The sequence below is a fragment of the Zea mays genome, chromosome 2 (assembly GCF_902167145.1).
Source record: "Zea mays cultivar B73 chromosome 2, Zm-B73-REFERENCE-NAM-5.0, whole genome shotgun sequence".
NCBI classification, from domain to species: Eukaryota; Viridiplantae; Streptophyta; class Magnoliopsida; order Poales; family Poaceae; genus Zea; species Zea mays.
Window position 1 is genome coordinate 9,879,698 of NC_050097.1, and position 60,948 is coordinate 9,940,645.

Here is a 60,948-nt window from a genome sequence, read left to right on the forward strand (position 1 = left end):
CATCCCTTCAAACATCGGCGCACTGAAGAACATACAGACGCTGGACGCGTCACGGAACGCGTTCACGGGGGCCCTACCGTCGGCACTGGCGAACCTGACCAGTTTGAGGTCGCTGAACCTCTCCTGGAACCAATTTGAGGGTCCCGTGCCGGACTCCGGCGTGTTCTCGAACCTGAGCATGTCGAGCCTGCAGGGCAATGCTGGCCTCTGCGGCTGGAAGCTTCTCGCTCCCTGCCGCCACGGCGGAAAGAAGGGGTTCTCGAGGACAGGGCTCGCGGTCCTAGTGGTGCTGCTGGTGCTGGCCGTGCTGTTACTACTGGTGCTTGTGACGATCCTCTTTCTCGGATACCGGAGGTACAAGAAGAAGGGAGGCTCTACCGGTGCAAACAGTTTCGCGGAGGACTTCGTCGTGCCGGAGCTGAGGAAGTTCACTTGCAGCGAGTTGGATGCCGCCACCAGTTCATTCGACGAAGGCAACGTCATCGGTAGCAGCAACCTGAGCACGGTCTACAAGGGCGTGCTCGTGGAGCCCGACGGCAAGGTGGTCGCCGTGAAGCGGCTCAACCTAGCGCAGTTCCCGGCCAAGTCCGACAAGTGCTTCCTCACCGAGCTTGCGACTCTGAGCCGCCTGAGGCACAAGAACCTGGCGCGCGTAGTCGGGTACGCGTGCGAGCCCGGCAAGATCAAGGCTGTGGTCCTCGAGTTCATGGACAACGGCGACCTCGACGGCGCGATACACGGCCCGGGGAGGGACGCGCAGCGGTGGACGGTCCCGGAGCGGCTGCGCGCGTGCGTCTCGGTGGCGCACGGACTGGCGTACCTGCACACCGGGTACGACTTTCCCATCGTGCACTGCGACGTCAAGCCGTCGAACGTTCTCCTCGACAGCGACTGGGAGGCGCGCGTCAGCGACTTCGGCACTGCGAGGATGCTGGGCGTCCATCTGACGGACGCCGCCGCGCAGTCGGCGACGTCGTCGGCGTTCAGGGGCACCATCGGGTACATGGCGCCAGGTAATCTACATGGTGCTCTAGCACCAATTCTGCAAATTTCTTGGCACTTCTGCAAGAAAACGTTTTTATCTGTCTGTACAATCCAATCACGCAGAATTCGCGTACATGAGGACGGTCTCGGCGAAGGTGGACGTGTTCAGCTTCGGCGTCTTGATGATGGAACTGTTCACCAAGCGACGCCCGACCGGGATGATCGAGGAGGAGGGCGTGCCACTGACACTGCAGCAGTATGTGGACAACGCGATCTCGAGGGGCCTCGACGGGGTGCTCGACGTCCTGGACCCCGACCTGAAGGTGGTCACCGAGGGCGACCTGTCCACGGTGGCGGACGTGCTGAGCCTGGCCCTGTCGTGCGCCGCGTCCGATCCGGCGGACCGGCCTGACATGGACAGCGTGCTTTCAGCCTTGCTGAAGATGAGCAAGGTCTGTGGAAGAGACTAGATGCCTGCTGCAAAAACGCGAACTGAAATTCGTGCTGCAAGATCTGTTCAAGCAAAGGGAGAACCCTGCTTCTGATGAGTACCACCCGGACGCCGGACGGGACGCCAAAGTGTCATAGATTCGGGCTGCTCCTGTTTGCACGTGTAATGAGTTCAATCTGTTCAGAGCCAGCATGGAGCTAGATTCCAGGCTATAGTGACTTTTATGTGCCCTATGAATGGTTCGCTGAAACCAGTCTAGCCCATGCTGCCTGACGGAATGGGCCTGAAGTGGTAGTACTGTAGGCCTTTTGACTGTTGATTTTCTTTGCCGCAACATACCTGCATACGCAGAAGAATGGAAGCTGAAAGATTTGGCCAAGTTGTGGGGGAGGATATATTATTCATCTCATTGGATTGGATGCAAACAACAGTGTCCATCAATCACATCAGACATGATAATGTGAATTCTAGTCCCAACGCAGATGTCTCTCAAATTTACAGCAATGGCTTATTGGTGGGGAGAAGGAATAATGTCCCTGAAAACACTCTCTCATGTTGTGGCTAGCAAATCATGTATATGCAAAACACTATTTATACTCTACATTATACTGTACATTATATTATTTATATATTTGATGTAAAAGAGGGTCACAACTATAAGTTAATTACGCCTCCATCAGAACGCGGGAGTTAAAGGTAGATGCGATCAATCTAACAAGTAGTAGCATACTGCTGCACAGATAAATTCAGACGCCACCTGTCAGCCTTTGCATGAACATGGAGGAGAATTGGACGGTAAGATTCAGATAGCAAAATGAGCAGCATCACAATCACAACGTTTTATTTAATAACACAACTAGCTAGCTAGTTAACTAGTACTACACATTCATGGAATTCTCTCAGGTGAACCATGCTGCAGGTCCCAAACTGAACGATCTCTTCCGAGTTCAAGGCTGCACGCCTGCCGTGTCAAATTTTGTCATTAGGAGCACATCACTCCATGAAGTTATACGAGGAACTCCCAGAAATCCATCCAGTGTTGTGGCTCGTGTTGGGTAGGCCACCCCTCTGTTCCTGAATCAGAGGTAAACTTCTCATAAGGCGTGATGAGTAGCTAGCACCGTTCAGGTAAAAGCTGACAGTGTTGGCATTTGAACTGTATATCCCTGATCTAGCAGCTTAAATTTTCATCTTTCCCCACAAAGAAAAATCTTAAATCTTGAAATGCGTGAAATACGAGAAAAGAAGAATAAAGACAAGAAAAGGTTAAAATTAACTTTGATATCTATAATGTTTGAACATATTACCGGTGTATAAAGTTGCAATTTCGGCGGCCTGAGAAAGTTCTGAGGCGGCTCAGAAGAGTGCAAGTTCTGCATCTGGCTCAAGAAATCCGACTCGACGTTAGATTGTCGCTGGGGGTTGGCTTGAGTTATCTGAAATTGCCGGTGCTGCTGGCCGGATGGGCGCAATGGAGGCAACTGGGCAGGGTCAGCCGTGATGTAATGCATGTATTGCTGCAGCTCAAGAGGAACCACTGGTGACATTCCCTTCCCCATGACCAGCATCTGTGTGCATATATGACAATGTGATGATCTACTATAGCACCCATAATATCTGGAGGCTGAATAAATAAAACAGGAAAGGATGCAGGAGAGAAAGATAAAAATAAATAAATGTCTAGTGTAACCAACAATTGTGTATCTGATATGATTTCATTCAGTACCTGAAGCTGTAGCTGAAGGGATTTTAGGTAGTCGATTGCTTCGTCTAGCATCGAAACTTTGTCGGTCTGAAACAAGCTATTCTGAGATCAAACGAAAAAGAGAACAGCAGAAGGGGTATGGTCGGATTAAAATTAAGACGCAATGCATGTTACCTTGTTGCAGTTTGGAAGAAGCTCCTGTAATGCTTTCAGCTTCTCGTTGATCTTATCCCTTCTCCTCTACAAATGTTCCAAGCAAAAGAGATCAAATGCCGGTAACTGGTCATGATCCGTCCATACAAAATATGCATGATGCATAACAACCTACCCTTTCTGAAAAATTGTGGAACTCGGCAGATCTGCTTCTGCGGGTGGGTGGAGTAGACCGTCTTGGAGCACTGCCATCTTCCATGAGCTCTTGAGGCTTGACAAAGTTGCTCACCAGCTTTCTAACAACAAGATACTAAATGTGTCTAAGAGCTAAGAACTTGATTCTGAGCAAGAATGATGATTAAACTTTCTTTAAAAAAATCGAAAGGGAGATGATCAAACTTTCTGAAACGCATATGAAAAGCAACGGCTGAAAGCTATATTTCCTCCTTGCAATGCATACCGTTGTTTGCAGTGACTGCCTTCTACTTGGCTCCCTCAATGGCCTCCTCCTCTTATGAATCGATTGATACTTGCGTGTCTACTCTAACTGGTCCAGACCTAGGCTAGCCTAGAAATGGAAGAGCATGAGAGCTTTCTAGATAACCTGATGGCCTGGTCCGTTCGACCCACCAACCTTTAGCCCTGCACAGTATTTATGCCACCTGATTTCTATAAGCTTTCGCGTCATGGCAGGACTGGGTGACTGTACCCATATCCTTATCTTCCATCGGCCTTAGAATTTCCTGTTTGGACTGTAACCCGATACCATGTACCCGAGTCTCTGGCAGTAGCAAGCAAGCCTACGGTTATATGTAGCATATGCCCATTTGCATTTCGGATTTGTCCAGTACCCTCACCTACCTTCCCAGGGAATGGCTCAAACTTTTCCTTTGAGCAAGGAATGGCTGAAACTTGACGCGCAAATAAAAGAAACGAGAGACACTGAAAATAAAATTAGTTAGTGGAGAAAATGGTAGCTGGAAACACAGTGTACCACTTGCGCGAGAGCGGGAGGAATCTGAACCACACAAACCGACAAACTATAGGAGAATAAACAACTTGGGGATCGGAACTTTGGAATAACTCGCCGTTACTAAATTCCGCAGGATGATTGTGCAGCGTAGCAGGGTAGCAGGAAGCACGGGTGGCTTGTTTGATTGGTGATCTCGCAGGCAAATGCGAGCCAGGCAAGTATGCATGGAATGTTCTCAAAATACCTATGATGACTTCCCTTTGCTCTCTCTCTCTCTCTCTCTCTCTCTCTCTCTCTCTCTCTCTCTCTCTCTCTCTCTCTCTCTCTCTCTCTCTCTCTCTCTCTCTCTCTCTCTCTCTCTCTCTCTCTCTCTCTCTCTCTCTCTCTCTCTCAGTCTGACTTGCGCTTGAGCTGGGTTCAGGTTTGATTTGACTGGTTTGACTGACTAAGGGGGTGTTTGGTTGCTGCTGCTAAAGTTTAGCCCGGGTCACATCAAGCATTTGACTTTTAAATAGGAGTATGAAATATAGACCCAACCAACTGGACTAGATTCGTCTCGTCTTTTAATCTTTGGCTGACAAATTAGTTTTATAATCCGACTACATTTAATATCCGGAACGGAGGTTCAAACATTCGATATGACATGGGCTAAATTTTAGTTTGGGGTAACCAAACACCCCCTAAACCAACAACAAATTGCATGTCTAGATCAGCTATTCCTCTGTGTAATAGACTTAAACGCGAGTACGCGACACATACAAATCAAGTTAGTTCGGTGCTGACGACCGAACATGCTGTGTGCTCACTGCTCAGCGCTCTGCTCGGCAGACCAGAGACGCAGGCAGCAGGCACACAGCCCTAGCTGGCTAGCTGGCCAGCTCCCCGCGGCGGAGCCTGCGCGTGCGGTGCCTCGGATGCCACGCGGCGCACGCAGGCATGCTGCACTCCTCGCCCAGTCGCCCGCTGCACATCGTCGCTGCCTTCGGATGCCGCCTCTCGCGGAGCCGAGTCACAGCACGCGCGGCTAGGGATTGGGTGGGATTGGGAATTTTTTCGGAGCAACGCGAACCAGGCAGGACCGCAGAGAGCACGAGTGAAAGGAGTGTAGACTTGCGGTGGTGGTCTGGACTCTGGTGGGACCGTGGGAGAAAGAAGTGACAAGACACGACTGGGCCCAGTGCGTTTGGTTACAATAACATGATGATACACTATTTTTTAAATAAGATTATTTAATTCAGAATTAAGGATTAAGATAATATTATTATAATATTATCATTAGTTATCTCTTAAAATTAAAGATATGAGAGGACGCTAGGAGATATCACTGTCCTGACTGTCCCGCAACCAAACGCATTAGGTCGGGAGAGAATGATTGGACTGAAGGAGTAGGCGTTTGAGCCAAATTCTTCACGTGTCCAAAAAAACTAAATTCTTAACATGATATTGAATTTATTTATCTATGTTAGTAGTTACAGATCTTTAATCGGTTGCAATACAAACTGTTTCAATAAAAAATAAAATAATTTATTGTAATATTTATATGTACGCGTATGTACTTATGATACATAAAATCACCGTCAGCATAAAAGAGCATGAAAAATAATGCTTGGGCAACCACGCTCTTCCCAGCAGCTGGGTGGCGTGGTGGTGGTGTGGACGAGCGCCAAGAGGATACGTGGTGTGCGTGTGCGTTTTTTCTTCGCGCGCAGACGCTGGTCAATTTTCTAAGTGGCAAAAGATATGAGAATCATTAGAGATGTCTTTTTTTTAATCCTGCCAAAAAAACCCTGGATTAATAGTGTTTTATTTTGGAACTCTTGGAGATGCTCTGTAAGCAGCGGTCTAGTAGTCCAGAACAGAGAAGCGTGAATAAAGTTTAGTGACTAAAATTTAGTCACTTTTAGTCCCTAAAGAAGCAAACATGGTGACTAAAGTGGGTGACTAAATTTTAGTTGTTTAGTCACCAATGGAGTGACTAAAAAGAACTAAAGTGTGGTTTTTACCTTATTTGTCATCTTCACTTTCTTCTTGCAGCAAACATCCACTATTAATAGGGGTGATACATTCATTATTCACATCACTTAATGCTCTTTAGTTTGATTTAGTCACTGGAACTAAACGGTATACTTTAGCGACTAAACTTTAGTCAGTGACTAAAGGAACCAAACATGGTCTAAGTCTTGGCTTGGTTGCAGGGCTCTATGTAATGCCCAAAATTTTTATAAGAAAATAAATGAATAAATATACCTCTATGCTAGAATTTTGAGGAGTTCTTGATTTTTTTTTCTTTTCTCCTTTGTGCATATTCAACTAAAGAAATTAAAGTGGTCAAATGACAAAATAAATAAATACGTGTATGTGCATCTCATACTAGAGTCTATTTGGGTGTGCACATAATAATACTAATAATAAACAAATTATAGAAACACATTAATGTTCAAATTTGGAAGCTAGACATAATTTGGAAATTCTAAAATATGGAGAATGGTTATAATAAAATAACGTTGGTCAGAATAGGTCTTAATAAAGAGTAGACATTGAAAAATGATTTCAATCAAAACAAAGGGATATGAACTACATAATACACCTTTGACTTGACTACACACCCGAAATAATATACACTTGAAATGAATGTGATGTGTATTTCATGTTGAAAAAAAAGAGAAAGAAGCCTATTACTTGCGCTTGGGCTGAAAAGCCTTCCTCGCCAGCGCCAACCCACTCTACGCACCTTCCTTTTTTTCTTTTGAGACACTTCCATGTGGGGCCCGCGCGTCATCTCTTTCCTTCTCATCGAAACAGCCGTGCGCGCGTGGAATGGCTCCGCGAAGCTCAGGTCGTTCGTACAGGCGCCGCGCGCATCTCGCTCTCTCGCCCACCGCCTGAAACCCTCGCCGCCGGACTCAGACCTCCTCAGCGGGACCCACATGGTCAGGCGCTTCGTCCCCGCGGACAGAGCGCGTCCTGGAACAGAGTCCGCGTGGAAATCGCAGGTTTGGCCAACGGCGTCCGCGATTCGATCTCCAAGCTCCCTGGCCGAGATCCTCGCTGCTCGCCCCGGCTCAGACTTGGGCGCAGCCTGGGTATAAATCTGTGGCCGTTGTCCCCAAACAACGGCGCGCAGAGAGGGAGAGAGACCAGGGCGAGAGAGAATGGCCGCTGCGAGGGAGTTCCGCCGTGGGCGAAATCCATGGTGGTTGCCGTTCGGAGTCAGGGATTGGGCCGATTGGCTTCGCAGTGTCGTACGGATGTTGCGCGCCCGCTCACCTGGCGGAATCGGCGACTTGGGCGAGCTAATCTCCTCGTCGTCGCGGATATCGTGCCATGGTCGACGCTCCACTGTGGTTGGGCCGCTCGGACTTCGTCTCCGGTAAGTGTTTGGTCACATGGTGTTCGCTTTGGCCTCCGCAATGCGTAGCATAATCGGGATGGGAGTTCTTGAGTCCGTGTGGGGATGGGTTTGTCCCCATCAATGGCGCCGCCGTGCGTATAGGGCACCGCCGGTCGGAGTCAGAGGAGGGAGGTCAAAGTTATACCAGCCGCAGATCGACTCGGGCGTGGTGACGAGATTAGTGGGCACTGGACCGTTGATCTGGTGTTGTGTGGCTGTGATCAGATCGTAGGGTGGTTGGTTGGGTCGATATCTGTACCGTCGGTTGTGAGATGGTCGGCACAGATCAAATCTCGCTTCGTAAAATCCTGGCCAACGATTGATGATCCGGTGGACAGAATGGTATACCGGTTCGTTTATAAGATCAGGATGATCTGCGCCGTGAGCTTCTGATCATGCGGTTGTGTGATGTCCATACCTCTTTGCCGTGTAATTATTGCAAAAGAGACCCTGAGGTATTACCTATTCAACCCGCCGTCCACCCTTATGTTGTAATATTACGGATTGGTCCTGAACTTTATGAGTTAGACCCTAGGCTTCTGCAAAATTGTGTCCGCAGTCCAGAAAGTGAATAAATGGAATAAAATAATTCAGAAAATGTTTTCTAATATAGAAATAAACCTAGAATCTTATTTAATATATATTTAATTCATCTTAGCTCCGAATTAATTTATTCCAGTTGCTATAAATTCATAATAATATTGTTTATCATCTGGTAACCTTATTTTATTATGAAACATGGGTATAATTTATGCACTTAATTTCTTTTGTGTCCAACACTTAAATCTTTATAAAATCATAACTTTATAACCGTAGCTCCGAATTTAGTGGTTCTCGTTTCCACGATTTCATTACGCATCGTAGAATATTATTATGTAGTTTAACCTTATGTTTGGTGTGATGTTAATTTTGCCTATACCATGATTGTTTGTATTGCTACGTCTAGCAGTGAGGACACGTGTCATCTGAAGATCATCCTGGTACCTGGAATCTCAAGTCCCAGGCAAGTTGTGCCCTTGATCACTTCTTTTACCCACTCATGTTCTAATTAATCATAATGATCTGCATAGGTTAATTTTGATGGGATCTAATAGGTTACCCTAGTTTGTCTATCTTTATGCCTTGTTTGCCACTGAACTTTTTGGGTAGTACTTGCTAGTGCTATATGTGGTTTGGGCATTGAGATACACATTATTCATGATTATACTTTTGTTATCCGTTGTTATTTACTGTTCATGTCAAGATTGAAAGTCGCCTAGAGGGGGGGTGAATAGGGCAAAGCTGAAATTCACAAATATAAACACAACTACAAGCCGGGTTAGCGTTAGAATTATAAATGAGTCCGCGAGAGAGGGCGCAAAACAAATCGCAAGCAAATGAAGAGTGTGACACGTGGATTTGTTTTACCGAGGTTCGGTTCTTGCAAACCTACTCCCCGTTGAGGAGGCCACAAAGGCCGGGTCTCTTTCAACCCTTCCCTCTCTCAAACGGTCCCTCGGACCGAGTGAGCTTCTCTTCTCAAATCACTTGGGAATCAAACTTCCCGCAAGGGCCACCACACAATTGGTGCCTCTTGCCTCAAATACAAGTGAGTGTTTGATCACAAGAAAGAATCAAGAAAGAAGAAAGCAATCCAAGCGCAAGAGCTCGAAAGAACACAAGCAAATCTCTCTCTCTAGTCACTAGGGCGTTGTGTGGAATATGGAGAGGATTTGATCTCTTTGGTGTGTCTAGAATTGAATGCTAGAGCTCTTGTAGTAGTTGGGAAGTAGAGAACTTGGATGCCATGAATGGTGGGGTGGTTGGGGTATTTATAGCCCCAACCACTAACTTGACCGTTGGTGGAGGCCGTCTGTTTGATGGCGCACCGGACAGTCCGGTGCACACCGGACAGTCCGGTGCCCCCGCCACGTCACCAGTGCCGTTGGAAATTGACCGTTGGAGTTCTGTCTTCTGGGCCCGCCTTGATGTCCGGTGGCGCACCGGACATGTACTGTAGGATGTCCGGTGCGCCAGCATGGGCGTGCCTGACCTCTGCGCGCGCTGGCGCGCAATAAATGCGCTGCAGGTAGCCGTTGGCGCCTGAAGTAGCCGTTGCTCCGCAGATGCACCGGACAGTCCGGTGTACACCGGACAGTCCGGTGTACACCGGACAGTCCGGTGAATTATAGCGGAGCGGCTGGAGTGAAAATCCGAGGCTGGCGAGTTCCTGAGGCCGTCCTTCCATGGAGCACCGGACATGTCCGGTGCACACCGGACAGTCCGGTGAATTATAGCGCGAGTGCCTCTGGAAATTCCCGAAGGTGACGAGTTTGAAACCTGAGTCCTCTGGTGCACCGGACAGTCCGGTGGCACACCGGACAGTCCGGTGCGCCAGACCAGAGGAGCCTTCGGTTGCTCCTTTGCATTTTTGTTGAACCCAGCACTTGGTCTTTTTATTGGCTAAGTGTGAACCTTTGACACCTGTATAACTTATACACTAGAGCAAACTAGTTAGTCCAAAGATTTGTGTTGGGCAATTCAACCACCAAAATTATTTAGGAACTAGGTGTAAGCCTAATTCCCTTTCAATCTCCCCCTTTTTGGTGATTGATGCCAACACAAACCAAAGCAAATATAGAAGTGCATAATTGAACTCGTTTGCATAATGTAAGTGTAAAGGTTGCTTGGAATTGAGCCAATATGACTACTTACAAGATATGCATGGATTGTTTCTTTCTTATTTAACATTTTGGACCACGCTTGCACCACATGTTTTGTTTTTGCAAACTCTTTTGTAAATCCTTTTCAAAGTTCTTTTGCAAATGGTCAAAGGTAAATGAATAGGATTTTGCAAAGCATTTTCAAGATTTGAAATTTTCTCCCCCTGTTTCAAATGCTTTTCCTTTGACTAAACAAAACTCCCCCTAAAGGAGATCCTCCTCTTAGTGTTCAAGAGGGTTTTGATATATCATTTTTTAAATACTACTTTCTCCCCCTTTTGAACACAATAGGATACCAATTGATAAATACTCTTGGAAAACACTAAGTTTTTGAAATTGGTGGTGGTGCGGTCCTTTTGCTTTGGGCTCATACTCTCTCCCCCTTTGGCATGAATCGCCAAAAACGGAATTATTAGAGCCCTCGAAGTGCTATCTTCCCCTTTGGTCATAAATAAATAAGTTAAGATTATACCAAAGAAGAAGTCTTTTGCTTTCTCCCCCAAAGATGAAGAGTGGCTTGGAGCGACGGCGAAGGATGAGTTACGGAGTAGAAGCCTTTGTCTTTGCCGAAGACTCCAATTCCCTTTCAATATACCTATGACTTGGTTTGAAATAGACTTGAAAACACATTAGTCATAGCATATAAAAGAGATATGATCAAAAGTATATAAATGAGCTATGTGTGCAATCTAGCAAAAGAAGTTGCGTGAATCAAGAATATTGAGCTCATGCCTAAGTTTGGTAAAAGTTTGTTCATCAAGAGGCTTGGTAAAGATATCGGCTAATTGATCTTTAGTGTTAATGTAAGAAATCTCGATATCCCCTTTTTGTTGGTGATCCCTAAGAAAATGATACCGGATGGCTATGTGTTTAGTGCGGCTATGCTCGACAGGATTGTCGGCCATTTTGATTGCACTCTCATTATCACATAGCAAAGGGACTTTGGTTAATTTGTAACCGTAGTCCCGCAGGGTTTGCCTCATCCAAAGCAATTGCGCGCAACAATGGCCTACGGCAATGTACTCGGCTTCGGCGGTTGAAAGAGCGACCGAATTTTGCTTCTTTGAAGCCCAAGACACCAAGGATCTCCCCAAGAACTGGCAAGTCCCTGATGTGCTCTTCCTGTTAATCTTACACCCCACCCAATCGGCATCCGAATAACCAATCAAATCAAATGCGGATCCCCGAGGGTACCAAAGCCCAAACTTAGGAGTATAAGCCAAATATCTCAAGATTCGTTTTACGGCCGTAAGGTGGGATTCCTTAGGGTCGGATTGGAATCTTGCACACATGCAAACGGAAAGCATAATGTCCGGTCGAGAAGCACATAAATAGAGTAAGGAACCTATCATCGACCGGTATACCTTTTGATCTAAGGACTTACCTCCCGTGTCGAGGTCGAGATGCCCATTGGTTCCCATGGGTGTCTTGATAGGCTTGGCATCCTTCATCCCAAACTTGTTTAGAATGTCTTGAGTATACTTCGTTTGGCTAATGAAGGTGCCCTCTTGGAGTTGCTTTACTTGGAATCCTAAGAAATACTTCAACTCCCCCATCATAGACATCTCGAATTTCTGTGTCATAATCCTACTAAACTCTTCACATGTAGACTCGTTAGTAGACCCAAATATAATATCATTGAAAGGGAAATAGGCTTTAAACCTTTTCCTAAATGATTTTGGTGATTGAATGTCCAACACAAACAATTGGACTAATTAGTTTGCTCTAGATTATATGTTCTACAGGTGCCAAAGATTCAACATAAAACCAATAAAAAGAACAAGACAAGAGTCAAAAGAAAGGAGCAAAAAGAAACCGAAGTGCTCCCTGGTCGGGCGCACCGGACTGTCCGGTGTGCCACCGGACAGTGTCCGGTGCACCAGGGAAGATTGCCTTCAAACTCTTCGCCTTCGGGTTTCTCAGGGGCAGCCCACTATAATTCACCAGACTGTCCGGTGTACACCGGACAGTGTCCGGTGCTCCAACGGAACGCGGCCTCAGGAACTCGGCAGCCTCGGGATTTCACGAAGACTGCTCCGCTAAAATTCACCGGACTGTCCGGTGTGCACCGGACTGTCCGGTGTGCCAGCGGAGCAACGGTCATCTGCGCGCAACGGTCGACTCTGCAAAGTGTACAGTTGAATTCAGAGTGTCAGAGCAGAAGTCAGAGGGGCACCGGACTGTCCGGTGCTGCACCGGACTGTCCGGTGCCACATGAGGACAAAAGCCTCCAACGGTCGACCAGCTCCAACCCCAACGGATAGGATGACGTGGCTGGGGCACCGGACATGTCCGGTGTGCACCGGACTGTCCGGTGCACCCATCGCCAGCAGACTTCATCAACGGCTAGTTTTTGGATGGTGGCTATAAATACCACCCCAACCGGCCACTTCAAGGGGTGGGAGTCCAAGCAACATTCCAAGTCATCTAGTTGACATACTCAAGCCCTCCCAACCACATATATTCATTGATCCATCCTATACACAAGATTTAGTCCACTACAACCAACACAAGTGCCACAAAAGAGAGAGCAAGCAATTGAGAGCTCCTTCATTGAGTTTAGCCCTAGCGCCTTGTGAGATTCATTGAGAGATAGTGTGAGCTACATCTTTGTGTTCATTTGCGCGTGGAGTTTTGACTCCCATTCAAACTTCCTCCAAAGTGTTGGAGGCTTGTAAAAGCTAGCAAGAGACACCAAAGATTGTGGTGGTCCTTGTGGGATCGAGAGTGATCCTTGAGAAGAAGAAGAGCTCGCCGATCCTTGTGTGATCGGGAGAGGGAAAGGGTTGAAAAAGACCCGTCCTTAAGTGGACTCCTCAACGGGGACTAGGCCTTCGAGGGCCGAACCTCGGTAAAACAAATCACCCGTGTTCATTGTGCTTTTGCTTGTGATTTGTTTGCTTTCCCTTACTCTAAGTTCTCTTGCACTATTCTTTGCTCATATCATTTGTTGTTGCTTCAAGTTAAAATCTCATTTAAGTGAAGCAACACTCCGCAAGAAAAGAACTTGAGTTAGTGCTCTTTTTCATCTAAGCTTTCTTGCTTTGTTATCATAGAATTATTAGTTGTATTGATTTATCACTTCCGCATTATTTGAAAGCTATACTCTTTACTAGCAAGAACTTAGTTTTTATACTCCGATAATTGTTCATCTTGTTCTAACCACTAATCAAAGGATCTAGTTGGGGGATAAAGTTTTAATTTTCAGGTTTCGCCTATCCACCCCCCTCTAGGCGACTTTCAATTGGTATCGGAGCAAGGCACTTCATCTTGAGTCTAACAACTCGAAGTGATGGCTCGAAGAAGATCCCAAAAGAACAAGAAGACAACTTCAAAGGAAAACAAGGAGGTAACTCTTGAGATATTACTTTCCGATTGTTCTAATTATGATTCATGGTCTGCTAGAGTAGTAAATGCTTTTAGAAAAGTAGATCCACAATTAGAACAAATCTTAGACAAGAGTATTATCCCTCCTAGTTATGATAGGGAAAATGTTTCCGATGAAGACCAAAGATGTATTCGCTTAAACTATCTAGCTTTTGACATCTTGGTTAATTCTCTTAGCAAGGAAGATTATCATGCCCTCATAATGAATCATTATGAACATATTCCCGATGTGCATGATATTTGGACTAGAATTAAAAGCAAGTTTAATAAGTCCAAAAATGATAGTTCATTTTGTGCTTCTACTTCCTTTGGTATTTGTGATACTAACCCTTGCAAGGAAGAAGAAGAAAATGAACGGTGGAGACCAAACGATGAATCCACCTCTCCAAAAGGTGTGTCTTCCCATTTCGATTCCCACATGTGTTGTGTGGCTAATGAAAATGATAGCGGAAGCACAAATAAGGATGAGGAGGAAGAAAGAAGCTTCATGCAACTCTACGCTCGCCTAAGCCAAGAAGATAAGGCAGTCATGCTCAAACTTCTAGAAAGAGCGAGAGAGCAAAGCGAAGCTCGTCAAAGGCTAGAAAGTATTCTCTCCATGAAGATGCAATACTTTGACGAGTTGACTAAAGAGCATGAGGAGCTAAAGTGCTCTCATGTTGATTTGGTCCAAAGGTATGAAACTATTTCAATTGAGCAAGATAACGCGTTACATTGTATAGCTCAATTAATAAATAAAAATACCTTGCTTAAGGACCAAGTAGAAAAGCTAAAAATTGAAAATCTAGCTTTTCAAGAAAAATATGATATGCTCATATGCTCTCATGAAAATCTTAGAGATGATCATATCATATTAAACATTGCTCATGAGGTTGTGATAGAAAACTTAAAATTCCAACAACCTCACTCTTGCACATGTGTTCATATTGATACTATATTACCATGTGCTAATGCTTGTTGTCCGTCGACAAGCAAATCTTCTTTTGAGCTAGAATTTGCAGGAACAAATGATGATACATATCAAAAGCTCAAAGAAGAAAATGAGAGGCTAAAGATGAGCTTGACACAACTAAAAGGGAAATGCATTGCCCAACCTTCTCAAGATAACCGTAATCACATGGTGAAGAAGCTTGAGACGGGAAAAACCGCGGCATGCACTACATCCCTTGAAGAAAATGTCAAGGATTTGAGGATTGCCATGAGGAGGAAACAAACGATGAAATTCAACACCTCCTCCAAAAGCCTCAACCACGCCTCCACAAAAGGTAACATCCAAGGTAATGATCAAGCCACACTTCACATTAAGAGGTGTATTGAATGCTTTGAAGTGGGGCACTTGATTAGGTCATGTCCCTATATTAATGGCTTGATTATTAACAAGGATGATAGACTTTGTTTTAAATGCTCCAAGAAGGGACATTACTTAGATCTTGTCCCCATTTAAAACAAAGAGGCATAGGGTTAGAAAAGAAAATTTTTACTAACCATGTAGCAAGCAACAAACAAGGAAAGAAGAAATCTTCAAAACTTGGAAAACGCCTATGCTACACATGCCGAAAGAATGGACATCAATGCAAAGATTGTCCCATTGGTAAAAATCCCACTCCTAACTTGTCATTTGATTCATATATAACTAGGCAACCCAAGATTGCAACTTGTGCTAGAAAGGTAACGAGTTTACCAAGCGCTAGCACAAAGGACACTTGGGTTCCTAGATCTTTGTTTACTAACCTTAACGGACCCATCAAACGATGGGTACCAAAATGTGCTTGACAAGCCTTGTAGGAGAAGGAGATGGTATGAACCTTTGGGGTGCTTGAGGGAGTTAATTCAATTCTTATCAACTCAAGCTATCAATCTTCAAATGATCTACATATTCAAGATTGACCCAAGGTCACTTCAATTTATTGTATTCAAAACTCATATCATCTCGGGAAGATATTAATGTTGTAGGAAATAAAGAATCATCATCAAAGCCTACAACATAGAGGAAAGTCAAGGGATGGTAACATTTATATTCTTAAGTGCAATTATCTTAATTTGTCATGTGCCTTGTGTAGTCACATAGAAATAGAAAGCACTTAAGCATATGTTAAAATTATGTTACCATTCTTTGAAGAAATTCCTCTCATATGGTAGATTGTGTACTTATCAATTCTATATTATGACAATCTACATGTTTTAAATTGTTGCAAGTTCACATGGCATGTCTTTACATTAATTATTCTATTATTGCCATATTCTAGATATAGAGAGATATTTCATGTTTTTAAAAGAATAAGGTGTCATGTAAGAAATTCAAATACTTAGGACACTTATAAAAGGAAAAATTCTCTCTATAGCTAGAAAATTGAGACTAATGTTTTTATCTAAGTAATTTAAGTAGTCTCACTTGTAGAGATAAATTTCTCTATGGAAATGCGTAATCCATCATGACAAGGAAAATCAATCCAATAATTTATGTTGTATCTCTTATTGCTTAATTGGATATGATTCTTCTACATTTATCGCTCTCCATGTAATGAATTAGATTTATTCCCTTAAGTCTCAAGAATTTAACCATGCTTGTTTTATGAGTTTAAAACTAGGCATACTTCATGGAATAATCTAGTTCATATTATAAAGTTTCCATGCTTTAGTAATTCACCTTTTCATTCCCTATCAAAATGATTACTAAATGGAAACTAGTGCTTGTGTTGCTAACGTATCTCTTGAGCTTACTTATAAATATGCATAGAAGGGAAAGTACACAAGCCTCATGGGTTGATCTTCACCCAAAAGAAGAAAGGTAAAAGCAAAGGTATGGGAACTCATCTTCTTAATTAAGTTTAGTTCCCATCTCAATGGGTATTTAATCTAAATTATCATATTCTACCCTTGTGAGGAATAGATTCGCTATTGGACCGAAATTAACTAAGTGTGCATTCAAATATCATTTTCTTAATGCTCATATCCATTAGAATCTATTTAATGCCTTTGCGATATTTATATATATGTTATCATATTGATTTGCTTCCAAGTGATGATTAACTAACTTCAATATGATAAAGTAAAATCTCCAATGATTATTAAAATGCTTAAAAGGTGCTCACTCATTTTTCTCAAATGAAATGCACTAATGTTAAGGATTTTACTTCATGTCTGTGTGACTTGTGGATGATGAATTTTGTATGCTAATTATCTAAAGTAATCATCCTTCACCATATACTCCCTTGCGCTATTAACATGTCTCTTGAGTATTTTCAATAAGTTTGGAAGGAAAAAGAGACAAATATAAAGGGAGGACACTCAAATGAAAAAGAAAGGACATCAAGGACAACAACACCTACTTGGACAATAAGGTTTTCACAACAATCAATGGTGTGGTTGTAAGCATTCTAAATCCTTTTTTCTTTATGAGGTTACCAGGCTTAGGTTATTTGTTGCAAAATTTATGAGCCTTGATCAAAATGTATAATGCTTCCCCCTTTATGTTCTTAAAAATGAATGCATCGAAATCATTTCTTTAAATTACTTGATGCATATCTTTAGGGGGAGTCCATTATTATATTTTGATTATGTTGAGACTATTGCTTTATCTTAGTAATTTCATATAGTCTCTTGCATGAGAATAATGTTTCTCATATAGTATGCTACTTCACATCAATCAAACTTGTTAAAGTAATATCGCTTTTATCAAGGATTGTTGCTTTCATTTCTAAAAGTAGCATGCTTATTGGATTCTCCTATTTTTAAGCTTAATTGAAAATTTAATGCCTTTGTTGTTTTCTTGATCGCATATTGGTTGATCATTGAACAACTTCAATTATCACTTATGCTTCTTAGTGCCTCATGTAATTTGAATTTGATTTCAATTGGTATGCACTAAGGAAAAAGGAGAATTCATGATGCAACTTGTGATCCATTTGATATATGCCAACAATAACTTGAAAATGATCACTATGTGTTCTAGAACTCTCTCTTGTGCAAAGTATTTCCACATATTGTCATTAAGTATAGGTCTTAAGCAACTAAGACTAAGGACAAAGCACAATGAAGAGAGCGTCTCTATGTGAAGGTACAAAAGGGTAAAACCACTTCCTTTCATTCAAACTTGTACCTACATCTTCCTTTTTCTATACACTCTTTGCATATCTTGTGTAATAGGAAGAGAAAGCATGTCCTTTGCATTTATCTCTGCTTCATACCTAGTTTAACCTCTTAAAATTTCACTCATGCATTATTGCATCTTTGCTAAAACTAGATGAAGTGGTTCTATTGTCAAAGAGCTTAAAGCTTAACCTTGTAACGAGGATAAGCTGCCTTTGTCTCAAAGGTGGATGGTCCTTAAGCCTCTTTGAAATTCTTAAGGGAAAATGCTTAAAATATTTGTAACATGCTTTCAGTAGTGCATAAACTGTCATGAGCATCACACTTATCCTATGACACAATGCACTTCACTTTCTCTATGATATAGACTTGTTCTCATTAACCTAATTATGTGCAATTGGCATTTTAGGCCAAAACATGTGTTCTTTCTCTCCATGCACATATTTAGGGGGAACAATCTATGTTGTATAGAACTATGATCATACTTAATTAACATATCTCTTGATCATATCTCTTTCATTTTGGTACAAATGCATATATCCTATTATTCCCGTACCATGACTACGACTAATATGTTTCCAAGTATATCACTATGCTAAGTCGTAGATTGAAAGGGAAATGGAGTCTTCGGCGAAAACAAAGGCTTCCACTCCGTAAATCATACTTCGCCATCACTCCAAGCAACTCTCTATTCTTTGGGGGAGAAATGAGCATCAAAGAAAAGGACTTCGTCTTTGGAGAGAGTAAGAGCCCAAAGCTAAAAGACCGGACTTCGCCTTTGGTATAATCTTAACTCATTTATTTATGCCCAAAGGGGAAGATAGCACTTCGAGGGCTCTAATGATTCCGTTTTTGGCGATTCATGCCAAAAAGGGGGAGAAATGAGCCCAAAGCAAAAGGACCGCACCACCACCAAATTCAAAAACTTAGTGCTTTCCAAAAGTATTTATCATTTAGTATCCTATTGTGTTAAAAAGGGGGAGAAAGTAGTATTTCAAAAATGGTATATCAAAACCCTCTTGAACACTAAGAGGTGGATCTCTTTTAGGGGGAGTTTTGTTAAGTCAAAAGAAAAGCATTTGAAACAGGGGGAGAAAATTTCAAATCTTGAAAATGCTTTACAAACTCTTATTCATTTACCTTTGACTATTTGCAAAAGATCTTTGAAATGGATTTACAAAAAGAATTTGCAAAAACAAAACATGTGGTGCAAACGTGGTCCAAAATGCTAAATAAAGAAAGAACCATTCATGCATATCTTATGAAATCAATATTGGTTTAAATTCCAAGCAATCTTTGCACTTACCGTAGGCAAACTAGTTCAATTATGCTCTTATATTTTTGCTTTGGTTTGTGTTGGCATCAATCACCAAAAAGGGGGAGATTGAAAGGGAAATAGGCTTTAAACCTTTTCCTAAATGATTTTGGTGATTGAATGTCCAACACAAACAATTGGACTAATTAGTTTGCTCTAGATTATATGTTCTACAGGTGCCAAAGATTCAACATAAAACCAATAAAAAGAACAAGACAAGAGTCAAAAGAAAGGAGCAAAAAGAAACCGAAGTGCTCCCTGGTCGGGCGCACCGGACTGTCCGGTGTGCCACCGGACAGTGTCCGGTGCACCAGGGAAGATTGCCTTCAAACTCTTCGCCTTCGGGTTTCTCAGGGGCAGCCCACTATAATTCACCGGACTGTCCGGTGTACACCGGACAGTGTCCGGTGCTCCAACGGAACGCGGCCTCAGGAACTCGGCAGCCTCGGGATTTCACGAAGACTGCTCCGCTAAAATTCACCGGACTGTCCGGTGTGCACCGGACTGTCCGGTGTGCCAGCGGAGCAACGGTCATCTGCGCGCAACGGTCGACTCTGCAAAGTGTACAGTTGAATTCAGAGTGTCAGAGCAGAAGTCAGAGGGGCACCGGACTGTCCGGTGCTGCACCGGACTGTCCGGTGCCACATGAGGACAAAAGCCTCCAACGGTCGACCAGCTCCAACCCCAACGGATAGGATGACGTGGCTGGGGCACCGGACATGTCCGGTGTGCACCGGACTGTCCGGTGCACCCATCGCCAGCAGACTTCATCAACGGCTAGTTTTTGGATGGTGGCTATAAATACCACCCCAACCGGCCACTTCAAGGGGTGGGAGTCCAAGCAACATTCCAAGTCATCTAGTTGACATACTCAAGCCCTCCCAACCACATATATTCATTGATCCATCCTATACACAAGATTTAGTCCACTACAACCAACACAAGTGCCACAAAAGAGAGAGCAAGCAATTGAGAGCTCCTTCATTGAGTTTAGCCCTAGCGCCTTGTGAGATTCATTGAGAGATAGTGTGAGCTACATCTTTGTGTTCATTTGCGCGTGGAGTTTTGACTCCCATTCAAACTTCCTCCAAAGTGTTGGAGGCTTGTAAAAGCTAGCAAGAGACACCAAAGATTGTGGTGGTCCTTGTGGGATCGAGAGTGATCCTTGAGAAGAAGAAGAGCTCGCCGATCCTTGTGTGATCGGGAGAGAGGGAAAGGGTTGAAAAAGACCCGTCCTTAAGTGGACTCCTCAACGGGGACTAGGCCTTCGAGGGCCGAACCTCGGTAAAACAAATCACCCGTGTTCATTGTGCTTTTGCTTGTGATTTGTTTGCTTTCCCTTACTCTAAGTTCTCTTGCACTATTCTTTGCTCATATCATTTGGTGTTGCTTCAAGTTAAAATCTCATTTAAGTGAAGCAACACTCCGCAAGAAAAGAACTTGAGTTAGTGCTCTTTTTCATCTAAGCTTTCTTGCTTTGTTATCATAGAATTATTAGTTGTATTGATTTATCACTTCCGCATTATTTGAAAGCTATACTCTTTACTAGCAAGAACTTAGTTTTTATACTCCGATAATTGTTCATCTTGTTCTAACCACTAATCAAAGGATCTAGTTGGGGGATAAAGTTTTAATTTTCAGGTTTCGCCTATCCACCCCCCCTCTAGGCGACTTTCAATCATCAACATAAATTTGGCATACAAACAAGTCATTTTCAAGAGTTTTAGTAAAGAGTGTAGGATCGGCTTTTCCGACTTTGAAGCCATTAGCAATAAGGAAATCTCTAAGGCATTCATACCATGCTCTTGGGGCTTGCTTGAGCCCATAAAGCGCCTTAGAGAGCTTATAGACATGGTTAGGGTACTCACTGTCTTCAAAGCCGGGAGGTTGCTCAACATAGACCTCTTCCTTGATTGGTCCATTGAGGAAGGCACTTTTCACGTCCATTTGATAAAGCTTAAAGCCATGGTAAGTAGCATAGGCCAATAATATGCGAATTGACTCAAGCCTAGCTACGGGTGCATAGGTTTCACCAAAATCCAAACCTTCGACTTGTGAATACCCCTTGGCCACGAGTCGAGCTTTGTTCCTTGTCACCACACCATGCTCGTCTTGTTTGTTGCGGAAGACCCATTTGGTTCCTACAACATTTTGGTTAGGACGTGGAACTAAATGCCATACCTCATTCCTAGTGAAGTTGTTGAGCTCCTCTTGCATTGCCACCACCCAATCCGAATCTTGGAGTGCTTCCTCTACCCTGTGTGGCTCAATAGAGGAAACAAAAGAGTAATGTTCACAAAAGTGTGCAATACGAGATCTAGTAGTTACCCCCTTATGAATGTCGCCGAGAATGGTGTCGACGGGGTGATCTCGTTGGATTGCTTGGTGGACTCTTGGGTGTGGCGGCCTTTGCTCTTCATCCTCCTTGTCTTGATCATTTGCATCTCCCCCTTGATCATTGCCGTCATCTTGAGGTGGCTCATTTGCTTGATCTTCTATTTCATCAACTTGAGCCTCATCCTCATTTTGAGTTGGTGAAGATGCTTGCGTGGAGGAGGATGGTTGATCTTGTGTATGAGTAGGCTCTTCGGATTCCTTAGGACACACATCCCCAACGGACATGTTCCTTAGAGCGATGTACGAAGCCTGTTCTTCACCTATCTCATCAAGATCAACTTGCTCTACTTGAGAGCCGTTAGTCTCATCAAACACAACGTCACAAGAAACTTCAACAAGTCCTGAGGACTTGTTAAAGACTCTATATGCCCTTGTGTTTGAGTCATATCCTAGTAAAAAGCCTTCTACAGTTTTAGGAGCAAATTTAGATTTTCTACCTCTTTTAACAAGAATAAAGCATTTGCTACCAAAAACTCTAAAATATGAAATATTGGGCTTTTTACCGGTGAGGAGTTCGTATGATGTCTTCTTGAGGATTCGGTGTAGATATAACCGGTTGATGGCGTAGCAAGCGGTGTTGACTGCCTCGGCCCAAAACCGATCCGGTGTCTTGTACTCATCAAGCATGGTTCTTGCCATGTCCAATAGAGTTCGATTCTTCCTCTCCACTACACCATTTTGTTGTGGCGTGTAGGGAGAAGAGAACTCATGCTTGATGCCCTCCTCCTCAAGGAAGCCTTCAATTTGAGAGTTCTTGAACTCCGTCCCGTTGTCGCTTCTTATTTTCTTGATCCTTAAGCCGAACTCATTTTGAGACCGTCTCAAGAATCCTTTTAAGGTCTCTTGGGTTTGAGATTTTTCCTGCAAAAAGAATACCCAAGTGAAGCGAGAATAATCATCCACTATTACAAGACAATACTTACTCCCGCCGATACTTATGTAAGCAATCGGGCCGAAAAGATCCATGTGGAGTAGCTCAAGCGGCCTATCGGTCGTCATAATGTTCTTGTGTGGATGATGGGCTCCAACTTGCTTTCCTGCCTAGCATGCGCTACAAATCCTGTCTTTCTCAAAATGAACATTTGTTAATCCTAAGATGTGTTCTCCCTTTAGAAGCTTGTGAAGATTCTTCATCCCAACATGGGCTAGTCGGCGGTGCCAGAGCCAACCCATGTTAGTCTTAGCAATTAAGCATGTGTCGAGTTCAGCTCTTTCAAAATCTACTAAGTATAGCTGACCCTCTAACACACCCTTAAATGCTATTGAATCATCACTTCTTCTAAAGACAGTGACACCTACATCAGTGAAAAGACAGTTGTAGCCCATTTTGCATAATTGAGATACAGAAAGCAAATTGTAATCTAAAGAGTCTACAAGAAAAACATTGGAAATAGAATGGTCAGGAGATATAGCAATTTTACCAAGACCTTTGACCAAACCTTGATTTCCATCCTCGAAAGTGATTGCTCGTTGGGGATCTTGGTTTTTCTCATAGGAGGAGAACATTTTCTTCTCCCCTGTCATGTGGTTTGTGCACCCGCTGTCGATGATCCAACTTGAGCCCCCGGATGCATAGACTTACAAAACAAGTTTAGTTCTTGACTTTAGGTACCCAAATGGTTTTGGGTCCTTTGGCATTAGACACAAGAACTTTGGGTACCCAAACACAAGTCTTTGACCCCTTGTGCTTGCCCCCAACATATTTGGCAACTACTTTGCCGGATTTGTTAGTCAACACATAAGATGCATCAAAGGTCTTAAATGAAATGCTATGTTCATTTGATGCATTAGGAATTTTCTTCTTAGGCAACTTAGCACGGGTTGGTTGCCTAGAGCTAGATGTCTCACCCTTATACATAAAAGCATGGTTAGGGCCAGAGTGAGACTTCCTAGAGTGAATTCTCCTAATTTTGTCCTCGGGATAACCGGCAGGGTATAAAATGTAACCCTCGTTATCCTGAGGCATGGAAGCCTTGCCCTTAACAAAATTGGACAATCTTTTAGGAGGGGCACTAAGTTTGACATTGTCTCCCCCTTGGAAGCCAATGCCATCCTTAATGCCCGGGCGCCTCCCATTATAGAGCATACTTCTAGCAAATTTAAACTTTTCATTTTCTAAGTTATGCTCGGCAATTTTAGCATCTAATATTGCTATATGATCATTTTGTTGTTTAATTAAAGCCATATGATCATGAATAGCATTGATATCAACATCTCTACATCTAGTACAAATAGTGACATGCTCAATGGTAGATGAGGTTGGTTTGCAGGAATTAAGTTCAACAATCTTAGCATGTAGAATATCATTTTTATCTCTATGATCGGAAATTGTAGCTTTGCAAACATCAAAATCTTTAGCCTTAGTAATCAAATTTTCATTTTCTAATCTAAGACTAGCAAGAGAAATGTTCAATTCTTCAATCCTAGCAAGCAAATCATCATTATTATCTCTAGGGTTGGGAATTGAAACATTGCAAACATGAGTATCAACCTTAGCTAACAAATTAGCATTTTCATTTCTAAGGTTGTCAATCATCTCACGGCAAGTGCTTAGCTCACTAGATAGTTTTTGACATTTTTCTACTTCTAGAGCATAAGCGTTTTTAACCTTAACATGTTTCTTGTTTTCTTTAATTAGAAAATCCTCTTGGGAATCCAAAAGGTCATCCTTTTCATGAATAGCACTAATCAATTCATTTAATTTTTCTTTTTGCTCCATGTTAAGATTGGCAAAGAGAATACGCAAATTATCCTCCTCATCACTAGCATTATCATCACTAGAAGACTCATATTTAGTGGAGGAGTTAGATTTAAACTTCTTCCGATTGCCGTCTTTTGCCATGAGGCACTTGTGGCCGACGTTGGGGAATAGGAGTCCCTTGGTGACGGCGATGTTGGCGGCATCCTCGTCGGAGGAGGAGTCGGTGGAGCTCTCGTCGGAGTCCCACTCGCGGCATACGTGGGCATCGCCGCCCCTCCTCTTGTGGTACCTCTTCTTTTCTTTCCTCTTTCCCTTCTTGTCGTTATCCCTGTCACTGTCACTTGATAATGGACATTTAGCGATAAAGTGACCGGGCTTACCACACTTGTAGCAAACCTTCTTAGAACGGGATTTGTAATCCTTCCCCTTCCGTTGCTTGAGGATTTGGCGAAAGCTTTTGATGATTAAAGCCATCTCCTCATTGTCGAGCTTGGAGGCGTCAATTGGTTGTCTACTCGGTGTAGACTCCTCCTTCTTCTCCTCCGTCGCCTTAAATGCCACCGGTTGTGCTTCGGACGTGGAGGGTTCATCAAGCTCGTTGATCTTCTTGGAACCCTTGATCATACATTCAAAGCTCACAAAATTCCCGATAACTTCCTCGGGGGTCATTTGAGTATATCTAGGATTACCACGAATTAATTGAACTTGAGTGGGGTTAAGGAAAATGAGTGATCTAAGAATAACCTTAACCACCTCGTGGTCATCCCACTTCTTGCTCCCGAGGTTGCGCACTTGGTTCACCAAAGTCTTGAGCCGGTTGTACATGTCTTGTGGCTCTTCACCTTGGCGAAGTCGAAAGCGACCGAGCTCCCCCTCGATCGTTTCCCGCTTGGTGATCTTTGTTAGTTCATCACCCTCGTGCGCGGTCTTGAGGAGGTCCCAAATTTCCTTTGCATTCTTCAACCCTTGCACCTTGTTGTATTCCTCTCTATTTAGAGAGGCCAAGAGTATTGTTGTGGCTTGGGAGTTGAAGTGCTCGATTTGGGCCACTTCGTCCTCATCATAATCCTCATCCCCTACGGATGGTACCTGTGCTCCAAACTCAACAATATTCCATATACTTTTGTGGAGTGAGGTTAGATGAAATTTCATTAAATCACTCCACCTAGCATAATCTTCGCCATCAAAAGTTGGCGGTTTGCCTAATGGAACGGAAAGTAATGGAGTATGTCTAGATGTACGGGGATAGTGTAAGGGGATCTTACTAAACTTCTTGAGCTCTTGGCGCTTAGAAGTCACGGACGGTGCATCGGAGTCGGAGGTGGATGTTGATGAAGTGTCGGTCTCGTAGTAGACCACCTTCCTCATCCTCTTGTGCTTGTCGCCTTTCCGATGCGACTTGTGGGAAGAAGATTTTTCCTTCTTCTCCTTGTGGTGTGAGGAAGAAGATCTTTTCTCCTTCCGTTTGGAGGAGTCCTTCTTCTTATCCTTCCTCTTGGTGCGGGACTCTTCCGATGAAGTGCTCCCGTGGCTTGTAGTGGGCTTGTCGCCGGTCTCCATCTCCCTCTTGGTGTGATCTCCCGACATCACTTCGAGCGGTTAGGCTCTAATGAAGCACCGGGCTTTGATACCAATTGAAAGTCGCCTAGAGGGGGGGGGGGGTGAATAGGGCGAAGCTGAAATTCACAAATATAAACACAACTACAAGCCGGGTTAGCGTTAGAATTATAAATGAGTCCGCGAGAGAGGGCGCAAAACAAATCGCAAGCAAATGAAGAGTGTGACACGTGGATTTGTTTTACCGAGGTTTGGTTCTTGCAAACCTACTCCCCGTTGAGGAGGCCACAAAGGCCGGGTCTCTTTCAACCCTTCCCTCTCTCAAACGGTCCCTCGGACCGAGTGAGCTTCTCTTCTCAAATCACTTGGGAATCAAACTTCCCGCAAGGGCCACCACACAATTGGTGCCTCTTGCCTCAAATACAAGTGAGTGTTTGATCACAAGAAAGAATCAAGAAAGAAGAAAGCAATCCAAGCGCAAGAGCTCGAAAGAACACAATCAAATCTCTCTCTCTAGTCACTAGGGCGTTGTGTGGAATATGGAGAGGATTTGATCTCTTTGGTGTGTCTAGAATTGAATGCTAGAGCTCTTGTAGTAGTTGGGAAGTAGAGAACTTGGATGCCATGAATGGTGGGGTGGTTGGGGTATTTATAGCCCCAACCACTAACTTGACCGTTGGTGGAGGCCGTCTGTTTGATGGCGCACCGGACAGTCCGGTGCCCCCGCCACGTCACCAGTGCCGTTGGAAATTGACCGTTGGAGTTCTGTCTTCTGGGCCCGCCTTGATGTCTGGTGGCGCACCGGACATGTACTGTAGGATGTCCGGTGCGCCAGCATGGGCGTGCCTGACCTCTGCGCGCGCTGGCGCGCAATAAATGCGCTGCAGGTAGCCGTTGGCGCCTGAAGTAGCCGTTGCTCCGCAGATGTACCAGACAGTCCGGTGTACACCGGACAGTCCGGTGAATTATAGCGGAGCGGCTGGAGTGAAAATCCGAGGCTGGCGAGTTCCTGAGGCCGTCCTTCCATGGAGCACCGGACATGTCCGGTGCACACCAGACAGTCCGGTGAATTATAGCGCGAGTGCCTCTGGAAATTCCCGAAGGTGACGAGTTTGAAACCTGAGTCCTCTGGTGCACCGGACAGTCCGGTGGCACACCGGACAGTCCGGTGCGCCAGACCAGAGGAGCCTTCGGTTGCTCCTTTGCATTTTTGTTGAACCCAGCACTTGGTCTTTTTATTGGCTAAGTGTGAACCTTTGACACCTGTATAACTTATACACTAGAGCAAACTAGTTAGTCCAAAGATTTGTGTTGGGCAATTCAACCACCAAAATTATTTAGGAACTAGGTGTAAGCCTAATTCCCTTTCAAAGATCATTAATGTTAATTGGAACATAGAGCTTAACTTGAGAAACACGTGCCACCACAAGGGTTTATGGATGCCCTTGGTTGATTAATTAGGAAAGCTAGTGGAGGACTACCTTACCCGAAAGGGGCAAGGGCAGTAGGGGAGTGGTCAGTGTAGGGAGGTCCTTGGTTGATTTTGCTGCGATGGCGGTCAGGCAAGAACCCTGCATTGGAGCTTCCTATAAACTGTAGCGGGTTTTCTGAAGCTAGTGGAACTTTGTAAAGGCCTCGTAGTGTTACCCTGCCTCGCCTCCTCGGTAGAGGTGTATGGGAAGTCGCGATCCCTTGGCAGATGGGTAACATGACTTGTGGGTAAAGGGTACAACCTCTGCAGAGTGTAAAACTGGTATACTAGCCGAGCTCACGGTCATGAGCAGCTCAGGACTCTCTGATGATTAAATTATGGAACTTAAATTCAATTTGTCATATGCATTGCATTGCAGGTGATGTTGTTACTTTTGTTCTACTACTTAATTGGGTTTGGTATTTACTTATACTTAGTAACTGCTAATAAAATTTTGAATAACTTTAAAAGCAATGCTCAGCTTCAACCATCCTCTTTGGTAAGCCTTACACTTCACGTGAGCTCCCACCTTTGGCGAGTTCATGCACATTATTCCCCACAACTTGTTGAGCGATGAACGTATGTGAGCTCACTCTTGCTGTCTCACACCCCCCCACAGGTCAAGAGCAGGTACCGCAAGATGAGGCGCATGGAGGATGCTATGGTGTGTTCGTGAGAGGTCTAGGCCGTCGTCTCCCAGTCAACTTTGGGTTGCTGGATCGTTTTCTCATATGATGTAATTATTTAATTATTTTGTATAGAACTCCTGTTATATAGTAAAGATGTGACATTCGATCCTGTGCCACTATGCATCATATGTGTGAGACTTGGTCCTAGCACACCTGGTGTTTATGTTCGCGCCCGGGCTTTGGACCCCCTAAAACCCGGGTGTGATAGAAGTGGTATCAGAGGAATGTTGACTGTAGGACGAAACCTAGATAGAACTGGACAACCAATACTTACTTACCTTTGCTACTCTGATTCTTTTCTAAACTCATCTTAATCTTTTCTCATCTATTTCCGCTTTACTCTGATTATTCTTACCTTTTTACTTCTAAAGACAAATGTGGATTTCACACTTGGAAATCCTGTGCCTAAAGTGACTTTTAGGAATAGGAGACCTAATCTTAGGAACAAAAATAAAACTGTTTTTTAGGTATCTATACGCTTGAGTGATTGTTCTTATGATAATTGTTTGATTTGGATCGTTGATTGAGTGCGATGAGTTGTGGAGTAATGTCCACAATTACATCTGTATATACATATAGTAAAAAAATGTTGATAAAATAACTAGACAACTTGGATTATCCCCCACTAAAATATGTTAAGCTTAATAGATCTACCTTATCTTAAAAGATACTATATTACTTTAGTAGACTCATCTTATCTTGAAAAGGGTTTTATCTTATCCAAATAGATCTAACTTACCTCAAAAGATTCTACCTATTCCTTATGGGTTTATCTTGCCCTAATAAACATATTTATCCCACACTAGTGTAACAACCATGATCCAATCCAAAGTAATTAGATCTTATCTAGTCTAAAATAATCATATCCATTTATTCTAGATCTGATCCCATCTAATAGGTTAATCTAACCTAACGAAGTCTAACCTTAAGTTGAGTAACCTAAGTTCAGTCACTTCACCAATTAATAGTGGAAAAAATAGATTAGACCCTACTAGCCATGTATTAACTTAACTTAGCACATTGGATCAACTCAACTATGAGCTAACCCAGCCCATAGAGCCATGATGAATGGTATAACCTTTCTATTCCCACCTAACAATAAACAAACTTTTGACCTACATCAATCTCACCCATATCTATCTTAACCATACTCCGGTAACTCCGATGAAAAACACTGACCCCGACTCAATGAGACCAAGACCAGAAAAGAACAAGATCAACCTCGTCAAGGGAGGAGAGAAGTCACACTCGATCTTCAGATACATTACCACCCAACCAGGAGTTCTTTCTCACCGGAAACGTTCTTACCCCAGGCTATTCTTGCCCTAACTCATCCATCTCTTAGATCTTGCATAATAAAGTAACTGGATACCTATACTCTCCTAAGCACCCACTATTAACTATAAAAAAGCGAGGCTCTGGATTCTTGAACCAATTATAGACTAAAAGCCGAATTACAAATCAATCCCTTCGTATCCCTTCTCTTACAAATCTCGAGGACGAGATTTCTGTTCAGGGGGGTAGGATTTGTAATGCCCAAAATTTTTATAAGAAAAAAATAAATAAATATACCTCTATGCTAGAATTTTGAGGAGTTCTTGATTTTTTTTTCTTTTCTCCTTTGTGCATATTCAACTAAAGAAATTAAAGTGGTCAAATGACAAAATAAATAAATATGTGTATGTGCATCTCATACTAGAGTCTATTTGGGTGTGCACATAATAATACTAATAATAAACAAATTATAGAAACACATTAATGTTCAAATTTGGAAGCTAGACATAATTTGGAAATTCTAAAATATGGAGAATGGTTATAATAAAATAACGTTGGTCAGAATAGGTCTTAATAAAGAGTAGACATTGAAAAATGATTTCAATCAAAACAAAGGGATATGAACTACAGAATACACCTTTGACTTGACTACACACCCGAAATAATATACACTTGAAATGAATGTGATGTGTATTTCATGTTGAAAAAAAGAGAAAGAAGCCTATTACCTGCTCTTGGGCTGAAAAGCCTTCCGCGCCAGGGCCAGCCCACTCTACGCACCTTCCTTTTTTCTTTTGAGACACTTCCATGTGGGGCCCGCGCGTCATCTTTTGATACACTCTACGCACCTTCCTTCTCACCGAAACAGCCGTTCGCGCGTGGAATGGCTCTGCGAAGCTTGGGTCGTTCGTACAGGCTGAAAGGGAATTAGGCTTACACCTAGTTCCTATATAATTTTGGTGGTTGAATTGCCCAACACAAATATTGGACTAACTAGTTTGCTCTAGTGAATAAGTTATAGAGGTGCAAAATGTTCACACTTAGCCAATAAAAAGACCAAGTGTTGGGTTCAACACAAGAGCAAAGGAGCAACAGAAGGCTCCTCTGGTCTGGCGCACCGGACTGTCCGGTGTGCCACCGGACATGTCCGGTGCACCAGGGGACTCCAACTCCGAATTGCTCGCCTTCGTAAATTTCCGGTGACCACTCCGCTATAATTCACCGGACTGTCCGGTGCACACCGGACATGTCCGGTGCTCCAAGGAAGGGCGGCCTCCGGAACTCGCCAGCCTCGGGTTTTCACTTCAGCTGCTCCGCTAAAATTCACCGGACTGTCCGGTGTACACCGGACTGTCCGGTGTATCCTCGGAGCAACGGCTACTTCACGCCAACGGCTACCTGCGACGGCATTTAATGCGCGCGCAGCGCGCGCAGAAGTCAGAATCGCCCATGCCGGCGCACCGGACAGTGAACAGTGCATGTCCGGTGCGCCACCGGACATCAAGGCGGGCCCAGAAGTCAGAACTCCAACGGTCAATTTCCAACGGCACTGATGACGTGGCGGGGGCACCGGACATGTCCGGTGTGCACCGGACTGTCCGGTGCGCCATCAAACAGACGGCCTCCACCAACGATCAAGTTGGTGGTTGGGGCTATAAATACCCCAACCACCCCACCATTCATTGCATCCAAGTTCTCACCTTCCAACCACCTTACAAGAGCTAGCTTTCATTGCAAGGCACACCAAAAGAGATCAAATCCTCTCCCAACTTCATTCAAAGCCCTAGTGACTAGAGAGAGTGATTTGTAGTGTTCATTTGAGCTCTTGCGCTTGGATCGCTTCTTTTCTTTCGCATTATTTCTTGTGATCAAACACTCACTTGTAATTGAGGCAAGAGACACCAATTGTGTGGTGGTCCTTGCGGGAAGTTTTGATTCCCAAGTGATTTGAGAAGAGAAGCTCACTCGGTCCGTGGGACCGTTTGAGAGAGGGAAGGGTTGAAAGAGACCCGGCCTTTGTGGCCTCCTCAACGGGGAGTAGGTTTGAGAGAACCGAACCTCGGTAAAACAAATCTGCGTGTCTTACCTCATTATTCGCTTGCGATTTGTTTTGCGCCCTCTCTCGCGGACTCTATTATATTTCTAACGCTAACTTGGCTTGTAGTTGTGATTGTTTTTTGAGAATTTCAGTTTCGCCCTATTCACCCCCCCTCTAGGCGACTTTCAATTGGTATCAAAGCCCGGTGCTTCATTAGAGCCTAACCGCTCGAAGTGATGTCGGGAGATCACGCCAAGAAGGAGATGGAGACCGGCGAAAAGCCCACTACAAGCCACGGGAGCACTTCAGCGGAAGAGTCCCGCACCAAGAGGAAGGAGAAGAAGAAGGACTCCTCCAAACAGAAGGAGAAAAGATCTTCCTCTTCTCACCACAAAGAGAAGAAGGAAAAATCTTCTTCTCACAAGTCGCATCAGAAAGGCGACAAGCACAAGAGGATGAGGAAAGTGGTCTACTACGAGACCGACACTTCATCAACATCGACCTCCAACTCCGATGCGCCGTCCGTAACTTCTAAGCGCCAAGAGCGCAAGAAGTTTAGTAAGATTCCCTTACACTATCCCCGTACATCTAGACATACTCCATTGCTTTTCGTTCCATTAGGCAAACCGCCAACTTTTGATGGCGAAGATTATGCTAGGTGGAGTGATTTAATGAAATTTCATCTAACCTCACTCCACAAAAGTATATGGAATGTTGTTGAGTTTGGAGCACAGATACCTTCTGTAGGGGATGAGGATTATGATACGGACGAAGTGGCCCAAATCGAACACTTCAACTCTCAAGCCACAACCATACTCCTCGCCTCTTTAAGCAAGGAGGAATACAACAAAGTGCAAGGGTTGAAGAATGCAAAGGAAATTTGGGACCTACTCAAGACCGCGCACGAGGGTGATGAACTCACCAAAATCACCAAGCGGGAAACGATCGAGGGGGAGCTCGGTCGCTTCCGTCTTCGCCAAGGGGAGGAGCCACAAGATATGTACAACCGGCTCAAAACCTTGGTGAACCAAGTGCGCAACCTCGGGAGCAAAAAGTGGGACGACCATGAGGTGGTTAAGGTTATTCTAAGAGCTCTCATTTTTCTTAACCCCACTCAAGTTCAATTGATTCGTGGTAATCCCAGATACCCACTAATGACCCCCGAGGAAGTTATCGAGAATTTTGTGAGCTTTGAATGTATGATTAAAGGATCAAAGAAGATCAACGAGCTTGACGAACCCTCCACGTCCGAGGCACAGCCGGTGGCCTTCAAGGCAACGGAGGAGAAGAAGGAGGAGTCTACACCGAGTAGACAACCAATTGACGCCTCCAAGCTCGACAATGAGGAAATGGCTTTAATTATCAAAAGCTTTCGCCAAATCCTCAAGCATCGGAGGGGGAAGGACTACAAACCCCGCTCCAAGAAAGTGTGCTACAAGTGTGGTAAGCCCGGTCACTTTATTGCTAAATGTCCATTATCAAGTGATAGTGACAGGGGCGACGACAAGAAGGGGAGAAGAAAGGAAAAGAAGAGGTACTACAAGAAGAAGGGCGGCGATGCCCATGTTTGTCGGGAGTGGGACTCCGACGAAAGCTCAAGCGACTCCTCCGACGACGAGGACGCCGCCAACATCGCCGTCACCAAGGGACTTCTCTTCCCCAACGTCGGCCACAAGTGCCTCATGGCAAAGGACGGCAAAAGGAAGAAGGTTAAATCTAACTCCTCCACTAAATATGAATCTTCTAGTGATGATAATGCTAGTGGTGAGGAAGATAATTTGTGTATCCTTTTTGCCAACCTTAACATGGAACAAAAAGAAAAACTGAATGAGCTAATTAGTGCCATCCAAAAAAAGGATGACCTCTTGGACTCCCAAGAGGACTTCCTAATCAAGGAAAATAAAAAGCATGTTAAGGTTAAAAATGCTTATGCTCTAGAAGTAGAAAAATGTCAAAATCTATCTAGTGAGCTAAGCACTTGACGTGAGATGATTGACAACCTTAAGAATGAAAATGCTAGTTTAAATGCTAAGGTTGATTCACATGTTTGTAATGTTTCAATTCCCAATCCTAGAGATAATAATGATGATTTGCTTGCTAGGATTAAAGAATTGAACATTTCTCTTGCTAGCCTTAGAGTAGAAAATGAAAATTTAATTGCTAAGGCTAAGGATTTTGATATTTGCAATGTTACTATCTCAAACCTTAGAAGTGAGAATGATATATTACATGCTAAGGTTGTTGAATTAAAATCATGCAAATCCTCTACATCTAATGTTGAGCATGTTTCTATTTGTACTAGATGTAGAGATGTTGATATCAATGCTATTCATGATCACATGTCTTTAATTAAACAACAAAATGATCATATAGCATTATTAGATGCTAAAATTGCCGAGCATAACTTGGAAAATGAAAAGTTTAAATTTGCTAGAAGTATGCTCTATAATGGGAGACGCCCGGGCATCAAGGATGGCATTGGCTTCCAAAGGGGAGACAATGTCAAACTTAATGCCCCTCCTAAAAATTTGTCTAACTTTGTTAAGGGCAAAGCTCCCATGCCTCAGGATAACGAGGGTTACATTTTGTACCCTGCCGGTTATCCCGAGAGCAAAATTAGGAGAATTCACTCTAGGAAGTCTCACTCTGGCCCTAATCATGCTTTTATGTATAAGGGTGAGACATCTAGCTCTAGGCAACCAACCCGTGCTAAGTTGCCTAAGAAGAAAACTCCTAATGCATCAAATGATCATGCTATTTCATTTAGAACTTTTGATGCTTCATATGTGCTTACTAACAAATCCGGCAAGGTAGTTGCCAAGTTTGTTGGGGGCAAACACAAGGGCTCTAAGACTTGTGTTTGGGTACCCAAAGTTCTTGTTTCTAATGCCAAAGGACCCAAAACCGTTTGGGTACCTAAAGTCAAGAACTAAAATTGTTTTGTAGGTTTATGCATCCGGGGGCTCAAGTTGGATACTCGACAGCGGGTGCACAAACCACATGACAGGGGAGAAAAAGATGTTCTCCTCTTATGAGAAAAACCAAGATTCCCAACGAGCTATCACATTCGGGGACGAAAATCAAGGTTTGGTCAAAGGACTGGGTAAAATTGCTATATCACCTGACCATTCCATTTCCAATGTTTTTCTTGTTGATTCATTAGATTACAATTTGCTTTCCGTATCCCAATTATGTCAAATGGGCTACAATTGTCTATTCACTGATGTAGGTGTCACTGTCTTTAGAAGAAGTGATGATTCAATAGCATTTAAGGGAGTGTTAGAGGGTCAGCTATACTTGGTAGATTTTGATAGAGCTGAACTCGACACTTGCTTAATTGCTAAGACTAACATGGGTTGGCTCTGGCATCGCCGACTAGCCCATGTTGGGATGAAGAATCTTCATAAGCTTCTAAAGGAAGAACACATTTTAGGATTAACAAATGTTCATTTTGAGAAAGACAGGATTTGTAGCACATGTCAAGCCGGGAAGCAAGTTGGAACCCAACATCCACACAAGAACATCATGACGACCGACAGGCCGCTTGAGCTACTCCACATGGATCTATTCGGCCCGATTGCTTACATAAGCATCGGCGGGAGTAAGTATTGTCTTGTAATAGTGGATGATTATTCTCGCTTCACTTGGGTGTTCTTTTTGCAGGAAAAATCTCAAACCCAAGAGACCTTAAAGGGATTCTTGAGACGGGCTCAAAATGAGTTCGGCTTAAGGATCAAGAAAATTAGAAGCGACAACGGGACGGAGTTCAAGAACTCTCAAATTGAAGGCTTCCTTGAGGAGGAGGGCATCAAGCATGAGTTCTCTTCTCCCTACACTCCACAACAAAATGGAGTAGTGGAGAGGAAGAATTGAACTCTATTGGACATGGCAAGAACCATGCTTGATGAGTACAAGACTTCGGATCGGTTTTGGGCCGAGGCGGTCAACACCGCTTGCTACGCCATCAACCGGTTGTATCTACACCGAATCCTCAAGAAGACATCATATGAACTCCTAACCGGTAAAAAGCCCAATATTTCATATTTTAGAGTTTTTGGTAGCAAATGCTTTATTCTTGTTAAGAGAGGTAGAAAATCTAAATTTGCTCCTAAAACGGTAGAAGGCTTTTTACTAGGATATGACTCAAACACAAGGGCATATAGAGTCTTTAACAAGTCCTCAGGACTAGTTGAAGTTTCTTGTGACATTGTGTTTGATGAGACTAACGGCTCTCAAATAGAGCAAGTTGATCTTGATGAGATAGGTGAAGAACAGGCTCCATGCATAGCACTAAGGAACATGTCCATTGGGGATGTGTGTCCTAAGGAATCCGAAGAGCCTCTACATGCACAAGATCAACCATCCTCCTCCACTCAAGCATCTCCACCAACTCAAAATGAGGATGAGGCTCAAGTTGATGAAGTAGAAGATCAAGCAAATAAGCCACCTCAAGATGACGGCAATGATCAAGGGGGAGATGCAAATGATCAAGACAAGGAGGATGAAGAGCAAAGGCCGCCACACCCAAGAGTCCACCAAGCAATCCAACGAGATCACCCCGTCGACACCATTCTCGGCGACATTCATAAGGGGGTAACTACTAGATCTCGTATTGCACACTTTTGTGAACATTACTCTTTTGTTTCCTCTATTGAGCCACACATGGTAGAGGAAGCACTACAAGATTCGGATTGGGTGGTGGCAATGCAAGAGGAGCTCAACAACTTCACTAGGAATGAGGTATGGCATTTGGTTCCACGTCCTAATCAAAATGTTGTAGGAACCAAATGGGTCTTCCGCAACAAGCAAGATGAGCATGGTGTGGTGACAAGGAACAAAGCTCGACTTGTGGCCAAGGGATACTCCCAAGTCGAAGGTTTGGATTTCGGTGAAACCTATGCACCCGTAGCTAGGCTTGAGTCAATTCGCATATTATTAGCCTATGCTACTTACCATGGCCTTAAGCTTTATCAAATGGACGTGAAAAGTGCCTTCCTCAACGGACCAATCAAGGAAGAGGTCTATGTTGAGCAACCTCCCGGCTTTGAAGACAGTGAGTATCCTAACCATGTCTATAAGCTCTCTAAGGCGCTTTATGGGCTCAAGCAAGCCCCAAGAGCATGGTATGAATGCCTTAGAGATTTTCTTATTGCTAATGGCTTCAAAGTCGGAAAAGCCGATCCTACACTCTTTACTAAAACTCTTGAAAATGACTTGTTTCTATGCCAAATTTATGTTGATGATATTATATTTGGGTCTACTAACGAGTCTACATGTGAAGAGTTTAGTAGGATTATGACACAGAAATTCGAGATGTCTATGATGGGAGAGTTGAAGTATTTCTTAGGATTCCAAGTAAAGCAACTCCAAGAGGGCACCTTCATTAGCCAAACGAAGTACACTCAAGACATTCTAAACAAGTTTGGGATGAAGGATGCCAAGCCCATCAAGACACCCATGGGAACCAATGGGCATCTCGACCTCGACACGGTAGGTAAGTCCGTGGATCAAAAGGTATACCGGTCGATGATTGGTTCATTGCTTTACTTATGTGCATCTCGACCGGACATTATGCTTTCCGTTTGCATGTGTGCAAGATTCCAAGCCGACCCTAAGGAATCACACCTTACGGCCGTAAAACGAATCTTGAGATATTTGGCTTATACACCTAAGTTTGGGCTTTGGTACCCTCGGGGATCCACATTTGATTTGATTGGTTATTCGGATGCCGATTGGGCAGGGTGTAAGATTAATAGAAAGAGCACATCGGGGACTTGCCAGTTCTTGAGAAGATCCTTGGTGTCTTGGGCTTCAAAGAAGCAAAATTCGGTCGCTCTTTCTACCGCCGAAGCCGAATATATTGCCGCAGGCCATTGTTGCGCGCAATTGCTTTGGATGAGGCAAACCTTGCGGGACTACGGTTACAAATTAACCAAAGTCCCTTTGCTATGTGATAATGAGAGTGCAATTAAAATGGCCGACAATCCCGTCGAGCATAGCCGCACTAAACACATAGCCATTCGGTACCATTTTCTTAGGGATCACCAACAAAAGGGGGATATCGAGATTTCATACATTAACACTAAAGATCAATTAGCCGATATCTTTACCAAGCCACTTGATGAACAAACTTTTACCAAACTTAGGCATGAGCTCAATATTCTTGATTCTAGAAATTTCTTTTGCTAGTTTGCACACATAGCACACAAGTATACCTTTGATCATATCTCTTTTGTATATGCTATGACTAATGTGTTTTCAAGAGTATTTCAAACCAAGTCATAGGTATATTGAAAGGGAATTGGAGTCTTCGGCGAAGACAAAGGCTTCCACTCCACTCCACTACTCATCCTTCGCCGTCACTCCAAGCATCTCTCCAACTTTGGTATACTCTTCATTCATTTATTTTATAACCAAAGGAGGAGAAAACACTTCGAAGGGCTCTAATGATTCCGTTTTTGGCGATTCATGCCAAAGGGGGAGAAAGGTTGAGCCCAAAGCAAAAGGACCGCACCACCACCAATTTCAAAAACTTAGTGTTTTCCAAGAGTATTTTTCAAATGGTATCTTATTGAGTTAAAAAGGGGGAGAAAATAGTTTTTCAATTTGAATCATCAAAACCCTCTTGAACACTAAGAGGATGATTTCATTTAGGGGGAGTTTTGTTTAGTCAAAGGAAAGGCATTTGAAACAGGGGGAGAAAATTTCAAAACTTGAAAATGCCTTGCAAACTCTTATTCATTTACCTTTGACTATTTGCAAAAGAACTTTGAAAAGATTTACAAAAGATTTTTGCAAAAACAAAACATGTGGTGCAAACGTGGTCCAAAATGTTAAAAATGAAGAAACAATCCATGCATATCTTGTAAGTATTTATATTGGCTCAATTCCAAGCAACCTTTGCACTTACACCATACAAACTAGTTCAATTATGCACTTCTATATTTGCTTTGGTTTGTGTTGGCATCAATCACCAAAAAGGGGGAGATTGAAAGGGAATTAGGCTTACACCTAGTTCCTATATAATTTTGGTGGTTGAATTGCCCAACACAAATATTGGACTAACTAGTTTGCTCTAGTGAATAAGTTATACAGGTGCAAAATGTTCACACTTAGCCAATAAAAAGACCAAGTGTTGGGTTCAACACAAGAGCAAAGGAGCAACAGAAGGCTCCTCTGGTCTGGCGCACCGGACTGTCCGGTGTGCCACCGGACATGTCCGGTGCACCAGGGGACTCCAACTCCGAACTGCTCGCCTTCGGAAATTTCCGGTGACCACTCCGCTATAATTCACCGGACTGTCCGGTGCACACCGGACATGTCCGGTGCTCCAAGGAAGGGCGGCCTCCGAAACTCGCCAGCCTCGGGTTTTCACTTCAGCTGCTCCGCTAAAATTCATCGGACTGTCCGGTGTACACCGGACTGTCCGGTGCATCCTCGGAGCAACGGCTACTTCACGCCAACGGCTACCTGCGACGACATTTAATGCGCGCGCAGCGCGCGCAGAAGTCAGAATCGCCCATGCCGGCGCACCGGACAGTGAACAGTGCATGTCCGGTGCGCCACCGGACATCAAGGCGGGCCCAGAAGTCAGAACTCCAACGGTCAATTTCCAACGGCACTGATGACGTGGCGGGGGCACTGAACATGTCCGGTGTGCACCGGACTGTCCGGTGCGCCATCAAACAGACGGCCTCCACCAACGGTCAAGTTGGTGGTTGGGGCTATAAATACCCCAACCACCCCACCATTCATTGCATCCAAGTTCTCACCTTCCAACCACCTTACAAGAGCTAGCTTTCATTGCAAGGCACACCAAAAGAGATCAAATCCTCTCCCAACTTCATTCAAAGCCCTAGTGACTAGAGAGAGTGATTTGTAGTGTTCATTTGAGCTCTTGCGCTTGGATCGCTTCTTTTCTTTCGCATTATTTCTTGTGATCAAACACTCACTTGTAATTGAGGCAAGAGACATCAATTGTGTGGTGGTCCTTGCGGGAAGTTTTGATTCCCAAGTGATTTGAGAAGAGAAGCTCACTCGGTCCGTGGGACCGTTTGAGAGAGGGAAGGGTTGAAAGAGACCCGGCCTTTGTGGCCTCCTCAACGGGGAGTAGGTTTGAGAGAACCGAACCTCGGTAAAACAAATCCGCGTGTCTTACCTCATTATTCGCTTGCGATTTGTTTTGCGCCCTCTCTCGCGGACTCTATTATATTTCTAACGCTAACTTGGCTTGTAGTTTTTTTTGAGAATTTCAGTTTCGCCCTATTCACCCCCCCCCCTCTAGGCGACTTTCACAGGCGCCGTGCGCATCTCGCTCTCTCGCCCACCGCCTGAAACCCTCGCCGCCGGACTCGGACCTCCTCAGCGGGACCCACGTGGTCAGGCGCTTCGTCCCCGCGGACAGAGCGCGTCCTGGAACAGAGTCCGCGCGGAAATCGCAGGTTTGGCCAACGGCGTCCGCGATTCGATCTCCAAGCTCCCTGGCCGAGATCCTCGCTGCTCGCCCCGGCTCGGACTTGGGCGCAGCCTGGGTATAAATCTGTGGCCGTTGTCCCCAAACAACGGCGCGCAGAGAGGGAGAGAGACCAGGGCGAGAGAGAATGGCCGCTGCGAGGGAGTTCCGCCGTGGGCGAAATCCATGGTGGTTGCCGTTCGGAGTCAGGGATGTTGCGCGCCCGCTCACCTGGCGGAATCGGCGGCTTGGGCGAGCTAATCTCCTCATCGTCGCGGATATCGTGCCATGGTCGACGCTCCACTGTGGCTGGGCCGCTCGGACTTCGTCTCCGGTAAGTGTTTGGTCACATGGTGTTCGCTTTGGCCTCCGCAATGCGTAGCATAATCGGGATGGGAGTTCTTGAGTCCGTGTGGGGATGGGTCTGTCCCCATCAATGGCGCCGCCGTGCGTATAGGGCACCGCCGGTCGGAGTCAGAGGAGGGAGGTCAAAGTTATACCAGCCGCAGATCGGCTCGGGCGTGGTGACGAGATTAGTGGGCACTGGACCGTTGATCTGGTGTTGTGTGGCTGTGATCAGATCGTAGGGTGGTTGGTTGGGTCGATATCTGTGCCGTCGGTTGTGAGATGGTCGGCACAGATCAAATCTCGCTTCGTAAAATCCTGGCCAACGATTGATGATCCGGTGGACAGAATGGTATACCGGTTCGTTTATAAGATCAGGATGATCTGCGCCGTGAGCTTCTGATCATGCGGTTGTGTGATGTCCATACCTCTTCGCCGTGTAATTATTGCAAAAGAGACCCTGAGGTATTACCTATTCAACCCGCCGTCCACCCTTATGTTGTAATATTACGGATTGGTCCTGAACTTTATGAGTTAGACCCTAGGCTTCTGCAAAATTGTGTCCGCAGTCCAGAAAGTGAATAAATGGAATAAAATAATTCAGAAAATGTTTTCTAATATAGAAATAAACCTAGAATCTTATTTAATATATATTTAATTCATCTTAGCTCCGAATTAATTTATTCCAGTTGCTATAAATTCATAATAATATTGTTTATCATCTGGTAACCTTATTTTATTATGAAACATGGGTATAATTTATGCACTTAATTTCTTTTGTGTCCAACACTTAAATCTTTATAAAATCATAACTTTATAACCGTAGCTTCGAATTTAGTGGTTCTCGTTTTCACGATTTCATTACGCATCGTAGAATATTATTATGTAGTTTAACCTTATGTTTGGTGTGATGTTAATTTTGCCTATACCATGATTGTTTGTATTGCTACGTCTAGCAGTGAGGACACGTGTCATCTGAAGATCATCCTGGTACCTGGAATCTCAAGTCCCAGGCAAGTTGTGCCATTGATCACTTCTTTTACCCACTCATGTTCTAATTAATCATAATGATCTGCATAGGTTATTTTTGATGGTACCTAATAGGTTACTCTAGTTTGTCTATTTTTATGCCTTGTTTGCCACCGAACTTTTTGGGTAGTACTTGCTAGTGCTATATGTGGTTTGGGCATTGAGATACACATTATTCATGATTATACTTTTGTTATCCGTTGTTATTTACTGTTCATGTCAAGATCATTAATGTTAATTGGAACATAGAGCTTAACTTGAGAAACATGTGCCACCACAAGGGTTTATGGACGCCCTTGGCTGATTAATTAGGAAAGCTAGTGGAGGACTACCTTACCCGAAAGGGGCAAGGGCAGTAGGGGAGTGGTCAGTGTAGGGAGGTCCTTGGTTGATTTTGCTGCGATGGCGGTCAGGCAAGAACCCTGCATTGGAGCTTCCTATAAACTGTAGCGGGTTTTCTGAAGCTAGTGGAACTTTGTAAAGGCCTCGTAGTGTTACCCTGCCTCGCCTCCTCGGTAGAGGTGTATGGGAAGTCGCGATCCCTTGGCAGATGAGTAACATGACTTGTGGGTAAAGGGTACAACCTCTGCAGAGTGTAAAACTGGTATACTAGCCGAGCTCACGGTCATGAGCAGCTCAAGACTCTCTGATGATTAAATTATGGAACTTAAATTCAATTTATCATATGCATTGCATTGCAGGTGATGTTGTTATTTTTGTTCTACTACTTAATTGGGTTTGATATTTACTTATACTTAGTAACTGCTAATAAAATTTTGAATAACTTTAAAAGCAATGCTCAGCTTCAACCATCCTCTTTGGTAAGCCTTACACTTCACGTGAGCTCACACTTTTAACGAGTTCATGCACATTATTCCCCACAACTTGTTGAGCGATGAACGTATGTGAGCTCACTCTTGCTGTCTCACACCCCCCACAGGTCAAGAGCAGGTACCGCAAGATGAGGCGCATGGAGGATGCTATGGTGTGTTCGTGAGAGGTCTAGGCCGTCATCTCCCAGTCAACTTTAGGTTGCTGGATCGTTTCCTCATATGATGTAATTATTTAATTATTTTTGTATAGAACTCCTGTTATATAGTAAAGATGTGACATTCAATCCTGTGCCACTATGCATCATATGTGTGAGAATTGGTCCCAGCACATCTGGTGTTTATGTTCGCGCCCAGGCTTTGGACCCCCTAAAACCCGATCTGTATCAATAGATGCGATTAAGGTACGTGGACATCAACGTCTCAACGAAAGTACTAGTACTACGAGCTGCAAATTCTGGTTTTTATCTCAAAAGCACGAACTCGATCTGTGACGCGTAGATACATCACCACACAACAGAAAATGCAAGGTAGCTATAAAGGTACATGACAAAGACGCGAACGCGGCAACTTGTTCGGCTCAGGAGCAGGAGCCACCCCGAGCGGCACCCAAGCTCACGTACTCACGGAGACCTATCGGACTGACGAGCCGGAGGGATCCTAGGAACGACGGGCCCAGCAGCCCAACAGACCCCCGAGCCCGAACGGGACGCCAATGGAGGTTGCGAAGCCGAGACCGGTTAAAATTCGAATTTTGAAAATTAGAACGGTCGTGAATTCCGCTGCCATGAACTTCGCCAATAGGATCATAGCTCGAAAACCGAGGGGACACAGCTCTCCGCCGAGAGGATGAAGACGACAAGCCCAGACGATTGAACGTAGAGATTCTTAGGCGAGTCTGATGAAGCCCACCAGCGGGGAACCTCCAAACACTGCGAACCGGAGCCAGATTACTAGGAGGAGATCCCAAACGACTGAACACAGACGTTCTAGTCCGAGCCTGACGCTCATGACCACCGGAGAACTCAATGCTGCTACGAATCGGAACAGCATTAGCACCGGTGAGAGGGAGCTTAACAATATCCGCAAAAGATAGACTCTTCTTGCCCCGAACCTTCTGCCAAGATGCCGCTTCTTCATCCGAAAAATTATTGAATTCATGTTTCCAGTTAGGGCCACCATGATTCCAAAGGTTGAAGAAGGCTCTTAATTCCTTACGATCAATGCATCTGGAATTGTAGATATGGAAGCCCACAGCCATCGAAGAAACCGAAAACCGAAAAACCCGGTCAGCGATTTGAAGCACCTCAAAGCCAGACGCGAACCCGCCAAGGGCCGCCTGGAGGAGGTGACCAACAGAATCTGGGTTCAACTTGAAGATGCATCTGCCAAAAGAAACCATCAGCCAGAAAGACGACCGAAGACGGGGGCGAGCAGGACAAACCGAAGAAGCCAAATTGAGCCTGAGGGAATCCTCGAAGGCCAACCCTGGCCGAAAGTCCAGGAGAGCGAGATCCATGCCTGAAGAAACGAGAAGACCAGAGGCAGAGGAGCGCGAGGAGCGAAGGAACCTGAGCTAGAAGGCCATGGCCACCCGCAGCCCCGTGCGGGAGCTCTTCGTCCATTGAGAGGAAAATTAGTTTATTTTCCCCTCAATTCTCTCCAATTCCCCCGTGATCCACTTGTCACCAAATCAGCTCTTAGGAGTGTTTGTTTAGGTTATAATGTGTCTAGATTAGTTTAAAATTTATTATATTATATAATATGAACAGATTATAATCTTAAATAAATATTTAGGCTATTTTTAAAAGCTTATTTATTTCTAAACCCGAGCAGTACATAATATAAAATAGTGTTTTAAGTCAGCGAAAAATAAATTTTATAGTGTAAAATAGTGTTTTAGTTGACTAGTGGACGGTTGGACACGATCTTGGGTGACGGTGATATTGGAGAGACTAGCATTTGCATCGTCGAGCGATGTCGCGCGTCCCTTTTCTCACGACTAGAGATGGCAATGGGTACCCGCGACCCGATACTCGATGGATATTTACTCTATTAGATATGTATGTGGGCTAAATATTCTACTCGTGGGTCTGTTATTGGGCAAAAATCTTCACCCAATGGGTAAACGAGTATTAGAACGTTCTGCTTTCACCCATACCCGCTAACCCGTGGGTATAAAATACCCAATATAAACTTATCCGAATCATGAACTTGGACTTTAGTCATCCAACTTTTTTACTATTTAACAACAATTTAATGACCATGTAATGGAACATGTAATGTGCTATGTAGTACTATCATAGTGTTACTATTTTATCCAATTATCTTTGGTGTGTTGAATGGATGGTTAAATGATGCTAGAAAATTTTGTAATGATATTTATATGGATATACTTGACATTTGTATAGTATAATATTTTGATAGTTGTTTAATTTTTGTGGGTACGGGTGACCCGATGGGTGACCCATACCCACATGGGTATGGGTATGGGGTAAATCCATACCCGCCAGTGTATATGGGTAACCCGGTGAAGTTATTTTTGTGTTGTGGATATGGGTATAGGGTACTAATATCCGGTGGGTATTTACCCATTGCCATCTCTGCTCACGACATGGAAATAGGTAAACTCAAATCCTCTGAAACGAGGGAAATGGCCAATGGGCCAGGAGCCCAGGACGCCAGGTCCTGTCGTCCTGATAAGACCCAGTTAGAAAAATAATAAATTCACAAAAATAATTAATAATGTGATTGCTTGCTAGAAGCGTGTAATTTTGTAAATAGGCTCAGAAAAGTTGTCTCGTTTAGGAAGAGTGAGAATGATATTTTTTATATGGACCATGTATCAATAGATGCGATTAAGGTACGTGGACATCAACGTCTCAACGAAAGTACTAGTACTACGAGCTGCAAATTCTGGTTTTTATCTCAAAAGCACGAACTCGATCTGCGACGCGTAGATACATCACCACGCAACAGAAAATGCAAGGTAGCTATAAAGGTACATGACAAAGACGCGAACGCGGCAACTTGTTCGGCTCAGGAGCAGGAGCCACCCCGAGCGGCACCATGCTTGGCCTACAGACCTAGCTCGCGCACGGTCACGCTCACGTACTCACGGAGACTTGTCGGACTCACGAGCCGGAGGGATCCCAGGAACGACGGGCGGGAGCGGCACCACGGGGCCGAGCACGGGCGGCAGCGGCGGGATCAGCGGCAAGCCCGTGGCCTTCTCGTCGCCCCCGCTACTACCACCACCGTTGGCGGCGGCACCGCCGCCCGACGCCGCCGCGCCGCTCGCTTTCAGCTCCCTGCCGTCGCAATGGGCTAGCAGCAGCAGCGCTTCCACCAGCAGGAGAGCAACAGCGGCCTGCAGAACCTTGGCCATTCTTGCTGTTCGATTACACAGTGATAGCTACCGATCGATGCTCACCGCGAGCTATCGCTCGTGCTCTGCGTGTACCTGCGCGTCGCCGTTTTATACCCGGGGCCGGGACGCGGCCTGGCAGGCAGGCAGGGATGACCGGGGGAACACGTGGCGCCAAGGTAGGGAACGGCTGCTCTCGTGTCCGGCGTTGGGGGTATGACGCGGCGCAGCGCGGGCGCCCAGCACGCCGAATCGGCGCCTCACGGGCGGGAGGTGGGAGCGGATCATGGGCCGTCTCATGGCTGGGCGCGGCGGCGCATGTGCGTGCAGGGCGACGTGCGTGGCCGCGTATGGTGCATGCGAACCCCAAAACCGCCGGATAGTCCGGGTCCTGGCACGTCACGCGCCCGCCTTCAGTGCTGCGCGTTCACGTTCGCGGCCGCTCCGGATGCGGAACGATCGAGCGAGGCAAGGCAAGGCAAGGCAATGCATGGCGGCGGTCGGGCGGTGCCGGTGATGACCTCTGCTGCATGCTTTAGCTGCAAGAAATGGATATCACATTTTGAGCTTAGAGCTGTATGCAGGTAGCCGAAGGCTGGAACGGAAGACTCCATATGCGTATTCAACTCAACTTTGCATCATTTATTACACAAGTACATATTATGCAATAAAAATCATAAACACAACTCCGACCTTAGCTCAGTTGGTAGAGCGGAGGACTGTAGTGTTCGTAGATAAATCCTTAGGTCGCTGGTTCGAATCCGGCAGGTCGGAATTTTTTATTTTTTGAATCTCATCAGATTTTTATCAGGTTCGTCTGCTTTGAATTCTTTTTATTTGTTGCAGATTTTTTATCAGATTTCTCTGCTTTTTAATTTCTTGCGCTTTTTTTTTACCTCATCAGATTCCTCGGCTGCTCAGTCAGGTTTGACCAGAGTCAACAGCAGCTAGGGATTAAAGTTCAGGCAATTGCAATTCAGTTTTCCAACAAACGCCGCCCCACGTTGACAGGACCTGTCAATTACCATGTTTGAGTATCTTTTTTCTAAAAAAAAAGAATCTCATATTTTAGGTCCTGCTTATATCATATAGTAAGTTGCTCCTGGCTAATTAGAAGAAGTGGGTAAGATTCAGCTGATAGTAGTTCGTTGGAAGGGTCTATAAACTACTTGACGTTGATTAATGAACTACTTCATTCCTCATAAAAAAACAAAGTATCTGAGAGTTCATCTGTCACAAACTATTTTGGATTTTAGGTGAGATACTAACTCAGTTTGAAAAGACCACATTCACATCATTTATTTATTACTGACCCAAACATGATAAAGAAAAGGGGGTGGTGATGGCATGCGGCATTTGGTTTATCGCAAGATATATGCCCTAGAATTCTAGATACCTCAAATTCTACTGTCTGCAATCTGCATCCTAAAAAAACCTTGATGTTTTCTGATTTTTAAAATAGGAGCGATCAATCAAAACTATCCATCCATATACGCTTATTTACTGAAAGGTGATCAACAGTAATTAAGAAATAAATCGCTAACTAAAACGAAAGAAAGTAGACGCGCTAAAACATTAAGAACGCAACAAAATTGCTCGCGTCACCGGAGCCGGTGTGTGTCTACGTGGTGCTGACTCTGACAGTCCGACGCACTCGCCATCGGCGGGGTGAACGAGGGCGCTGCGACTGGCGACCGGAACGAAGAACTTGCGGTTGTCCTCGGCAACTTGGCAGCCGGCGGAAGTGGCGAGTCAAGGTGCTTGTCGATGGCAACCGCCTTTCGACAACGATCTTCCATTATTATATTATACTCTACCAAGGTTTACTCTTCCTCGCACATTTCTAAATCTGGGCATATATGCTATTGGTATCTGTAAAAAGGACATATATGCTATTCGTATCTGTAGCGACGAGAAGTCGACATCAACAATCTGAAAGCGTGTCAGCGCATTAAGCAGGGAGAGAACTTTCTGCCTCAAGATTCGTCAGAGCAGGGTTCAACACTCCACGAGCTTTAAGGTCTTGTTCGGTTCTACCCAATTCATATGGATTGAAGGAGATTGAGGGGTTTCAATCCTTATTAAATCAAAATCCCCTACCAATCCCCTCCAATCCATATGGATTGAAAATAACCGAAGCCCAGGTTCAAAAAAGCAAAGACTCCGAAAACTCAAATACTGCTGCATATAAGGAACTCAAATCATATACTCCACCAATGATGTACAAAGGTCTCATTTCGACAAAGTACTGTACAAAAGGGTGTGAAAATACTGAACAAAGGATGCACAGTGTACCAAATTAAGACAAAGAGGAGCTAAAGCTACTAATAAACTGTCTGTCTGTGGCTCCTGTTCTTTATTTATGATACAATCGCCATATGCCAGAGGCTATTTCCTTCCTGATACGTTTTTAGTAGGAGCACCAAGTCTGATAAGACACGACTGATCTTCAGCGACTCAAGGTAGCCAGGTAGGTAAAGAGAAAGTCATGCACCTTTCAAACCTTCGAATCAACAACGACGCGAGCATCCCCCGTCATGGGCATGGCGTTGGCCTCCTCGCCGTTAGCATCTTCTTCCACCGCCAGCCGCGGTTGCGGGGCCGGGGCACCCCTTCCCCCCTTCCCCTGACCATGGACAGGTAGACTCCCCAAACTCCTGCCAAGAACACGAGGAAGAGGAGGAGATCTCTGACCGTGCCCCGCGGCGCCTCCTCCGCGTCCACGTGGAGCGCGCTGAGCGCCATCCCGGCGAAGCCGAGCCACCGCAGCGATCCCAGCACCGTCGTCCCCCGGGCAGCCTCTGGGCCTCCGTCTCCGTGCGCCGGGGAGAGCAGCACCGCAGCGCAGCCGAGCAGCAGGATGGCGTGCAGGGCCAGCACGACATGCGCGCGCGGTTCGAGCGCGGGGAAGCCCGTCGTGAGCGCGGACGCCGCGGCGAGCGCCACGGCCGCCCCCGCCCGGCGTGTGTACGCCTCGATCTGGGACTGGGACATTGCGACGCCGCAGCAGAGGCGGAGCAGCCGAGCAGGAGGGGGGCAGAGGGAGTGGAGTCGGCCCTCACGTGCGTCGAGGACGAGGACAGGCTGCCTATTTGAAGGATTTGAGGTGACAAGTGCCGTACCTAGAATTTCCGAAATTTCCTGTGTTCCCTGGGTGCCGAAATTTTTTTCTTTTTCGAGCTAGTTTGAAAACTATATTTTTTTATTAGATTTCTATTTTCTCAAAAGAGAATGAACTAATTTCTTTTAAATAAATAGAAATCTTTTTTTAAAAAAATGTAGTTCCATGTTAGCCATTCGAAAGGGGAAGGTGTTTGAATGTATTAGAACTAATAGTTAGTTAGCTAAAAATTATTAGTGGAATTAGCTAGCTAACAAATAACTACCTAACTATTAACTAATTACTAAAAATAGCTAATAGTTCTAGGGGTGTTTAGATATCCCAACTAATTTTAGTAGCTAACTATTAGTTTTAGGGCCTGTTTGTTTACCCCCTAGATTATATAATCTGGATTAAATAATCCTAAGAGGCAAACAAACAGTCTAGCTTATTTGCCCAGATTATATAATCTAACCCCTTGGATTATAATAATCTATAAGCAAGTGAGGAGGTGCTTATTTCAGATTATTTTTTCCCACTTCCCCACTACTCTTTCAAGTTTCCTAGAAATTACCCACCATTGCCATTATAATCCACCGAATCATTTTTGCGCCTAGTACTAGTCAATTTGAAGATGAAGAAGGTGACATGAATGCCTTCCGTGATAATATTGCTAATGCAATATTTGCCAATGTCAATTGAATTATTTTTTTTTCATATATGAGTTTCAACATAGTACAAATATAGAGGGCATTCTTGTCTTCCTCATACAAAAGAATCCTATTAACAACTCAAATAATCTGGGTAAACAAACAAGACTACTCAGATTATATAATCCAGATTATATAATCCAGATTATATAATCCTCAAAAAATAATCCAGATTATATAATTCATGGGGGTAAACAAACAGGCCCTTAGTACATTCAAACACCCCTAAAACGCTGCTCAATGAAGGTACGGTGTCCAGAGGTCACGCACAATTGGCTGGCCCCGAGAAGGATAATAGTACATGCATTTGTATGTGTCCAGAAGCCACGCACACGTTCACCGGACATTATCGCGCGTCCGATGAGTGATGGGCGGTCGCCGTGCGTAGGCGGCGTCTCGCGGCTCCGCCCTGACGGCCGGCCCGTTACAGCTCGGTTACTTGCTGGAGATAGCATACGAACAAATCTCCCTTCCAGTCAACAATCCACTCGCGATGGGTACGTTCTACCCAATTCAAGTGTGGCGCCGTTTTGAAGCTAATATTTGCCGTCGCCTGGTTTATTTCGGAACAAAACAGCGACAAATACGGAGAGGGTATTTTTTAAAATCTTTTTAGTTTTACAAGTAGTTTTTTTGGTGGAATTATGCTCTCAGTTTTTTTTTGTGAAAACGAGAGAAGTATGCTGTTTCTTTGTAGTGGAAGATGAACGGTGCGTGACAGTGACTGCCGTTGGGGTTGATGGACACGCGGGAATAAAGAAGCCTTTTTTTCTTTCTTTATTTCTTTCTTATTATTGTTATTTTTTCAAATATACTTATTATTTTCAAAACCAAATATAATAAAACAAAATAAACCTATATAATTTTTTCATATTCTTTGATTTTATTTTGTTTTCCGGTTTTAGTAACTCGTGGTTAGTGAACGAGTGGATCAACTTATGATCCGTAGCAGGTAGTGAGCTTGTGATCTTTTGTACGTGAGCTTTAGACCAATCTCAGGCTCATGTCAGAAAGCTCTGTGCAAGTTTTTTCCATGGGAATCCAACGTTGGCACCGCACGCCACTAGGACGGCTGACACGGGCCACACGGCGGCACGGAAATGACTGCCCCGCCCCCATTGCAGACTCAGTCTCTGGCTCGGCGAGAGACTGTCAGTACTTGCTGCTCTTCCTCTGCCGTACGATTCAGAAGGAAGGATCTTTGAAATTCTAATCAGAGTTTCAGGGAAACATCACCAGCTATATTTTCCTTTTTTTTTAAAAAAAAACTTTACGATTTTGCTAGTACAGACTGTGGGCCTGTGGCACGCTGGTGGGCCCGAGAGGCTGCTGCGCGTGGTGGCCCTGCTCCTGCTCCCGTTTCTCGAAGCTTGCTTGGATTTCTTCTGACCGCCACAACGCCCAGGGCCTAGACTTCGGGAGCGCATGCTTGTCCTGTCGGTGAGTTCAAGCAGCCAGCCGATTCGCAAGCGTCTTGAATCCAGCTATTATTAAACTGTGTCCAGCATGTACATGACGGTATAAAATATTATTTTACACTTTAAATTGCATTATTTATATATATTAGATATCATTTTATTTTTTTGTAGTTTTGAGCATCCATGTGTATTTTTTGGATCATAAAGCTTATTTGTTTGGCTTTATTCCGTACTAGCTTCTACAATTTCTGTTTTTAATTCGAAGTAAACGATCATATAAACTCCTATTTTGGTGCCTTGGTGGTGATGTTTTCTCTAACCCACCACTTTGCTAGTTTGCTTTGCCATATAAACATCATCGCCTGACTTTCGGTGTCACAGGGTGTTGACTAGTGTAGGTAGTGCTAAGATGTCACGTGCACTTTGGTTCTTTTTACTAAAGTTTATCCGTGTAATATCAAATGTTTTAATATTAATTACGAGTAATAAATATAGTTTAATTATAAAACTAATTATGTAGATGAAGATTAAATGACAAGATAAATTTATTAAGCACGGTTAATCTATGATTAACAAATGATTACTGTAGTATCGTAGAAGTGAATCATAGACTAATTAGTATTAACAGACTCGTCTCACCGTTTAGTTCTTATCTATATAATTAGTTTTATAATCAGATTAAATTTATTACTTCTAAGTGGTATCTAAATATTCGATGAAACGAGACTAAATTTGAACTGACTAGCATTAACAGTTTTGTGATGTTGGGGAAATGCCTTTGTCGAATATCCTTACAACTGACTAGTATTTTCAGTTTCGCAGTCGTTTACAATAAATAATTAGCTCAGATCAGCCATTAGCTTGAGAAGTGGAAGGAACTTAGGTTAAAAGCCTCAGTCCAAGTATGCTGCCGAAGCCGCTGGTCCGGAGGCGAGGAGGGCAATCATTTCTGTTGATGCTTCGGAAGAAATAACGGAGCTGAGATTTCTGTTGATGCATTAAAACACCATCTATATCTCTCATTTTAGTGAATCTGAATTTGACGGATCTACACCATTTCATTAACTTTTTTTAGAATAAAACTGTTTTTAGTGAATCTTAAGTGCATGAAACATTGAAGTTGTTCCAAATAAGTCTTAAGATAAAAGTATCTCCAACAATGTGACCTATAAAAATGCACTATAATTTTAAATGGGTATATTTTATATAATTTAGAGCACCAATAAAATATTTCGTTCTAATAGTAAAACCTCAAATCTAAATTATAGGGTGACCCACTATGATGTAGTATATTTAAGGCATTTGAGATGATACTGTATAATTTTTTGACCAAATTTTGTGAAATAATATACTGTTGGAGTAGTTTTTAATTTAAGACACCAATTTTAAATATTGTTGGAGATGGTCTAAGCTAGCGTTTTTTATTTCTTTTTCTCGGGTCCAGAACACGTTCTCTGTATAATATTTTGCGTGTCAGACCACCTTTCAAAGAAATAATACCTGTCACTGGCTCACTGTATCGCATAATCAGTCACATGAAACGGTTAGGCCCTGTTCGGTTGTTAGGGATTGGAGCCCCGGATTGATTCCTAGCCGGATTACTTCTCTAATTTATATAGATTTTGACGAGCTGGAACGAATCTATGTTTATTCCTGTGAAAGCGAACGGACCCTTATAAACTTAGTTTCCGTCTGGGTATGCGCCCTTGGATTGCTGTTGCATATTCAGCTCCTGTTGCAGCTGCTACTGCTGTTTTCTTGATTTACCCTATTGGTCAAGGAAGTTTCTCTGATGGTATGCCTTTAGGAATATCTGGTACTTTCAACTTTATGATTGTATTCCAGGCAGAGCACAACATCCTTATGCATCCATTTCACATGTTAGGTGTAGCTGGTGTATTCGGCGGTTCCCTATTCAGTGCTATGCATGGTTCCTTGGTAACCTCTAGTTTGATCAGGGAAACCACTGAAAATGAGTCTGCTAATGAGGGTTACAAATTTGGTCAGGAAGAAGAGACTTATAATATTGTGGCTGCTCACGGTTATTTTGGTCGATTAATCTTCCAATATGCTAGTTTCAACAATTCTCGTTCTTTACACTTCTTCTTGGCTGCTTGGCCTGTAGTAGGGATCTGGTTCACTGCTTTAGGTATTAGTACTATGGCATTCAACCTAAATGGTTTCAATTTCAACCAATCTGTAGTTGATAGCCAAGGTCGCGTTATTAATACTTGGGCTGATATCATCAACTGTGCTAATCTTGGTATGGAGGTAATGCACGAACGTAATGCTCACAACTTCCCTCTAGACCTAGCTGCTCTTGAAGTTCCTTACCTTAATGGATAAGGTTTTTCTCCTAAACATATAGGAATTTTTGAAGGAAGGAAAGCCAGAAATACCCAATATCTTGTTCCAACAGGATATTGGGTATTTCTTTGTTTATTCTGAATCTTTCTATTCTGAATTCAATTAACGACGAGATTTAGTATCCTTTCTTGTACTTTCATAACTCGTGAAATGCCGAGTAGGCACGAATTCCCCCAATTTGCGACCTACCATAGGATTTGTTATGTAAATAGGTATATGTTCTTTTCCATTATGAATCGCGATTGTATGGCCAACCATTGCGGGTAGAATGCTAGATGCCCGGGACCACGTTACTATTATTTCTTTCTCCTCCTTCATATTGACCTTTTCGATTTTTGCCAATAAATGACGAGCTACAAAAGGATTCGTTTTTTTTCGTGTCACAGCTGATTACTCCTTTTTTTCATTTTAAAGAGTGGCATCCTATGTCCACTATCTCGATCGAGGTATGGAGGTCAGAATAAATAGAATAATAATGAATGGAAAAAAGAGAAAATCCTTTAGCTGGATAAGGGGCGGATGTAGCCAAGTGGATCAAGGCAGTGGATTGTGAATCCACCATGCGCGGGTTCAATTCCCGTCGTTCGCCCATCGCATTATTGCAAATTCCAAAAATGCAATTTTCCATATTCCTAGTTACGTATTTACTTACGGCGACGAAGAATAAAACTATCACTATATTTTTTCCTTTTCCTAGTTCTTCTTCCAAGCGCAGGATAACCCCAAGGGGTTGTGGGTTTTTTTCTACCAATGGGGGCTTTCCCTTCACCACCCCCATGGGGGTGGTCCACAGGGTTCATAACTACCCCTCTTACTACGGGGCGTTTACCTAGCCAACACTTAGATCCGGCTCTACCCAAACTTTTTTGGTTCACCCCAACATTACCCACTTGTCCGACTGTTGCTAAGCAGTTTTGGGATACCAAACGGACCTCCCCAGATGGTAATCTTAAAGTGGCCAATTTACCCTCTTTTGCAATCAGTTTCGCTACAGCACCTGCTGCTCTAGCTAATTGCCCACCCCTTCCACGTGTGATTTCTATGTTATGTATGGCCGTGCCTAAGGGCATATCGGTTGAAGTAGATTCTTCTTTTTTCTCAAAAAACCCCTTCCCAAACTGTACAAGCTTCTTCCAAAGCATACGACTTTCTAGATGTATATGACGATCTCTAGACAGATGGATCTTATATGAATCGTATGATGAAGTACCACATGAGTGGATATATAGAAAAGGAATCCAAATCCGCCGAATCGCTCATGTTATGATCTTCTACATCCTAGGTCTCCGCGTTCCGTCATCTGGCTTATGTTCTTCATGTAGCATTCAGATCGAATGACTCTATGAAATTACGTCGATACTTCCACATATTATGGGTAACGTAGGAGACATCCCTATTTTCACCCGGGGGTCTTAATTACCACTGCTTAACTTTCAATTCGCCTCTGACCATCAAATTAAATGTGAATAACCCGTCCTCCTCTCTTTGAAACAAGGGGCGCTTCCGGTTCTGTGCGTGCTTCAAACAATTTTGTCTTCTCCATATTACCATATCTCTAGAGTCAATAATTTTCTATGAGGAACTACTGAACTCAATCACTTGCTGCCGTTACTCAACAGTTTTCTGTTGAGGTCTATCCCGTAGAGGTAGTCAAATTGGATCAGTGATCGATTTCTAGGTTTCGTCGTAAGGGATTGGAGCCCCGGATTGATTCCTAGCCGGATTACTTCTCTAATTTATATAGATTTTGACGAGCTGGAACGAATCTATGTTTATTCCTGTGAAAGGGAACGGACCCTTATAGTAATAGCGATCCTCAACCTAGAAACGTCGTCTCCAACCCAGATACAGTCTCCAACCCAGATACACGGATCATTTTCGGCCCAGATACACGGATCATTTTGTTAAAAGCTCTCAGAATTAGCGTGACGCGTTCCTCGATCATGTTCCTCGACCCTATCAATCCGGAAACTGTGACTATGCGCATAACACAAGCTCAGCTGGCTGAACCTGGCAGAACCAGCCTTATGTAAACTCCAAACAAGTTTGGAAACAAAAACTTACATCAACTTATTTATATCCTTTCATTCTACCACCACAAAAGTTGATACACGAGATCGATCTACCCTGTCTACAACAAAATTTCGTTTGTGTTATTATATAGCGCCTCAGCACACATCAAATTATATTAAAATGTCAACGAGGACCTATATATATATATTTGAAACTAATCAAGGAGCAGGTAGGGGGTTCTCTGTGATATTTTTTCCTTCTTCGAGCGCTGCAATAAAAGAATCAGGACTCTTCTGTTGCTCTTTGCTATCTTTCTATGGTGATGAAGAACCAACTGTCTGAAGGCTACATGACTGCACATGGACCCTTTGGATCTGCGTGACGAGTCTCTCTCAATCTTTGAACTCTGAATCAGGCTGGTCCATATCCGTTCGGGTGCGCTTTCTGCCATTTCCACGCCTGGGCGAGGCTTTGGCCAAGATCAGTGTACTGGGCTGTCCAGTTGAGTTCCATGTGGATTTTCGACGGATCGCTGTATACCTCGGCATAATCTCCGGGTCTACGTGCAAGATATTCGACCTTGATAGAAGCTCCTGTTGCCTTCTTGCAAGCTTCTACAAACTCAGTCACTGATCTACCTGATAAGACATAAAAACACCACTTTCAGAAGAAAAAGGAAGACATATGATCTTAAGTAGAAGCGTATCTGTATCTAAAATTGTTGATCTGGTTACTGGTTATTGATCTTTTAACAACCTTGGCCTGTTCCGACATTGTAGATTCCAACTTTGCCTGGCTGAGCTTTACCAAGAGCTTTTACGTGAGCATCTACAAGATCTGTGACATCGATGTAGTCTCTAACGCAAGTTCCATCTGCAGTGGAGTAATCGGTTCCACGAACCTGAAAGAGCAGAGAATCACATATATACGATTGTTATTCATATAAAATGAATGGATGCAGCTACTTATACAAAAGTAAAAGAGTAATTGATGGCACTGAAATGAGAATCTAGAATACCTTTAGCCCTGGAATGATTCCCAAAGCTGCATCAAAGCAAGCACCGGATATCCGTCCATGCTCGCGTAGCTCTGGCCTTGGAGCTTCTCCTAGCCGTCCCTCTGGGTCTGATCCAATCACGTTGAAGTATCTAATTTATACAGAGCAGGAAAAGAGTTAGAACTATTCCATGGATTGCAATCTAATATAGGCTGCCAAAAACCAACCTTAAGATCATGACAGCCATATTTGATTGCTTCTTTGATTTTGTAAAATCTAAGATGATGTCCTCCGCCATCTTCTTTGCCTTACCATATGGATTGATAGGATTCTGCAGTGGTTTAGAAAACAGTTAGAATCATGACAGCATCTATAAAATTAAGGCAAAATCCCATGTATTGAGAGGCTAACCTGAGGAGTTGTTTCTACAATCGGCATTGTATCAGGTTCACCATAGGTTGCACACGTACTCGAGTAAATCAGAGTATTTACATTATGTGCTGCCATTGCCTCAAGAACTGTCAATGTGTTTGACGTTATGTTGTGGTAGTACCTGTCATAGCAGTGTTAGCAGAGTATATACAGTTGGCTAGGAAGAACAACATTTGCAGCAGATGACTTTTGCATGGTGAACTAATACCAAGGAAGCAGCACAAAAAACAGTTGGAGCAAAAAAAAAAAACTTGCACTACATCCATTTAAACTATAGAAACATTGAATTAAAATTTTTGTGTGGACTTTCACTATAAATTTATTTAACAGACTACAAATTATATGGTTTGTGTAGCAATTCCGTTCCAATAATTAAGGAACATGTGGTGCTTTGCTACATACACATCAAAGAGATTTCAACAGAATCGTGTAGGTCCAAGCTTCGAAAATTTTGAGCAATAAAGGAAAACCAGCATATACTCCCTCTGTCCTAAATTAGAATTCGTTTTAGACAATTATGAGATTCATATAAATTTGATGTATGTGTTTTATATATGTGTCTAGATTCATCATCATGTATTTGAATATAGACATAAAAAACAAGTGCTAAAAGGAACACTATTTTTGAACGGAGGGAGTACATGCCTAGAACAAGCATTTACCTGAGTGGCTCCATTGTGCTCTCACCAACATAAGCAACAGCAGCAAAGTGCATAACAGCATCAAATGCGTTCTCCGAAAATATTTTGTTCACCTGATTATCGGTTAAGTGCAAAACAAATCTCATCAACACAGAAATGTAAGGGGAAGGGGGACACTAGGTTATTAAACTTCAGAGGAAGGATACAGCTTTGGCATCGCCTAAATCAGCATAAATAAATTGAAGCCTTCCGGGTTCTGGAAATAACCGTTGAAGAACTCTAACAGCTCCAATGTTCCCTCTGGATAGGTTATCCTGTAAGTATCAAATAATGGAAGTTGCTGTTACTATCAAACTCCGTTTGTGAGTAACAGAATGGGAGAGAAGTATAAGAAATTACCACAATGGTAACTCGGTACTTGTCACTAAGGAGACGAAGAGTAGCATGTGAGCCAATATACCCAGCACCCCCTGTTACTAACACATGGGTCACCCCAGTTTCATGGCGAGAGAACTGCAGGAAATGTGAGTGCTTCAACAAATGCCTCCAGCCGAAAAGAATTAAAGAAACTAGTAATAAAGAACTGCAGGCAAATGATTTGAACAGCTTCCAGGAAATTGCTGGAACTGTACAACCGTGCCGGAATTGTGAGTTTGTGACTATCAAGAACGAACGATGCATATATGTATCAGTAAAATAACCCTGGCATAATAGCGTAAATGTATCAGAAATGAACCTGGCACAACAGCATAAACATAGCAGTAAGTCACAACAGCAAACATTAAAGCGTCGCGTTGATGTTCCATGGAAACTAAGCAGAGTACTTAAGTCGTCTGGAAGAAGGAATAATGACAGGTCGTGCCAACTCAACAGCAAGCGGCAGTGACATGGGTAGTTGTTGTGGAGAGATTCAAGCACGTACCACGCTGGTACCGCTGAAACTAGGGGACTGTTTCAACACGATTATGCACATGACCGTGAGGGCAGCAGCCACGGCAATCTTCCCCGTGAGATTAGGCTTCCGTCTGGAACCAGCAAAGTCCATCCCTGTGAAAAAAAAAGGGCATAATTTAAAAGTTGTGCAAGCAAACTATGATGGCTGGGCCCAGGTGTGGTCTGGGTGCCCGAAAGCTCAGTTAATTCCTAATCAGTTGGGGACTCCTGTATGAAGTCTCATGAGTGTAGGGGTGGTAACGGGCCATTTAATTTAGCCTAGCAAATCTAAGGATCAAGTCAAGTTAGGGCCGGATCATAAAACAATACAATTTTGAACTAACAAAATTAAGGGCCTTGTTGGTTTGTGAAGCAAGTATTAGGGCCATGATCCATTACCACCCTTACATGAGTGTATTGGTTTTGTACTAAATAAATTTGAACATCCAGCACACCGTATACAAAGTAAATTTACATGATCAGATAGGTCAGTTTTTTATTAAAAAATGTGTTTTTTTTTTTTTTTGCGTGCACGGCACAGGAAACTTGAAATGACGGCATTTTGGTCTGTAATTGAGTGATCGAAATCACACCTTCGCTGTTTAAAGACAGATTAGTGGAGTTGTTGCAGAGGCAAAAAAAAGGGGGGGAAACAGAGAGGAGCGTAAAGCAGGGCAAAGAATTGATGTACCTGACAAGATCCACGGCCTAGTGGTCCTACTACCCTGGCTTCTGCTCCTTGGGGTTGTTGACATGTGAAGTCGGCGGCCAGGAATGAAACCGACAAGAACTCGACCCCCCCGTCGTCCTACCTTTGAATCTGCACATGACGCAACCCCACGCATGGTTAAAATTCGTCTCAAGATCAAACCTTTGCGAGCCCAGGTGCCATCTTCTGTACAGATCATACACACGGGCACAGAACAGAACAGAACAGAAGGATCTCCGCTAACACGGAGAAAAGGCACCAGAAGGAACCAGGCATCAGCGCCGGCGAACAACGGCGAGCACGCAGAACGCGGTGGGGAGAACTCAAAAACTGGATCACGGCGGCGGAACTCACCTCACTTGGCGGGCGGGCGGGCGGGCGCAGATCGACGTTGGCAGCGGCGGGAGGGCGGATTCGGCCGGCGACCCGGCGCGTCCGCGAAGGGGGGGCAGGCCAGGTGTCCAGGCCAAAGATGGGACGGCGAGCGACGCGGAGAGGAAGGGAGGGAAGGGCGGTGGCAACAACTGAAGGAGGAGGAGACGGAGGCAGGCAGGTGCAGGTGCAGGTCTCCGGGTGGGGCGCGTTTATATTTCTATTTCTACCAGACAATCACATGGTCGGGTCTCGGGTCATCACGCACATGTGGGGTTCGTTGTTCTACTGCGCCAGAATCTTTTTCGGCATTTCTTTCTCTCTCTGTGTGTTTTTTTTCACCCTCTTGTGTCCAATGAATACTTTTTCGCGTGCAGTTGGCTGGCATGTACGTACCCCGTTTTCCTCAAATTTTTATTTGTTAAGAATAATCCTCTGGCATGGCAATTTCCTTGTAGCAGTGGGTCCTTGGAAGAAAATAATACTCCCTCCGTTTCTTTTTATTAGTCGCTGGTTAGTGCAATTTTGCACTATCCAGCGACTAATAAAAAGAAACGGAGGGAGTATTTATTTTGGAGATTGAACTCTGTTGTGTTTTCCGGCACCGCTGGTTTGGTTTGGTTTGGTCTGGTCTGGTGATGACTGATGAGAAGCAGTGAACCGGCACCTGACGGTAGCTTGGCATCGAGAAAGCTGGCAGGATTTGAGCGAGTCAACAACTGGCGTGGCCTCGTGGCTCTACCGCCGCCCAGGTCCTCCAATTCCTCCGCGTTGCTCGCGTCACGTGATGAACTGATGATGGACCGAAGGCGGCGGCTTCCTCTGCCGCCGTCGACGAGGTTCGTCTTGTGTGCCCTCGCCGGCCGCTCCCCCGTCACCGTCTGTGCTGCTGACTGTGCAGTGATGCAGAGCAGAACGATACTGCTCCCACGAAACAGCAGTAATCGGCAGCTCAGGTGTCAGTATTTATTTTTCTTTTCTAAAAAATAAAATAGATGTCAGTTTCTGGACGGTTTGCTTAGTTTTAATATATACCAGCTTCTATTATTTCTATAGTGTTTTTGTCTATGGTATGGATTTCAGCTGCAGCAGTAAGATTCTATATTATTTGCGAACCTATTTCTGTTTTAATTAAAATCTGTTCGGTTCAGAGCGGGGGGAATGGTCAGCGCTACTGTGGCGCAAGATTGAGACAGTACCTAACCTAACCATGCCTAATCGGAGTATCGTGTTGTGTTAGGCTGCAATGCATGTACTGTCTTCATTTATCGTGTTTTTATTATTGTTTCTCGTTTGCTTGTGGTGGGGAATCCTCCGTAGATGTGCTGACGTTGGCCCATCTCTACTAACTATTAAGGGCTAAATGTAGACCGCCCCCGCTCGCCAACCAGCCCTACCTCTCCGCGCCGCTGCAAACCGTCCGCCATCCCCGCTTGCCCGACCGCCGGATTCTGCCCCCGCCACTACCAAACGCCCGCCGCTACCGCACGCCCGCCGCAGCGCACGCTCCGCGAATCCCGCACGCCCGCCGTCGCGAATCTCGTCGCTACCGAACCGCCCGCACGCCCGCCGCCGCGAATCCCGCCGCTACCGAGCCGCCCGCCTACCACCCGCACGCCCGGGAACCCTACGGCCGCCGCGACTGCCGCATATCCGCCCCCACACCGCCAGCCATGCCGCGGAACACCCGCCTCCCTACGCCGCTAAACAACTGTCGAGATCGTCCTCTCCCCTCCTTTGCCGCCACCGCCTCCTGGTCCCGCACATCAGCCTCGCCTCCGCCCGTTGCCACGACCGCATCACCAAGAACTCTAGCGCCCCCGAACCCGATCGACGCCATGGTGTCAAAGGCCAGCAAGAGGAAGGCCATCGTGACCGGTCCTCGCATCGCACCCCCTCTCCCACGATATCCACGTGAGCACCCATTTTCGATCGAACCCTCGTCTTCCTATTCT

The 60,948-nt window shown here is 44.2% G+C and overlaps 5 protein-coding genes and 1 non-coding gene across 13 annotated transcripts in view; 2 read left to right on the top strand and 4 right to left on the bottom strand.

Annotated features, from left to right (window-relative positions):
* Window positions 1-1,830, top strand: part of LOC103645931 (LRR receptor-like serine/threonine-protein kinase FLS2) — a 4,121-nt gene extending 2,291 nt beyond the window's left edge. Inside the window, exons 1-2 of the mRNA XM_008670658.4 lie at window positions 1-1,013; window positions 1,108-1,830. The exon at window positions 1-1,013 is cut by the window's left edge and continues 2,291 nt beyond it. Of these exons, the coding sequence (XP_008668880.1) occupies window positions 1-1,013; window positions 1,108-1,454 (1,360 nt within the window). The 3' untranslated portion in view covers window positions 1,455-1,830. The remainder of the gene's footprint in view (window positions 1,014-1,107) is intronic.
* Window positions 1,831-2,204: 374 nt separating this feature from the next.
* On the bottom strand, window positions 2,205-5,361 carry LOC100280552 (uncharacterized). 8 transcript variants are annotated; one of them, XM_008669664.4, is made up of 6 exons: window positions 3,754-5,361; window positions 3,469-3,589; window positions 3,315-3,380; window positions 3,162-3,227; window positions 2,743-3,003; window positions 2,205-2,509 (listed from the first exon to the last, which is right to left on the bottom strand). In XM_008669664.4, the coding sequence occupies exons 2-6, from the start codon at window positions 3,550-3,552 to the stop codon at window positions 2,429-2,431; spliced, it is 558 nt and encodes a 185-aa protein (XP_008667886.1). In that variant the 5' UTR covers window positions 3,553-3,589; window positions 3,754-5,361; the 3' UTR covers window positions 2,205-2,428. The 8 variants fall into 8 exon arrangements, with proteins under 8 accessions (XP_008667886.1, XP_035820663.1, XP_020403278.1 ...); XM_035964770.1 differs by having other exon boundaries at window positions 2,214-2,503; XM_020547689.2 differs by having other exon boundaries at window positions 2,214-2,503; window positions 3,693-4,566.
* A 39,376-nt stretch (window positions 5,362-44,737) lies between these two features.
* Window positions 44,738-45,384, bottom strand: LOC100274778 (uncharacterized). The gene has a single exon (NM_001149063.2). It carries the CDS (start codon window positions 45,320-45,322, stop codon window positions 45,050-45,052), a length of 273 nt encoding a protein of 90 aa, NP_001142535.2. The 5' UTR covers window positions 45,323-45,384; the 3' UTR covers window positions 44,738-45,049.
* A 605-nt stretch (window positions 45,385-45,989) lies between these two features.
* Window positions 45,990-46,075, top strand: TRNAY-GUA (transfer RNA tyrosine (anticodon GUA)). The gene is given in 2 exon segments: window positions 45,990-46,026; window positions 46,040-46,075. It is a non-coding gene; the product is annotated as a tRNA-Tyr (tRNA).
* A 1,393-nt stretch (window positions 46,076-47,468) lies between these two features.
* LOC100382338 (uncharacterized) lies at window positions 47,469-48,349 on the bottom strand. Its single transcript, NM_001175086.1, has one exon. The coding sequence runs from the start codon at window positions 48,293-48,295 to the stop codon at window positions 47,837-47,839; it is 459 nt and encodes a 152-aa protein (NP_001168557.1). The 5' UTR covers window positions 48,296-48,349; the 3' UTR covers window positions 47,469-47,836.
* A 6,549-nt stretch (window positions 48,350-54,898) lies between these two features.
* On the bottom strand, window positions 54,899-59,162 carry LOC100280696 (uncharacterized). Its single transcript, NM_001153615.2, has 11 exons — window positions 58,976-59,162; window positions 58,604-58,732; window positions 57,902-58,026; window positions 57,379-57,492; window positions 57,186-57,293; window positions 57,001-57,092; window positions 56,318-56,459; window positions 56,134-56,237; window positions 55,928-56,057; window positions 55,666-55,810; window positions 54,899-55,547 (listed from the first exon to the last, which is right to left on the bottom strand). Exons 2-11 carry the CDS (start codon window positions 58,665-58,667, stop codon window positions 55,321-55,323), a joined length of 1,251 nt encoding a protein of 416 aa, NP_001147087.2. The 5' UTR covers window positions 58,668-58,732; window positions 58,976-59,162; the 3' UTR covers window positions 54,899-55,320.
* Window positions 59,163-60,948: the final 1,786 nt, after the last annotated feature.

Bases quoted from the DNA above. Each gene is read 5' to 3' on its own strand.
- LOC100382338 (NM_001175086.1), bottom strand. From the start codon at position 48,295: ATGTCCCAGTCCCAGATCGAGGCGTACACACGCCGGGCGGGGGCGGCC.
- LOC100274778 (NM_001149063.2), bottom strand. From the start codon at position 45,322: ATGGCCAAGGTTCTGCAGGCCGCTGTTGCTCTCCTGCTGGTGGAAGCG.
- LOC100280552 (XM_008669663.4), bottom strand. The intron at 3,228-3,314 runs GTAACATGCATT...AGCTTGTTTCAG, and splicing joins TTCTTCCAAACTGCAACAAG to ACCGACAAAGTTTCGATGCT. The intron at 2,510-2,742 runs GTAATATGTTCA...CCTCTGATTCAG, and splicing joins AATTGCAACTTTATACACCG to GAACAGAGGGGTGGCCTACC.
- LOC100280696 (NM_001153615.2), bottom strand. From the start codon at position 58,667: ATGTCAACAACCCCAAGGAGCAGAAGCCAGGGTAGTAGGACCACTAGG. The intron at 57,493-57,901 runs GTACGTGCTTGA...CATTTCCTGCAG, and splicing joins GTTTCAGCGGTACCAGCGTG to TTCTCTCGCCATGAAACTGG. The intron at 56,238-56,317 runs GTTAGCCTCTCA...AAACCACTGCAG, and splicing joins TTGTAGAAACAACTCCTCAG to AATCCTATCAATCCATATGG.